Source organism: Eublepharis macularius, chromosome 4, assembly GCF_028583425.1.
Source record: "Eublepharis macularius isolate TG4126 chromosome 4, MPM_Emac_v1.0, whole genome shotgun sequence".
Classification (NCBI taxonomy): Eukaryota; Metazoa; Chordata; class Lepidosauria; order Squamata; family Eublepharidae; genus Eublepharis; species Eublepharis macularius.
The window spans coordinates 177,061,084-177,131,521 of NC_072793.1; the positions used below are offsets into that span (position 1 = coordinate 177,061,084).

Genomic DNA, 70,438 nt, shown 5'->3' on the forward strand with positions numbered 1-70,438 from the left:
TCCCTCCTCCTCTCCCTCCTCCTCTCCTTCCTTTGTGCTTTGCTATTCATCGGGCAGCCTGGGAAGGTGACCTGTCTCCTTCGACAAACGGCTTTTGGCATCATCTTCTCGGTTGCCGTCTCCTGCGTGTTGGCCAAAACAATCACTGTGGTTCTTGCCTTCATGTCTACCAAGCCAGGATCCAGAATGAGAAAATGGGTGAGGAAAAGGCTGGCCACTGCCATTATTATTTGCTGCTCCCTCATTCAAGCCACTCTTTGTACTTTGTGGCTGGCAACTTCTCCTCCATTTCCAGATTTTGACATGCATTCAGTGACTGAAGAAATTGTACTGGAATGTAATGAAGGATCGGTCACCATGTTTTACTGTGTCTTGGGATTCTTGGGGTTCCTGGCCGTTGTCAGCTTCACTGTGGCTTTCCTAGCCAGAAAGTTACCTGACAGTTTCAATGAAGCCAAGTTCATCACCTTTAGCATGTTGGTCTTCTGCAGCGTTTGGGTGTCCTTTGTTCCCACCTACCTGAGCACCAAAGGGAAATACATGGTGGCCGTGGAGATCTTCTCTATTTTAGCCTCCAGTGCTGGCTTACTCTGTTGCATCTTCTTCACCAAATGTTATATCATTGTACTGAGACCTGACTTGAACAAAAAGGAAAAACTAATAAAGAGAAATAAATAATAAATTTTTCTATATCTTCTGTTATAGCCTAATTGAAAGGTACCTAAATGTCCTGAGAATTCTTAGAATATCTGCCTCGGCTTGAACAGCAATGCTCTTAAGCGTTGTAACATGGCATCCCTGAGGCCCAAATTTTGATTATCCATTTAGTTGTATACATGAATAAGCATTTCATTAAAACACTTGAGCACATAAAGGACATGCGTAAGAGTTGTCATAAGCTTCATCATCTTGTCTTCAAGGGTTGGTTCATTTGGTTTTTCACAAGGGAATTGAGGGCAATGAAAAGGGAGGAACGGTATCTAGAGCAGGAAACTTGGAGCGAGGCTGATTGAACACAGCACAGAGCCTTTATCAGAGCCTCTTCTGTAGCAATGATGGCAACGGAAAGGGAACATTTCTCTGCCACCATTGCGCCTGCACATAATCATCAGCTGAACTGTTTCATGTATTTTGGGGGGCTTTTACATCATAGCCCTGGTGAATTGGACTCTGACCACATGACGGCCCCCCTGTGATCAATATGATGCTTTCTTTGAAGACAAAATTGCCCATATCCACTCCGAGTTAGATGCTGATATGGATGCATGTTCAGATGATGTACCTTTGTTACCAAAAATGGTCTCCTTGCAATAAATATGATTTATGAGGGAATTAGCAAGCAAGGAAGATGGCTATGTGAGAGGTGGTTCCTTTGTTACCAAAAATGGTCTCCTTGCAATAAATATGATTTATGAGGGAATTAGCAAGCAAGGAAGGCGGCTATGTGAGAGGTGGTTCCTTTGTTACCAAAAATGGTCTCCTTGCAATAAATATGATTTATGAGGGAATTAGCAAGCAAGGAAGGCGGCTATGTGAGAGGTGGTAACTGCATGGACTGTATCACCAACTTTAACTGAGTCCCCTCCCCAGTAGAACAAGTGAGTCTGGTGCTTAATATAAGACAATAACTTTTATTAAACACAAGAACTTCATGCGCATACACACCGATTAGTGGGGAAAAATAATCACACACATACACAGCGTCCTAGGAAATATAGCCTGAGAGTTGGGAAGAGAGCAAGAGGGAGTAATTATATCTACCTATCCTGGAGAAGGGGTCCAGTCCATGGAGGAAGAGAGTAGCTTTGAACACCAGCATCCTCAGCCAAGAAAGCAAGAAGCTTAGGGAAGTAACCCTAAGGGAGAAGCCAGGAAGCGAGCCCGATTTGAATGAGGCCAGGGTCTACCTTTATAGGTAAATTGTGTCCTGAGGTGGAGGAGAACCCACCTAGCAGTTAGGACAAAGACTCCAATGCAAAGCGTGTTCCCAGCACTTGCACAAAGGAATAGTTTTCTGATGAAGTACACTGGAGCGAGGTTAAGTGTTTTTTAGGGAGGGGATACATTGTGCCAGGAACGACTGTACGTGCTTATGAATGCCAATTGATCAGCTCCTCAATCATAGACAGGAGATCTTATCACGGAAGGAGGGAAAGGAATGTGCTAAGTGGGGGTGACTCTGTGAGACCTTTATCGCTCTGGACCTTCCAGAGCTTGGGAGGATAGCAAGACCAGTTGCATCACAATACCTCTGCATTCCAGTGCGGCATTCCTTACATACCTGGTACTCCAGGGTGGGATCTGACAACGGCAAGGGCTCTCTGGTGGCTGCGCTGCAGCCATTTTAAACTCCAGAGGCTTGTACCCTTTTAATATCATGAGCAGTCATATAAAAACTGCTATTAAAATGGCAGAGGCCGGGCTCACTGCTCACACCTTTGGCATCCGCTTGTTTGATTTATATGGCTACCTTTTGGCTTGTGGAATGCAAGGAAGTGGAAAAGATCCTTGGAGAGGTGAAGCCTACCACCAGTGCTCTTGACCCTTGCCCTTCCTGGCTGATAAGAGCGACCAGAGGGGGCCTGCCTGAGCAGGTAACAGGGGTGCTACCCATGGTTAAGGAGGCCATAATTAGACCTGTTTTGAAAAAGCCGTCCCTGAGTATTACTATGCTGGAGAACATCCGGCCAGTCTCAGTCTTCCATTATTGGGCGAATTGTCAGAACAGATGATTGCTTCCCTGCTCCGGGGGCTCTTGGAAGAGACACATTTCTGGACCAGGGTTTGGAACAGAAACTGCTTGGGTCACCTTACCTGATGACCTCCACTGAGAACTGGACATAATCGTCCGCTGAACTGTTTCATGTGCTTTGGGGGCTTTTACATCATAACCAGGGAATTGGCTCTCTCTGTGGACTTCAATACTGTTGGCCATATCATCCTGCTGAGCCGCTCCGGGACTAAGGGGAAAGGTGGTTCCTATAGGGGAGGTTGGTCTCAGAAAGCAGTGCTACCAGATTCCTGCTCCGGCTCTTGGCCGTTAGCCAGTGGGGTTCTGCAAAGTTCAGCCTCATCTCCCATGCTATTTAATACCTATATAAAGCCACTGGGAAAGGTCATCAGGAGGTTTCGGCTGTGGTGACACCACTATGTGAATGATACTCAGCTCCGCCTTTCTTTTCCACCTAATTCAAAGGATTCTGCTGGTGTTTTGAAATGATGCTTGGAGTCAGCTATGGGCTGGATGAGGGTGAACTCGCTGAAATGGAATCCTGACAATACCAAAAGTTCTGTGGGTTAGTAAAAAGGCAGCTGAGCTCATTAGTAAAAAGGAACCTGAGCTCTCTCCTCTTTTGGACAAGGTTATACTTCCCTTGAAAAGCAGGTTAGCAGCTTGGGAGAGCTGCTCAACACAGCAGTGAACTTTGAAAACCAGGTGGCTCTGGTGGTTTGGAGTGCTTTTGCACAGTTTCGGTCAGTGCATCAGCTGCGCCCATTCCTTTCTCCCTCAGATCTAGCCACAGTGATCCATGCCTTACTTACTAGTAGTCTGGAGAAGTGCGCAGCTGTGAATAGGATGCAATTCAATTGTATTACACAGTATTACATCTGGGCCACAAAAATGGGAAGCACAAATACTGGATGGGGGATACACTTCTGGGCAGTAGTATATGTGAAAGGGATCTTGGGGTAAGAGTGGACTGTAAACTAAATATGAACAGTCAGTGTGATGCGGTGGCAAAAAAGGCTAATTCAATCTTGGGTTGTGTCAAAGGGGCCATAGCATTGAAATCGCAGGAGGGCATAGCCCCTCTCTATACTGCCTTGGTCAGGCCGCACCTGGAGTATTGTGTGCAATTTGGGAGGCCTCACTTCAAAAAGGATGTGGACAAAATCGAGAGGGTGCAGAGGAGAGCAACAAGGATGATCAGGGGTCAGGAGACTGAGCCCTACGAGGAAAGGCTGAGGGCCTTGGGAATGTTTAGTTTGGAGAAGAGGAGGTTGAGGGGGGACATGATTGCTCTCTTTAAATATTTGAAAGGCTGTCATTTGAAGGAGGGCAGGGAGCTGTTCCAGTTGGCAGCAGAGGGTAGGACCTGAAGCAATGGGCTTAAATTACATGCACAAAGGTACCGGCTGGATATTAGGAAAAACTTTTTCACGGTCAGAGTAGTTCAAAAGTGGAATCAGCTGCCTAGGGAGGTGGTGCACTCCCCCTCACTGGCAGTTTTCAAGAAGAGGCTGGATGAACACTTGTCAGAGATGCTTTAGACTGATCCTGCACTGGGCAGGGGGTTGGACTAGAAGGTCTGTATGGCCCCTTCCAACTCTATGATTCTATGATTCTATGAATAAGCTCTGTTTGGGGCTACCCTTGATAAGTGTTTGGAGGTTGCAGAATGCTGTGGCTAAACTGCTGATTGGGGCCCGCTATCGAGAGCATGCGATCTCAATATTACAGTAATTTAACTGGCTACCAATCTGCTCTGGAGCCCAATTCAAGGTGTTGATTTTGGCCTTCAAAGCCCTTCATGGCTTGGGACTGGGTTATCTGAAGGACTATCTTCTCTCATATATTCCTGAATGGGCATTACGATCACAGGGAGAGACCTTCCTGACTATCCCATCACCTAAAGAAGTTCTCCCGGTGGGTGCGCAAGAAAGTGCCTTTTCAGTGGTAGTCCAACGATTGCGGAACAGCATACTCACAGAGGTGTGCCTTCGCTGCTGCCCCTCACTGCCAATCTTCAGGTGGCAGCTGAAGACTTTTTTAAAGTTCACTTTGTGTTTATTGGCAGTCCTCAACTGTGTTTTTAAACTTCGTTTTTATTCATTTTATGATTGTTTTATTTATATTGTAAGCCTCCTTGAATTCTTGCAAGGTAGAAAAGTGGCTAATAAATGCTTTAAATAAATAAATAATTTTTCCTTTACCTCCAACCACCCCATCAACATGCTTTGTTTTTGTTACATTAAATAATGGTTAATTAAAAAAACAATAATGTTGACATATTTCTGGCTCGGATCTAAAGTGGAAAGCACTTGGTCTCAGAGTGTCCCTTTCTGCAATGCCCAGCTCTATCAGGTGTTCATTTGGGGTATCCAGTCCTTACAGAGAAGGCTTGGGATGCAATTTAAAATATAATGAACAATTCAACTCACAAGCTGTATGAAAATTTACCTGTCTGCTGTTAAATAGGTTGCAGTTTAGAAATATCTAAAATATTTAAATAACTATGGCCTTCCTAGATGAGCATTGAACAGAGGCAGGAAGTTTGAAAGCAAGCAGCACTTTTCGAGCTGTTTGCAATGGAAACAGCTAGAAAAGTGCTGCAGGAGCAGCTGCTGCTGCTTTGCCTGAAGCTTCCCGAAGCAATTTGGATCGCTTCGGAAAGCTTTGATTCGGTATTTCTGAACTGGGCCAGCAATGCCCATAAGGAAAGGCATGATATAAATATTAACATAAATAATAAAAATTAATAAGGCCTGATTTTTGGTGATCGTTTCTTGCTGTAGGTCATTGTCAAACCATGTGTCACCTGCTGTCCCGCTAGGGGAAATTTTGAGAAAATTCCACTGCCATGTGAGAAACATATTTTCCTTTGCCATGTCACAGGAAATCTATAGCTCAGAGTAGTTAATTACAGCTCCTGTAATTATCAAATAACCATTGTTACTGTAACTCCTCTAGATCCCTAAGGAGCTCCACTAGCAAAATTAACAAACCAAGGTAGAAAATGCTCTTATACTGACCCCTATAACTTACCTGGATGTGACTAAAGGCAGGAAGGGCTCTGCGGGTCCTCTTGCTGCTGCTTTCTACAGCCCATCCTACAAATCAGACTAGAGTCTGAGTGAGGTTGAGCTACTCAAGACACTCGATTGACAAAGTAGGAAGAGATGCATCGGGGTCCAGAAAGAAGGTTTCCGAGCAAGATGCTAGTATTTGTGGGGTTGTCAGTGATGATGATGCCACAGGCTGTATGTAAATTTCCTCTTTTTAATTGCATGTCCAGTGACTCTCCTTTGATTCCTCACAAGTATTATCAGCTAGGAGACCTCATCATTGGTGGAATCATCTCTCAGATCTACATCTCTTCGGAGCTGATAACATTTACAAAATATCCTCATCAGGAAGAAGTTGAGGAACTCATGTAAGGCAACACAACAGTCGATCAGGCTGGTCTTACTAGTTAGCTTTGTTTGCATGATGAATGGCTGTCATTGAAGCTGTCTCTTTTTTTCCCATGAAGGCAGTTGCTATTATTCTTTACTGTATGTATACCTAATTTTTCTTGCTTAGGCTCAAGGTGGATCGCTTGAGACAAATAATGTAATCAGACTCCATAAGACATCCGATAAACAATGCAATAGGAATAAATTTACGCAAGTTAGTAAAAAACAACACAAAACAGAAAGGTATCAGCCATGGTATATCAAACAATGCATAACATTGGATTTCCAAAGTAGAAGACAATGCAGTGAGAACAGGATTAAAATGTACAATAAACATTGGAATAAACTACAGTCCTGTTCCTTCTATAAAAAGCATCCTCTTGATTCATTCCATTATACTACATCCCTTTACAATGAAAATCTGATTCAAATAGATCACGGCTTGCACAACAGAGGATTTCTGCTTCCCTTTTCTTGCTACATCCCCCTCTGAAAATAATCTTCAGGGATGTCTTCATGGAAGGGGCAGTACAGAGAACTGGGAATCAGCGGAAACTTCCAGACAGAAACAGCCTTCTGCTTGTGTACAAGTGAGTTGTAGATTACTAGAAGTAGTAGCAGTAAATGTACCTTGCTTTCTACAATTACAAATCCATATTCCAAGTGGATAATCCTTGATATAGGGGAGTAAAGACCCAAGAGAACTCCTGCAGTCCATATACTGAACTGAATTATAGTGAACGTTATATTCTGATACACACAGAATGTTGCAGTCTGTGGCTGATGCAGTGTGTAATTCTGTTGCAGGATAATAACTCAGAACTACCAGCACATCCTGGCCATGGCTTTCGCTGCTAAGGAGATCAATGGAAATCCACACATCTTATCCAACCTCACCTTGGGATTCCTCATCTATAATAATTATTTCAGTGCAAGATTCACCCACCTTGCTGCAATATTCCTTCTCTCTACACAGAGTAAATTAACCCCAAACTACAAGTGTGACACCCAGAATGCTCCAATAGCAGTCCTCGGAGGACCGACCTCTGACACTGATCTCCATATGGCCAGCATCCTGAGCAACTACAAAATGCCACAGGTAAGATCTGTGCATAGAACACTGACAGTGTTATCCTATGCAGGGTCACTCCAGTCTAAGCCCACCCAAATCAATGGCTTTAGGCTGTAGTAATACTTCATAGGATTGCACTGTGAATTTAAGCAGTGTGGCTGACATAAAGAGAGATAAGTTAGTTGCTGCTTAAAGACGAAATCCTGTACAAAGAAGAAAACACCTGATGATTCCTTATGCTTTGTTAATTAGAATGTGAAAAGTATTTAACTACCATATCCTACATGTCACCATTGCCATACCAAGTTTAAGATTATCTGCTATGATAGGCAACACTTCTCTAGTAACATAGGCAAAGAAGGGTCTTTCTGAACACCTGAGGTACTTCAGCTGGAATTACCAGGTATCTGAACACACACACAACATATGCTCTATTACTGAGTTACCATCAAGCCAAAAATAATCAGTATTATGTTATTAATGTGTGTTGCTACTTCTATGAGAATGCAAAGAACTTCTGCATTCCCTCTGGCCAAGGTCAAGATTTTCATGTAGGCACCCATTCACTCATACTATTTTTATTTTGCAAGTATATCTTCTCTTCCATCTTTACTTCCCTTAAGCTTACATACGGTTCTCCTTCAGTGGTGAATAACAAAAGCCCGTCTGTTTTCTTCCAATGGATGTTCCCAAATAGAGACCATCATTATATGGGCATTCTCCAGTTACTGCTGCATTTCAGGTGGACATGGATTGGTGTAATTTATCTGCATGTTCAGAGTGCTGAGGAGTTTGTTCACAACGTGCTCCCCATCTTTTCCCAGAAAGGTATCTGCTTTGACTTCATAGAACAGTTTCCCAAAATAGCCTCTTCCAATAATATTGTTGACGTGATGGGCAAGGGGATGGACTTATACAATATTGCCATGAGAAGCACTGCCAACGTGTTGGTGGTCCATGGTGAAATTCAAAGCATGATGATTTTGAGAATGTTGCTGCATTTGTCAAAATTTGAGGACAGACCAGTGAAGAAAAAAATCTGGGTTATGACGGCCCAGATGGAATTCACATCCCTTGCCTTTCAGAGAGATTGGGACTTAGATTTCATCCACGGTGCCATTTCCTTTGCAATTCACTCAGATAAGATGCGGGGATTCCAGGAATTTCTTCTGGGGAGAAACCCGCAACTGGAAAAAGAAGATGGGTTTATCAAGGACTTCTGGAAGGATACCTTTAAGTGCTGGTTCCATGACTCTGAGTTCGATATGAAGGCTGAGAAAATCTGCACTGGAGAGGAGACACTGGACAGACTTCCCAGCTCTGTGTTTGAAACGAGCATGACTGGGCATAGCTACAGTGTCTACAATGCTGTCTATGCTGTAGCACACGCTGTGGACTCCATGGGTTCCTCCAAGTTCAGACAAAGACGAGTGGTGGTGGACGGAGGGACCTGGAAGTTGAGTCAACCACTGTGGCAGGTAATGCAGAATAGCTCGGCATAACTGTGGGCAGAATCCTCGACAATGTGTCCAACCATGTCCTCTGAGGAAAACTCTATTGCCTTTGTATTCTTCCTCTGCTTGACGTTTCTGTCAAGATGGTTTTGAGTTCATATGCCAGTTTTGCATCTATGCCATCTGCTCTCAGCATACTTAGGAGGATCCTGCATTTTTCATGACTTCTAGTGCTGTTTGGAAGTGAGCCATTTTCAAGAATACTTTGGGCAATGGGAAATAGTATCCTTCCTTTAAACTATTTTTAGAGGTGATAAAAAAAGAGAAGAAAGGGTTCACCAAATGGGATTGAGGGCAGGGTGATGCAGGAATCATTGATATATTTTAGGCGACAATTTTCCCTCGGCAACATTATTACATGGCCAGGTTGGGTAATTCACATTCGTTTCCAAAGTTTTTTTACTGGTTCATCTCAGGCAACGTGTTGTACATCCAGTTTAGTAATAATCATACAGGGAGTAAACCCCTGCGAGAAGTTGGGGGTTTCTCCCGGCGGGAGAGTGGCAACGGGTGTGCCTGGCTAAGTATCCCGTTTCGCTATATACACGCTTCTTCAAAAGCCTCCATACATTTGCCAATGAAACCTATTTTGTTTGTATGAAGCAGGAGTCGTATAACATGTGAATTTCCTTATTTTAATCCTGGGCAAAACCTCTATCCTTTCTCGATCTCCTCTCCTTCACATGTTATACGACTCCTGCTTCATACAAACAAAATAGGTTTCATTGGCAAATGTATGGAGGCTTTTGAAGAAGCGTGTATATAGCGAAACGGGATACTTAGCCAGGCACACCCGTTGCCACTCTCCCGCTGGGAGAAACCCCCAACTTCTCGCGGGGGTTTACTCCCTGTATGCTTATTACTAAACTGGATGTACAACACGTTGCCTGAGATGAACCAGTAAAAAAACTTTGGAAACGAATTTGCGTCCTTTCACGGTCCTTTTTCACTTCAGCTTGGTTTTCAATTGTGACCGTTCCCACCTTTGGTTTGTTGGGTAATTCACATGACAAAAGAAACCAGATTCCTAACAATGAAAATAGTGTCAACTTGTTGCCAACAGCATGTTAGCTATAATTCTCCAATATAAAAGATGATTTTATGTAGATATAGATATAATTTATGGTTTTTTCTACTCCACTTTCCTCACTGAGATTTAAGGCAGACGATGCAGTGTCAGTCAATACGATCAACAACTGGGGCATTCAATAAACAATGCAAATGAAATCTGAAAACAAGCAGAAATCTGTTACAGAGCTGAAAGACAGCATAAGCAATTTAATATACGTATTAATCAATGCAGAAGCTGTTACCTGAAGTGGTCTCCTTGCGATAAATATGATTCATGGGGGAATTAGCTAGCAAGGAAGACGGCTATATGAGAGGCAGTAACTGGAATCTATCACCTTTGTATACCAGGTCCCTTCCGACAATAGAACAAGCGAGTCTGGTGCTTAATATTAAACAATAACTTTTATTGAATACAAGAACTTCATGCGCATACACACCAATTATGGGGGAAATAATCACACACACACACAGAGTCCTAGGAAGTATAGCCAGAGATTTGGGAATAGAATGAGAGGGAGTAATTATATCTTCCTATCCTGGAGAAGGGGTCCAGTCCATGGTGAGAAGAGAGAGAGAGAAGAGCTTCAAATGGCCAGCGTCCTCAGCAAGGCAAGAGGCCTAGAGCGAACCTCAAGGGATCAGCGCTTGTGGATCCAGAAACATGTTCAAAGGAGGAGAGGCTTAGGGAAGTGACCCTAAGGGAGAAGCCAGGAAGCTTGCACAATTTGAATGGGGCCAGAGCTCTACCTTTATAGGTGAAATGTGCCCTGAGGTGGAGGAGAGTCCTCCTAGCAGTTAGGACAAAGACTCCAATGGCTAGTTCCTGGGCTAGACAAAAGGCTTGAGTACTTTGATTGATAGCTGCCGGGGTGTGTGGATACAGATGCAAAACTAGTTATAGCGCTGCACAAAAGGGACAGTTTTCCTGATGAAGTACACCGGAGCTAGGTTAAGTGTATTTAGGGAGGGGATACATTGTGCCAGGAATGACGGTACATGCTTATGAATGTCATTTGATTAGCCCCTCAATCACAGATAGGAGATCTCATCACAGAAGGAGGGAGAGGAATGTGCTAAGTGGGACTGACGCTGCAAGTCCTTTGTTGTGCTGGTCACCGGCGAGGCCAGGGAGATAGCAAGTCCAATCGCCGCTTAATCACCCCACATTCCTTTGTGGCATTCCGTTCATGCCAAGTCTCCCGGGTGGGATGTAGCAATGGCAGAGGCTCTCTGGCTGGCTAAACTGCAGCCATTTTAAACTCCAGAGCCTTGTACACTTTTAATATTACACACAGCTGTTTACAAACTGCTGTACAACTGGCGGAGGCCAGGCTGACTGCTTACAAAGCTACTTCATAGGCACATACTTACATCAACATACAGTATATTTTGTTACAGTACAGCCTTCCTGCCTATGTAAAATAGTCCTCCTGGAAACCAGGAGATATTTATATCCTTATAAATGTATTTTGTCTTTCTGTTTAGCTCCACCATTTTCTGAGAAGCATCTCATTTAACAACAGTGCTGGAGAAGAGGTTTCCTTTGACCAAAATGGGGAATTGGTAGCTAGATTTGATATTCTCAGCTGGGTCACTTTCTCAAACCAGTCCTTTCTTAGAGTCAAAGTTGGAAGGATAGACCCAAAGGCTCCCCCAGATAAAGTATTCATCATTTCTGAAGATGCTATTGTGTGGCCGAGCAGATTTGATCAGGTAGGAGCTATACACATTTGAGGATAATGATAGTCATTTTCCCAACATTCAAAAAGTGGTTCAATACTCCATCCATATTTTCTGAGGAGGGGCTCAGCTGAAGCACAATTTCTAACCCTTAGGTTAATTTGGTGACTATTTTAAGTTATATTGCTATATTTTGTACATATTTATCAAAGTATTGATACCCCATTCACACAAGAACATACAGAAGAGATGTGTAAGATAAAAGCAGCATTAAACAGAGATCTAAAAAAATAGGATCATAACAACAGTAACCACAAAATAATAACCAAGACAGGAAGAAAATTGATTCATTTGAAATATGATGTTGGAGGAGAGTTCTGCGGATACCACGGACAGTGAAAAAGATAAATAAGTGGGTACTAGATCAAATCAAGCCTGAATTCTCCCTAGAAGCTAAAATTACAAGACTGAAGCTATCATATTCTGGTCACATCATGAGAAGACAAGATTCTCTGGAAAAGTCAATAATGCTAGGAAAAGTTGAAGGGAGTAGGAAAAGAGGAAGATCTAAAACGAGATGGCTTGACTCAATAAAAGAAGCCACGTCCTCCAGTTTGCAGGATCTGAACAAGCCTGTTAATGATAGGACATTTTGGAGGTCTTTCATTCATAAGGTCACCGTAGCTCGGAGGTGAATTGACGGCACATAACACACACCAGCAGAGAAGAAACAGGAAATCAAAGCAATAAATTCTGGATTTAAAAAAATGCAAGTAGGGTTAGACAGAGGCTGATATAAGACTGTGAATCTGGTGTCAGGCCCTGTCTCTGGCGCTCACTCACTTTGCATCTGATGAATGGTACACAAGTGAAATCCTCTGGAGGAGATCTTAACCACTGTTGGATTGCCATGAGAGAAGATGATTTCACACAGGGTTCTGGTACCGTATTGTGTGTCAATTACAAACATTTAACTCCTACCAAATTCAAAGGCCACAGGCAAAATAAAATAAATACAGCGGACAACATACAAAGTGATGGAAAACAAGAAATTGTATCAAAAGCTAGAAATTAATGGTAAACATTTCTACCAGGGCTTTTTTCCCTGCCAGAATGCTCCAGAACGGCATTCCAGCACCTCTCCATGTGTGGTGGCTCCACCCCCTGATCTCCAGATGGAGATCAGTTCCTCTGGAGCAAATGGCCATTAAGGTAAGCCTGCTTCTGGGGTGGGGGGGAAGCACACTTAGTGGGAGGGTGAGGGAACGTCCTGGAATGGGCTGCTGCTGAGCAGGGGAGTGCTCTCCCATGTGGCAGCAGCCTTTTCCAGACCACTTTGGGCCTGATACGGGCCATTTTGGCCCCATTTTGGCCCAATGTTGGCCCTAAATGGCCAGAATCATGCCCAAAACGGTCAGGATCAGGCTGCTGCTGGGTGGGGGAGTGCTCCCCCATGCCACAGCAGCCTGTTCTGAGCTATTCAGGCCCAATCTGGGCCAAATTTGGCCTGATATGAGCCAAATTGTGCCCCCTGTGGAGGACGGGAGCACTCCCAGGGTGGCCATGGCCTGCATGCTGATGTCACTTCCTGGAAGTGACATCATCATGCAGTCATGGGAGCGCATGCAGCTGTGTGTGTGCACAAGTGATGACAGGGGCACCATCTCCTCCCGAGAGTTGCCCCGGATGAGAGTTCCCCCACCTCTTTCCCCAGAAAAAAAAGCCCCAGTGAAGACACTGCATGAAGCCTCAGTACAGCAGATATATGGGCCCCAAAGCTATATCCTGTGAGCCAAAGATTCCAGGAGGGGCAGCATAAGGAACATCTAGAGGTGATGCCAATGCGCCATTCTAGCAGGAACCCTTGTATCTGCGAGAAACAAACTCCCACACTGTATTATGCAAATATTACGACATTCTCCTCTTTCTGTTATGGGCAGGCAAGGCCTCTTTCTATGTGTAATGGCATTTGCCGTTCAGGTTACAGACGGATGAAGAAGGAAGGGGAGCCATTTTGCTGCTATGATTGCCTTCCATGTCCGGAAGGGAAGATTTCTGACCATGAGGGTAAGAGATGACCTGTGCAGAGTTTCTTGGCTGTGTTAACTGGGATGTAGCATGCGCACACCAGGGTACACAGATGCTCATTTTCTAACTAGAGTGATACTTTTTCTTGATTTGATGGTTGCCAACCTCCAGGTGGAGCCTGAGGTCAGTTTAACTGACCTCCAGACAACAGAGGTCAGTTCCCCTGGAGAAAATGGCCACCTTGGAGGGTGGCCTCGATGGCATGATAACTCCCAGAGGTCTCTCCCCTCCCCAATCGTTGCCCTCCCCAGGCTCCACCCCCCAAATTTCCAGGAATTTCCCATCTTAGAGCTGGCAACTCTACTTGGACCCTATGAATGTGTCATGACCTGCCCCAGCTCCACTAGGACGAAGAAGGTTCCTTGTGAGCTGAGAGAGGCTCATAGCTCAGGCTCCTCTGAACGCTTCACTGGTGGGTCTTATTATACTTCCCTAGCAACCTGACCCAGTCCCCATCTGCAGGGATTCAACCAACCAGGAACTCCCTGAGGAGACCTGGGCCCCAACAGCATCTCTGACTGACCTGGGCCCACAATTGGTGCCCAGCCAGGACTCTGTGCTCCCAGAGTTTCCCCCATAATGGAGTCAGAGCTTGGCCAAAGGGTAAGCATGGGCCAAGCAAAGGAATGCATGACAGGCAGCCTGGAGCCCACCTTATCCCAGTCTTTCCCAGGATGAGAAAAGGCTGTTGCAAGTCATGGCAGGAGCCAGGAACTTAACCAGCGTACCTGGAAGAGCCTCTTATAACAAAGCTGATTGCGAGGTGTCTTGCTGGTCCAACCAGCTTCATCCTTGCCAAGCATGGACAGGCTCCACATGTGAAGCTTTCAGGGCTGGCGCCACCATTGAGGTGGTGAAGCGGGTGCCGCGGGTGCTGAGGTGCCAAAGGGGACACTGGAGGGGGTGCTGGGGGTGGAGGCGTGTGCCACAGAGCTGGCATGCCTGGCCCACAGTTGCTGCAGTGGGCCAGCCCTGCACCGCTGCCACCACACGCCCCCAGCCATGCACAACAGCCAGGGCGGCATGTGGGGCACCGTCCCAGCCACCTGCCGGCCAATGGGGCCAGATTTTCTGTGTGATGACATCATCATGTGGTGATGTCATCACGCAGTCCAGGGGTGCATGTGTGCCCTATGTGTGCATGCATGTAGGGGCAGCCATGGGCGCCAGAAACCCTGGCACTGCCCCTGGAAGCTTTTATTCTCTCTCTACTTCCCTGTGGTGAGACTGTTGCACAAATTGCAAGTTTGTTTGACAGGGTGTGGTTTGCCCAAAAATTACACCAAACTGTAGGCCGTTGAAGAGGAAAGATTTATTCCAGGGATAAATGGGGTACAGAGTAAAGGTACAACAAAAGTTCTGACCCTGCCCAAATTAGGCAGAAAGGATCTTTTTATACCTTGCCTTTCTGAGGCAAAGCCCACCCTCTGTTCTTTGACTGCTTCTAGGTTTTAAGTAGAATTTCCCTACTTCCTTATCTACTAGTTTTAACTGGCTTTGCTTTCTGCTTCTATGGTTTTGTTGTTTCAGCTGTTCTTATACATCTGCACAGTCAAGGTCAAGCAAACTAAGCTCTTGTCTACATTGCATGCGAACCGTATGGCAGTGATCTTGTTCATAATTTTGCTCACAAGACCACTATTAGGGACCCAGAGACAGTTGGCCTACGCTGCTATCCAGGGCAGGGAAAAAAAGAGTTCCATGTACACCAGATGGTCCCTGAAGTAGTATAGATAATACAACAAACCCAAATAAAATAAGGTGAGAGAAGATTACCTTTGTGATTGGATTGAGTTCCCATTGACAAGTCCAAATGCATAGGTTTCTCCTGAACCACCCCGACGTATACACTGAAAGACAACACATTTTCCCCATGGCTTTCAAACTGAGATTGGCTTTCAGGGCTAAATAGAGAGGGCAGGATTCTGGCATTCATTATATGTTGGGTTGCTGGGTATATAAACCATATTATCTTTTTTCAGATATGGATGAATGTTTCCCATGTCCAGAAGATCAGTATCCAAACAATGAGCAGAATTTATGCATTCTCAAAGTTAAAAGTTTCTTATCTTATGAAGAACCATTGGGAGTCAGCCTGGCTATTTCTGCCCTTTCCTTATCATTCATCACGGTTCTAGTCTTTGGGACCTTTGTTAAATACCATGACACCCCCATAGTCAAAGCCAACAACCGGCACCTCACCTACACTCTTCTCATCTCCCTCCTGCTATCTTTCCTTTGTGCTTTACTATTCATTGGCCGACCTGAGAAGGGCACATGCCTCCTTCGACAAATGGCTTTTGGTATAATATTCTCTCTAGCAGTTTCTTGTGTCTTAGCCAAAACCACCACTGTGGTGCTAGCATTCATGGCCACCAAACCAGGATCAAGTATCAGGAACTGGGTGGGGAGACGGCTGACCGTTTGCATCGTTCTTTTCAGCTGTCTTATACAAGCCACCATATGCACTGGCTGGCTGGCAACCTCTCCTCCATTCCCAGATTTTGACATGCACTCAATGACTGAAGAAATTGTACTGGAATGTAATGAAGGATCGGTCACCAAGTTTTACTGTGTCTTGGGATTCTTGGGGTTCCTGGCCGTTGTCAGCTTCACTGTGGCTTTCCTAGCTAGGAGGTTACCTGACAGTTTCAATGAATCCAAGTTCATCACCTTTAGCATGTTGGTCTTTTGCAGTGTTTGGCTGACCTTTATTCCAACCTACTTGAGCGCCAAAGGGAAATACATGGTGGCCGTGGAGATATTCTCTATCTTGTCTTCCAGTGCTGGGTTACTGGGTTGCATCTTTCCCCCAAAATTATACATCATGATGCTGAAGCCTGAGTTGAATAATAGGGAACAGTTATTAAGGAGAAAATAAGTGAAGACCTTAAAATCCTGTGGCCCTGTTCAAGCTGAAGTTATCCTTTGCTGAGACACAATGTAAATAATGGAGTGTTATTTAGTTTTCTGGATCACATCAGTGACCCATTTAGACAAATGTACTGTTCCACATAGTGCCAACCCCTGGAGGACCTAGAAACAAGGTATAGAGGCTAAGGCCTTCCCATGATGTTATTTAGGGTGGTCAACCTCCAAGTGAACCCCAGAGGCCTCTCAGAAGTACAACCGATCTCCAGACAGCAGAGATCATTTCCCGTGGAGAGAATGGCCACTTTGGAAGATTTGGCACCATACCTTTCTGAGGTCTCTTGCTGTTACCCAATTGGAGGTATCCTTGAAAGTTGGGAGGAATTAGGATGCTAAGAGAGGCAGCAAGAGGGGGTGATGAGCGAGATCTCCATCTGTGTATATGGGAATTCTTCCTCTAGTGAATTCTTTCAATAAACAAGTGGATGTTCAATCAAGATTTTTATTTATAAAATAATAAAGCCCAATTGCACACAAAACACACAGCACACATACAGAGCTAACTAGAAAACATGGATGAAAGTTGTTGTAGGGTTGGGTGATAATTAACAATCCAGAAGAGAAGAAGGCATCCCTGTGATAGTAGCATTGACAGAACAGTGCTTTGTGGCAGGAAAAACGAGAGGCTCAGATGGGGTCTGAGGGTGGAGGCTAGATTAGAAGGCATGCAAACAATTGTGGTGGAAGGGTAGTACAATTATACTGTGGAACCTGGGGCAGGATTGCACCTTCTGCCCAAAACAGTAACTGAAGGGCTATCTCTGGGGTGAGACAATAAATCTGGAAAGGTTTGATTACACCTTCCTGGGTGTTACTAAAGTTAAGCCCCGCGATGGTGGGATGGGAGTGGCTATCACAGCCCTGAATAGCCTGGAATGGGAGAGTGGATATGCAGAAGATTGGCATGGTGTGGGATTGATTAATTCAGGGACTCCTGGAAGACCCTATTGCCTTAGAATCTTTGTACATCTCTGGTTGTGTGGGGCTGAAAACTAGACTCACCTGGTGACTCACATGTCAGTAATTTTTGAGCTTCTGGCCAGGAGCTAGCAGCGATTTCCTGCCTTGCTAGGCAGAGTTTCTGTGTTTAAAACACATGAGGAGAGGGGCTTATGATATTGCCATATTCATTAGCCTTCTGTTAATGCGAGGGCAGGTCTGACTGTTAACATCCCTTCCTTATACTTCATCCTCTTCAGGCTTCATATCAAGATCTCTAGAATTCCCCAACCTGGAGTTGGTAACCCTATATTACCTCCTGTCTCTTTTATTGTATCATGTGCCCTTTTTAGTCGACATAGCTGGCAGCCCTTGATAGCCGTATCCCCCATTAATCTGTCTCATTCGCTTTAAAACCATATGTAAGAATTTTGGTTTCAGTTGGAATTCATCTTAAGTAAAGAGCATCTCTTTTATGTTGTTGTATGCACCCCCTCATTGTTCTATAAATGTCATGGAAACAGCAGAAGAAATCTAGACATAATGCTAAGGATCAGGCTAAGCAAGACACCAGGCATGTGTTTATCTCAGTGGCCAGTGATGCAATTTTAGCTGGAGACAGGAGGAATCCCCTCACAGCCTTCTGCCTGGTCAATGCTCCCTTGACCAGCTGCTCACCTGCCTCTCTCTCTATCCTGTGTACTCTGGGTGGCTGCATGCCTGCACTCCTGGAAAGACCACAGGCAGGAAGAAGGCAGCAGTGCATGATAGCCTGCAGTGCAGTTGGGAGAATTAGTGAGCAAGGAGAGGCTGTGAGAGGCGGGTAACTTCAGGATCTCCACCTGTGTATATGAGGATTGTCCCAGCTACAGAACTCTTTCAATGATCAGACAGATGTTTCAATCAAAAAGGGGGGAGGGGCTATTGAAAACAATAAAGATCAACAACACACAAAACACATACAACACTCACAGCTAACTAGAAGGCAGTGGTGACAATTGGATAGTGGTTAAAGGATTGGGTGATAGTTACCATCCAGAAGAGGACGTCCGGGAGAGAGAGCATTGAGCGATCAGTGCATCAGTGTGGACGAGCTCAAACAGAGGTCCAAGGGTGGATGCTGGATCCAAGAGTATGCACATAGCTATGGTGGAGGGGTAGTCCAATTATACCATGGAAAGTACCCGGGGGGGAAATTGCGTTTTCTGCCCTAAAACAATGACTAAATGATTTTTCTTGGGGTGGGACAATGGATTGGGAAGTTTTCTCCCGGGCAAGAAAATGAACTGGGATGGTTTGATAAGGTCTTCATGGGCAAACTAAAGTTATCAACAATCATTGATGACCTGTGATGTATGGGGGGAAGTCTATCAGAGCCCTGAATCACCTGAGAATCACCTGAGTGGGTCAGGGAAGATCGGTAGAGTGTGTTAACTGTGATTAATTCACGAACTCCGGGAGGATCCTTGTCTTAGGATCTATGCACAATGCTGGGGCATGGGGGCTGAGAGTCTGGCCTCACCTGGCTCTTCACATGCTAGCACATTCCGTCTCCTAGCCAGGATCTGGCTTCCATATTTCTGATTGTTTGGGCAGCATTTTGTGTTTGAAATACATGTAGAGAGGGGCTTACGGCATAGCCATATTCATAAACCTTCTTAATATTGTGAGTGCAGGTCTGACTGCTAATAGCACTGCCGCTCAGAGCGGGGTGGAAGGAGAGAGGTAGGCAAGCAGCTGAGGTGCAGGGTGGGAGAGTCAGCCAAGCAGCTGGCAGAAGTGGCAGAGGCCTGTGAAAGAAGCCCTCCCTTTCCTGTCCCCCAATGAACCTGTGGCTCTGTCTTTGAAAACTATAGTCCCCAGGTAAAATTGCACCACTGGTCAGCGGGATGAACCCATGCCTGGAGTCTCGTTTACCTTGTCCCTTAATTATTGTCTAATGTTTCTGTCCAATTCTCTCCATACTTTCTATCAAAAACACATTTTATGTGACAAATCCATACAATCTGAGTTTGGCTAGCAGAAGTATGCTTGTATCCTTGACTGGAGCCAGCCCTGGTGGCCCCACAATTACCCCCTACCAGCCAAAGCCCCCAAGATGCCCTGTGGCTGGGCAATGGGGGTCTGCCCCAAGTTAGAGGCCCCAGCCTGGAGGACCCACAGAACACCACTGCAACCGAAGGGTCCCACTGCAAAGTCGGGGCTCCCACGGAGGGCCTGGAGAGAGTGGCAGAGATGGGCCTTGCTCCAAGATTGACAGCTTCACATGGTGGTTGGGAAAGAGTGAGTCTAATGGCATCTCTGCTTCCTGATGGGAAGCATTGGGAGGCCTCTTTAAAGGGGAGGCAGGTTTGCCCTCACAAAGACAGTCTTCCTTTGCAATAAGTCAGGGGAGTGGAAATCTAGACAAGAACAATTCCAAGGCTGCCTCCATAAAAGAGGGCTCAGCCGCCAAGGAGGAGATGGGTGGTTGACTATCCAATCCGTGATGCTGGATACTAATCAGATGGCTGACTGTTCAGTGTGCGATACTGGATTGTTGTTTGGATGCAATCCCAGAAAAAGAAGTAATAAAATCATAACAGGCATTGTTTACTATTACTTTAAAAGGCCTGCTGCCAAGAAGACTGAACACAGTTTTGAAAGAGAGTTCACTATGAGGGAAACCTTTCTCTGCCAGAAGAAATCTTTCTCTGCCGTGGCTGTTTTTGAAACTGGGATCTAGTCAGAGCCAGCATGGTACAATGGTCAGAATGGCAGACTAGAATCTAGGAGGCCCAGGTTTGAATCCCGACACCACCATAGAAGTTCACTGGGTGATCTTGGGCCAGTCACAGCCTCTCAGCCTAACTTACCACGTAGGGTTGTCGTGAGGATAAATTAAAATGGATTTCATTGGTGGGGAGAAAGGTGGGGTAAAAACAAACAAACACATTTAATAAAATAAGTTCCGTGCCACGATCAACACGTATGCTAAGATTCCCATCTGTCCACCACACCGCACCACCCACCATCATCTATTTCACTTAAAAGCTCTAAACAATCCCCATGGGGTGAAGTGCCATTTATATATCATTTTAAATTGGGCTTTCCCCTTCACAAAAGGTGGTACAGTACAGAAACTGGTCCTCTGAGGAGATAAAAGTCTACCCAGTAATTATCTCAGATTACGCTCATTCAGCCTCCGTTTTCGCAAAACCTCGATGGGATTTTTGGTTGGATTTATTTGTAAAATACTTATTCATGTGCAAGCCATTCTGATGATAGCACAGAGAGTACAGGGTGGTGTGAGTTTATTTTTTTGAAAGTTTTCCTTTTCCATTTAGAGTCCTGCTGTCAAAACAATTACACAAGAAGGTCAAGAGCCAGTGAAGAGCCCATGTTGTGATCAGGTTGAGTCTGGATAGAAATAATCAAGATAGAACAGGTAATTCTGCAGCAAGGGAAGGCGATTTTCTATTCTCAGTGATGGGATTCAGCCTCTCACGACAACTTTTGGTGCTGCTGCTGCTGCCGCAAACTGACTGTAAGATGAATCCTGTCGTGTGCAACGTGGATGATCCCCTCCAGATGCGATACCAGTATTACCAACCGGGAGATCTTATCATTGGTGGGATCACTTCTCAATTCCTCTCCATTTCTGATCTCATATCCTTCACAGAACACCCCAAAACAAAGCTAGCAGATGAGCCTGTGTAAGAAAATTGTTTCCATAATGTCTATTAGACAAAAGTATGAGTCTTACAAATAGGTAAAAGCATCTACCGAAATGGGGAAATATCTTGGAACTGGGGGAATAGAGTTCCAGAGCTCATGTATCGCTATTTGAAGAGGGCACAAAGAGTTGGGCCAAAAATCAAAGATCACAGATCGCTTGCATGGGAGTAGCTGGTGTTTCTTCCATTGCTTTTTACTTATGGCGACCCCAGAAAGGAGCTTTCAAGGCCACTAAGAAGCAGAGGTGGCTTGATAGTGTTTCCCTCTGCAGCATCTTCCTTGGTGGTCTCCCATCGAAGTATGGACCCTGCTTAGCTTCCAAGGTCTGATGAGATTGGGCTATACTATGCTGCCTTCCCTCCCCTGAGGAGTATGCATGTTTTGCCAAGATTGAGAAGATCTGGATAAGAATTGCATTGCTAAAAGGACAGCAGGATTTGAGTCCAGCGGCACCTTAGAGACCAACAAGATTTTCAAGATACAAGCTTTCGAGAGTCAGAGCTCTCTTCAGGTACCGGCTTTGACTCTCAAAAGCTTATACTCTGAAATTCTTGTCGGTCTCTAAGGTACCACTGAACTGAAATCCTGCTGTTCTACTGCAGATCAACATGGCTACCTACTTGAAACATTGCTTAGAGAGATGCCCAAGATCTGATGACAGTAACTAGCTTTTTTTGAAACATTCTCAGAAGTTGCGTCTATAAACGCTTATTAACCATGATAATAAATAGGGTTTCTACATGTGTGAGTTATGTGCTGTCTAGTTGCCTCCGATCTGTGGCCATCTTATGAATGAGAGACCCCCCCCCAAATGTCCTATCATTAACAGACTTGCTCGGATCCTGCAAACTGGTGAACGTGGCTTCTTTTATTAAGTCAAGCCATCTCATTTTGGGTCTTCCTCTTTTCCAGCTGCCCTCCACTTTTCCTAGCATTATTGATTTTCCAGAGAATCTTGTCTTCTCATGATGTGACCAAAATAACATAGCTTCAGTTTTGTCACAAGGCATTATTTCTTTATAGTTTAAAAAAAGCTATGTTCACTGTCTCATCCTTGTTATGGATTACACTTGATATGATGAAACGTTCAAGAGAGGGTGTAGCACGTATTTCTGCTGTAGCAGTAACGTATGAAAAAGAACTCAGAACATTAGTGATTGCATACATCATGCTTTCTTACTGCAGAGTAGTGCCAAAGAATTACCAGCATGTCCAATCTTTGGCATTTGCCATCAAAGAGATCAACGGAAATTCCAAGATCCTACCCAACCTTACTTTGGGGTTCCACATCTATGATAGCTATTTTGATGCAAGGATGACTTATCGGAATACCTTGAATCTCCTCTTTAGTCAGAATAGAACTGTTCTCAACTACAACTGTAAGATCGGGAAGAATCTAATTGCAGTCATTGGGGGCTTGGACTCCGAAACCTCCTTCCACATGGCCATGACTTTAAATATTTACAAGATTCCACAGGTAAGATGACAGACATGCCAACTATTCCAGCTTACCAAGATAGTCCCTGTTTCATGTACCTGTTCTTAATTTCATCCCTATTTTGTACCTCTCTTGAGTTTGTTGATAAGAACATTATAAAAGTTGATTTGTGCATGCACATGTGCCCCAGAGATTGCACACCTGAACAAACATCTTTGTGGTTTAACTTGGATCTAATGTTGCGAACAATGGTATGGGCCCATACAAATACAGAACTCTCTGCCTTTGTCTCTCTGCCTCTGTGTAATGTAAGTGGCAGGATTAGCATTACAGCAACAGTGGAATGGAATCTCCTTCTCGGTAATCAAGTCTTCTTTCCCCTTTAGATCACCAATTGCTTGTTTGCTCCAGCAGTGAGTGATACAATGCAGCTCTCCTCATTGTACCGGGTGGTCCCCAATGAAGCCCATCAGTACACTGGGATTGTTCGACTTCTTCAGTATTTCCAGTGGCAGTGGGTTGGGATCGTTATCATGAATAATGATAAAGGAGAGAAGTTTGTGCAGACTCTGGCACACTTGTTTTCTCAGAGTGGGATCTGTATTGCCTTCACCGAAAGGATCCCCAGCCAAGGTCATATTTTAGACTTGGTTGATCTGATAGACACTTTTCTCAATATGACAATTGTCCTACGCAAGGCAAACGTCAATGTCAGCCTAGTGAGTGCAGACTCTCATAGTATGCTATGTCTCCAGTTTGTGCTGACTCTAATTGAACCAGGTGCTACGAAACCTATCCAGAAGGTGTGGGTTATGACAGCCCACTGGGATTTCTCATCAGAAACGTTTCACAGGGACCTGGATATACAAGTCTTCCATGGGGCCATATCCTTTGCTATGCATGCCAATGAAGTGCAAGGGTTCAAAGCCTTCCTTCAGACTTTAAATCCCAGCTCCGTGGAAGATGGTTTTATCAGGGTCTTCTGGGAGCAGGCATTCAACTGCTTGTTTACAGATTCTGATGGTAGTGAGAAGAGCTGCACTGGGCAAGAGATGCTGGAGACCCTCCCTGGTCCATTCTTTGAAATGAGCATGACGGGTCAAAGCTGCAGCATCTATAATGCCGTCTATGCCGTGGCACATGCTCTACATGCCAAGTATTCTTCCAGAACCAAGCGGCAAACAAAGACAGATGGAAGCATTCTGGACCACATGAAGATGCAGCAATTTCAGGTAATGGAAGCCAGTTCTGTTCTCTCATATGGGAGGCAGTTCTGTTTGTCATATGAACAGACCCTGTGGTTAAGATCTCACAATCCAGACCATGCACCAGATACACCAGACCCAAGAGACCATGTCTCTTTCTTTGAATGCTTGCCACCATCATAAGCAACCATGCAAAGCAGACAACGCAGTAACTAGAATTAAAGGATGGATGTAAAACGGAAGCTTAAAATCAGATTTCTAGATTTGTCGTTATTTTTAGCAATTGTTCCGATTCTGATAACGACAATGCCATTTTACTGGGTAACTACCAGGTGCATCTCTGCGTAGTGTAGCCACTTTGGAAATAAAATATTTTGGGCAGGAATGCCACAACCTAAGAAAGCAACCTCACTTTAGTGCCTGAAAACTGATTTCTAACTTCTTTCAGTAAAGCCATTAGACTGTGCTTGGAGTATCTTCAGATGGAAAAGAAAGTCTGTGAGAAGCTATTTCTTTTCGATGTATTGTCGAAGGCTTTCACGGCCGGAGAACGATGGTTGTTGTGGGTTTTCCGGGCTATATTGCCGTGGTCTTGGCATTGTAGTTCCTGACGTTTCGCCAGCAGCTGTGGCTGGCATCTTCAGAGGTGTAGCACCAAAAGACAGAGATCTCTCAGTGTCACAGTGTGGAAAAGATGTAGGTCATTTGTATCTACTCAGCAGGGGTGGGGTTGAGCTGAATCATCCTGTAAGAGTTTCCCAGGGTGTGGAATGCTAATGGCGGGAGGCTTCACTGTATCCTGAGGAGGTTCTTTTGCATATGGATTGGTGCTTGATGTGCTAATCTTCTCTGCAGGGCTATTGTCGGGTGTGGAGTGTTTTGTTAGCCTAACTTGAACATAGCCTAACTCAAACAGGGCACAGTATCGTATTCCAGGACACCAAAATACTGGACAACACTTCCAACTACTTGGTCAGACTGCACAGGGAAGCCATTGAAATTCACAAGCATAAGCAAAACTTCAACAGGAAAGAAGAAACCTTAAGAATGAACAGAGCATGGTTGCCAGTTCTGAAAAACACCAGGCTAACAAAACACTCCACACCCGACAATAGCCCTGCAGAGAAGATTAGCACATCAAGCACCAATCCATATGCAAAAGAACCTCCTCAGGATACAGTGAAGCCTCCCGCCATTAGCATTCCACACCCTGGGAAACTCTCACAGGATGATTCAGCTCAACCCCACCCCTGCTGAGTAGATACAAATGACCTACATCTTTTCCACACTGTGACACTGAGAGATCTCTGTCTTTTGGTGCTACACCTCTGAAGATGCCAGCCACAGCTGCTGGCGAAACGTCAGGAACTACAATGCCAAGACCACGGCAATACAGCCCGGAAAACCCACAACAACCAACTATTTCTTTTCTTTTTAAAAAAACTAGATATTTGAGGGAATCTGTGAACGAGGGTCTTCACTTGACGTTCAGTTTCCAGGAAGGAGATACAAATCTGCCCTTTTTTATTTTGTCTGTTTATTTATAGTCTGAGGTGGATTATACAGTGCAAGGCAATACATACGTCAATGTGAGCATTTTCATTCCATACAATTTTCACTGTCGAGGTCGCTGATCCATTTATTTCTTGTGTGCCATTGAAATGCCACTTAACACGATTTGTATGCAGCTGAGGCACAAAATAAATAATATAGAAACAAGCATAGTTTTAACTGAAAACATGATACGAAGAAATAAAATGATGCAGAAACAACGAGAATGAATGATGGGTTCATTTTGTGCAAGGGACAAATAAAATGCAAATCGAACGAACAATTCTGCAAAATTTGGTAGCATCTCTAAATTCCTGCGATGTGTAGAAAAATCTGGTGGTGGGTATGCAAAGGGCCAGGCAAGCTTTAAGCACCACCCATCGCCCACCATTTTCCCACTCATCTTTTGCCTTCCCTTGGACCGTACGCAAAAAGATTTGATTTCATTTTCAGCCCCATGTTGTACATCTCTGAAATAGCATTCTTTCTCTTGACGTAAGCTGACAAAAAGCAAGAAATCGCATGAGTTAATCCTGGCTTGAACAGTAAAAAAATACATGCTGTTTTCTTTTTTGTACCATTTGCTTGACTTTGGAAGAGAAGCTCCTTTAGACAAGGAGCACAGTCCCCAAGGATCTAATCCCAGTCAAGTGGGAAAGAAGTTATCTGTTTTTCACTGAAGCCAATGGAATCAATGGTCAGATCAATTTCCGAATGCAAGTAGAACGAAGAGAACTGTGATTCTCGAAAGCTTACGCTACAATAAAGTTGGTTAGTTAGTGGATCATTTCTTCGAAGATGTCACCAAGGTGCTACGGGACTCTTTACTATTTAGCATTGAGGGTGCTGATTCAAGTTGGAAAACAAAACAGAGTGTGGCTCCAAACCTTTCTTGCATACTCGTATTAATCTTTGCCTCATTCTATCACTTCTGCTTAATTTGCTTTGGTATCTGTCGTTCTAGCTTCACTCTTTCTTGAGAAGCATCTCGTTCAACAACACTTCTGGGGACCAGGTGTCTTTTGATGAGAACGGTGAATTGATCGGTGGATTTGATGTTATCAATTGGGTCACATTCCCAAACCAGTCCTTCTTAAGAGTGAAGGTAGGGCAAATGGACCCCCAAGCACCATGTGGCAGACAGTTCATCATTAATGAGACGATCATTACCTGGCATAGGAGATTTAACCAGGTAGGATCTAACTGGAGTTTGTGGGATATGGATCTGGCTTTGGTACTTTGATAACTGCTCACACAATTTGTTGCATAATTTCTACCCAACTGTGCTGAATGTAATGTGAAAGGATTGCCCGAGCTAGTATAACCCACCTTGATTTGCAACGGATCATTTCTTCCAAGATGTCACCAAGAAGTCTCTGAAAGCTTAGAAATTTATCAAAAGTCACCTTTTAGGAACTATCACCCTACTTCTTTGCTATGGCCTCTCCCCCCTTCCCCAAATTGCAAGGGAGCAGAATGGAGAAACGAAACAAGAAAAACCTGTCTGCAGTGGAGGCCTCATCTTTCAGTGAATGTTGCCGCTTTTAATTCCTGCTCGATGCGTAGTTTAAGCCATTTTTATCGGATTATTTCAATTCCACTTGGGAGTACAGAGTTCACTGCTTATTTTAGGATTTCTGTTTAAGCCAGCAACTCAAAGTAAACTCAGTTGCTGAATTTCAGTTAATTCACTGTTCCAAATGTTCCAGGATGAAAAACAAACTAGATGCATTGTTTAAATAAAAAAGGGGGCTTGAAGAAAGAGGTATGTAAGCTGACAAAGCAAACAAATGTACAGAAATATACTCTGGGTATTATTTTATCCACAGTAGGCATTGGGTTGGATCTAGCCAGCTTTTCTGCCAATGATAAAGGAGGAGTCTTTTTGAATGGGGAAAAAAAGGTTACACTAGGGAGATTACGGGGCCTGCCTGTATAAAAGTCACATGGGTTGTGGGCTGTAGTGAGGAGAGAAACTAGGCAAGCTCTAGTGAAAAAGCAGGATGCCTGCCTGGTCCCAGTCATTGAGCAAATGAAGCCTTGTCAGTGTAAGAGAAATGTTTTCTGAACACTTGTCTCTTTTTGCCATAAATTGCCTCCCCGCCTTGCAACCCCCACCCCCCCCCCACCAAAATGGTGTCTTTTGACACTTCTGGAAACATAGTGAAAATTGCTTCCCTCACTTCCCATCGACCGAGCACCAGTATGCAGCTATCAGAATATTTCAGACCAATTTGCTGACTACATTATAAAAGTTCGAAAGAAGTCAATGGAAATTATGCTCATCTCTATTTTCCTCCCCAGGTGGTGCCTCTTTCTCTCTGTAATGCCCATTGCGATCCAGGTTACAGCAAGAAAAGAAAAGAGGGGGAGCCGTTTTGTTGCTATGATTGTGCTACATGTCCAGAAGGGATGGTTTCAGACGAGCAGGGTAGGAGAAATTTTATTAAGCGTGCCAGAGAGAGAAAGAGAGAGGCAGGCAGGCAGAGGCAGGTAGCAATGTAGCCAATGCCAAATACTGCAAGATTGACTTCTAAAAAGTGAAATGTGTCTGCAAAGCAGAACACTGAAATAAATTTAACACAGCTTACCTCTCTCTTCATAGTCTGCTATGCTGAAGAGAAGATTCACTCTTGCATTGCCGGTGTTGTACCTGATCTAAGCTATAATACCACCACCAGTGAAATCCATATCAAATACTTGGATGTTATTTAACATCCTTCTCAAGCAAGGGGGAAACTTCCACGATTCTCAGAACCTTTGTCCTAACCAATTTGTTTATTTAGTTGCCACTCCGTACATAAATTAAGCTTCACTCTTCCATGGGGAAACATCTGCGTGTCCTCATATGAATCAAATTGGCTTATATAGCTAAACAATGTACTGTTTGACTCTACAGAGCTTCATTATTTTCCAAGCACCTGGATAATGTCCAGAAAAGAAAGGCTTTCCAGCACACTCTGGAATACATACCCAAGACAAATATTTGCCTTGTACAGTTAAATTGTGCATAGGTTTAAACTAGATTTTAGTAACCATTGACCTTCACAATGTATTAACAACTAGTTAACCTTAACTCCACCCCATCCAGCGCAGGTGGGTTCTAATGGCATCCCATTAAGGCTTCTTGCTTATTGGTAGCCCTACCCTGCTCCAAACTTTGCTGTGTCTAATGCTGCCGTGCCTTGGTGCAGAGCCTCCTTTCATGCCACAGGGCAGCTATAATTCAGCAGATGCTGCCCAACAGCGAGGCGCCCCTTCCGCACACTCCTCTGACCACAGATACCCATAAGCAGTTAGGTGCACTGAATTCCCTGCAGCATTAGGTGTCTCAGTGAGTCTGCCAAATTTCTTTTCCTTTTAAGTTAGGGCCTCTCCAGTCATACAACAAGGCCTATTTAACTAAAAGAGTTTTCCACAAACTGTGGCAGTACGGAGCAGGCAAAAAGAGAAGCCCCTTCTGGCTTTTCAGATGGAATTTTTTTTAAAAATCCCAATGTGCCCCAGAGAGTGGCTACTAATCTGATACTGCCATAACCAGGGAGGGGGACAGGGGAGAGGGAAAGAGCAAGTGAAAAGCTACTGTGCATGGAGCATCTTTGGATCTTGGCTCCAGAACTCCCCATTGGCTAGAGCACATGAGGTGCTCAATAACCAGATTATATTGTCCTTCTCCCTTTTCAAACTGAGTGCGGTCAAGACATTGTCAACTCATAATTAGGATGGAGATTCTCAGCAGACTACACCATAATGAGACCAGGGCCTGGCAGCATTTATTGTTCTTTTGCTGGGCTTGTAAAATAGAGATGTTCTGCCAGGCGTATAGTTGGGGTTGAGCTGGGCACCAGCCACATAGAGATCTGGATCCTTCCCTATTAGAGGCTTCCACTGTCTAGTGTCTTTTTCAATGGTGATTTTAGATGGTAGACTGCCCCTAACTGGTTGACTGCTGCTATTTTTATATTCTTTTAAATATTTATATTGTATTGCTGTTTTAAACTGTTTTAAAGTGTGCAATTTAATGTAACATTTTTATTGAATGTAATCCACCCTGAGCCTGCCTGTGTGGGGAGGGCGGAATAAAAAATAAAAATAAATAAATAATAATTGAATAAAATAAATAAGACTAGCACCTTGCTCTTTTTTTAAAGATGTGGATGACTGTTTCAAATGCCCAGAAGACTCATATCCTAACAACGATCAAACTGGCTGCCTTCCAAAGCAGATAAATGTACTGTCTTATGATGAACTGTTGGGTATAAGTTTGGCTGTTTTGGCTCTGTGTCTTTCGCTCACCACCGCTGCGGTACTTGGAATCTTCATCAGGCACCGAAACACTCCCATCGTCAAAGCCAATAATCGAGAACTCACCTACTGTCTGCTCATTTCCCTCCTGTTCTGCTTTCTCTGCTCTCTCCTGTTCATTGGCCAGCCTCAAGCACTGACCTGCCTTCTACAACAAACTGTTTTTGGTGTTATCTTTGCAGTTGCTGTTTCTTGTGTGTTGGCCAAAACTATTATTGTAATTCTGGCTTTCATGGCCACTAAGCCGGGATCTAAGATGAGGAAATGGGTGGGGAAAAGAATAGCAGTCTCAATTGTTCTTTCTTTTTCATCCATCCAGGCAATTATTTGCATGATATGGCTATGTACTGATCCTCCATTCCCCAATTTTGACACGCACTCTCTAGCAAAAGAAATCATAATGGAATGCAGAGAAGGATCTACCAATATGTTCTATTACATTCTGGGCTACATGGGCTTTCTTGCTCTTGTCAGCTTCCTTGTGGCTTTCTTGGCTAGAACACTGCCTGACTCATTTAATGAAGCCAAGTTCATCACTTTCAGTATGTTGATGTTTTGCAGTGTGTGGGTGTCATTTGTCCCAACTTATCTCAGCACCAAAGGGAAATATATGGTGGCCGTGGAGATCTTCTCCATCTTGGCCTCTGGTGCTGGGTTACTAGGCTGCATCTTTTCCCCCAAATGTTATATAATTATTTTGAGACCGAAATTAAATAGTAAGGAGCAACTAATAAGGAGAAAGATTTAACAATTTACGTATTGACTATACTTTGCTTGCTGAGATAAAAAGTGAATCACAGAGTTATGAACACAAAGAACTAAAGAAAACTCTATGAGGTATAGAATAGAATCATAAAATCATAGGGTTGGACCTCTAGGTCCATCTCGTCCAATCCCCTGCACAATGCAGGAAATTCACAATTGCTTCCCCAACTGCCCCAGTGACTCCTGCTCCATACCCAAAAGATGCCGAGACATCTCCCAGTTCCCTATCCAAACTGGCCTGCGGAAAATTGCTACCTGACCCCAAGGTAGTGATTGGCATTACTCCGGGCATGTAAGAAGGGCCAGAAGCAAGACAGCAGCTGGATTCCAAACATTCAACTCAAGAGAGTACATACACTAAGTGCAATAAACTATAATCAATTTCCCTTTATGATAGCAATCTTTCGTAACATCTTCTTGGAAATATTTTTGTTAACATATGTCTTATTTTGTTGGTCTATGACCATAATGAAGTTTTAGTACTGGTATTAAGCAACTTCCTGACCAATTCCATTTATTATAACCCCATTCCCTTTATAAAATTGCCCTCCCAAACAGTTCTGTTTTGCTGTGGAATGAGATAATTGTGGAAGCTTTCCAAATCTATTCAGGCAAGACATTCCATAATGTGGGTGTATAAGCAGTCAGCCTGGCCTCCACCATCTTTAATAGCCATTTTAACATGGCTGCCTGTGATATTAAATGGCACAAGGCCTCTGGATTTAAAATGGCAGCCACAGGACTGCCAGCTAATGGTTGCTGAATCCTGCCCGGGAAACCCAAGCACAAATGGAATGCCGCATTGGAATGCGGAGTGATCAGTGGTGATTGGATTTGCAAGCTCCCCAGCCCCTAAGGAATCCAGTGCAACAAAGGTCTCACAGAATAATCACCATATAACACATTCCTTTCCCTCCTTCCATGATGAGATCTGTCCTTGATTGAGGAGCTAATCAAATGACATTCATAGGTATTTACAGTTCATCCCTGGGCAGGTACATTCCCCCAACTAAATTCATTAACTTAGCTCCCTGTGGACTTTAATAACAAACTAGCAACAAAGTCCATTGTGGGGGGAAATACAACAGGCTTTAGAAAGGGGAGGGTGGATAGGCAGGCATTCCTTCCTCCTCCATCACAGCTCCTAGCCGGTGAAGGAGGGAGTGGGCATTGCCACCTGCTCCATGCATGATCTTGGCCATGTGAAGTGGGGGGTGGGCTTTGCCACCTGCTCCACTCCTAATACCAGCTGTCTTAAGGTGGTGGTGGGCATGGCCACCTGCTTAGTGACTTAGGCCAGTAGATTTAAGGGTGTGGGCATTGCCACCTTCTCTGATCCATGTCCTGACTGGGAGAAGGGAAGAAGGGCATTGCCTCTTGCTCTGTGCCTGATCCCAGCCAGGTGAAAACATGGGGTGGGCATTGCCACCTGCTTCACTCCTGTTCCCAACTGGATGATGGCCGGGGCAGGCTGTCAGACTGCGGAATCCCAGTTATCTAGAGTTCATCTCCCCCCTTCTGCAAGAACCACAAGGTCTCTTGATTTCAAAAGGTTTGTTGGAAGATTATGCTCAGGATACAGGGGTCCACGATCCAAGGACTTGAGGCCCTTGGCTGAACCAAAGCTTTGTTGAGAATGACACATAAAACAAAAGTAACAACACTTCAAACACCCATTCCCAGCCTCCCCCCTTAGTCCTCTCTGGAGAGCCTGGGAAGGTGAGGACGTCAAGGTTGGCCAGAACTGGGTGATAAGAGAATTCTTCGCTCCCATGGAAATAGGCGACCTGGACAGCACCTGGGCCTCGAGGGAGAGAACTAAACAGCTACAGATTATAACATGAGAACATGGCGAAACTATGCCTCGAGAACTGAACAGCAAACTGACACTCTGACACAGGCACTGCCACCTGCTCTACTCCTTATCCCAGAAAGGTGAAGGGGGATGGGCATGTCTACTTGCTCCACTACTAATACCAACTGGGTTATGGTGGGGTGTGGGCATTGCCACCTGTGCTGCTGCTACCAGCTGTGTTAAGGCGAGGGGTGGGCATTGCCATCTACTCCACTCCTAATACCAGATGGGTGAAGGGGGTGTGGGTATTGCCACTTGCTCTGCTCCTGATTCTGGCAGGTTGAAGGGGGACAGGCATTGCTGCCTGCTTGGTGCCTGTTTCCGGCAGGGTGAAGATGGGGAGGGCATTGCCACCTGCTCAGTGCCTTCTTCCTGTAGATTGAAGAAGGCGGGCATTGTCTCCTGCCCGGGTCCTTATCCTGGATGGGTGAAGGGAAGAAGGGCATTGCCTCCTGCTCTGCACCTGATACCAGCCAAGTGAAGGCATGAGGTGGGCATTGCCACCTTCTCCACTCCTGATCCCAACTGGGTGTTGTTGGGGGTGACCATTGCCACTTGCTCCCCTCCTGATCCCAGCCGGGTGAAGTTGGGTGAGCCACCTGTTCTACTCATGATCCCAACTGGGTGTTGTTGGGGGAGGCCATTGCCACCTTCTCCACTCCTAATACCAGCTGCGTTAAGGTGTGTGTGTGTGGGGGGTGAGCATTCCCATCTGCTCCTCTCTTAATATCAGCTGAGTTAAGGCAGGGGTGGGAATTGCCATGGGTGGGCATTGCCACCTGCTCTGCTCCTGATCCCAACTGGCTGAAGGGGGTGAGCATTGCCACCTGCTCCACTCCTAATACCAGCTGGGTGAAGGGGGGTGGGTATTGCTACCTGTCCCACTCCTAATACCAGCTGGGTTAAGGTTTGGGTGGGCATTACCGCCTGCTCTGCTCCTAATACCACCTGGGTGAAGGCAGGAGATGGACATTGCCACCTGCCCTGCTCCTAATACCAGCAGGGATAAGGTGGGGGGTGGCCGTTACCACCTGCTCCACTCAAAATACCAGCTGGGTTAAGGTGGGGTGTGGGAATTGCCGGGGGTGGGCAGTGCCACTTTTCCTGCTCCTAATACCACCTGGGTTCAGGAGAGGAGGTAGGCATTACCACTTGCTGCGCTCCTAATATTAGCTGGGTTAAGGTGGGGGTAAGTATTGCCACCTGTTCCGCTCCTAATACCAGCTGAGTTAAGACATTGGGCGGGCATTGCCACCTACTCCACTCCTAATACCAGCTGGGTTAAGGTGGAGGTGGGCATTGCCACCTGCTCCACTCCTAATATTAGCTGGGTTACAGTGGGGAGTAGGTGTTGCCCCTTGTTCCCCTCCCAATCCTGGCCTGGCCTTCCTGCAATAGCACATTTTCTGTAGTGACATGGTGCTTTGCCTGGGCTTCCCTCCATAGCAGCGCCCCCTGGTGGCGTACCAGGATATAAAGTGAGTTATCTGAAATACACTTACTCAATTATATAGTAGGATTATATCCTTGTTTTATAAAAAAAAGTTTATATTTTTTAATCCACTAACTGCCACAAGTGGTATGAGGGTGACATAGTATAGCCCAATCTTGTTGGATCTCAGAAGCTAAGCAGGGCTGGCTCCAGTCGGAACTTAGATGGGAGACCATTAAGGAAGATAGTTGCTCTTCAGAGAAAGGCAACTGCAAACTACCTCTGCTCCTCACTTTTCATGAAAACCCCATGACGGGATTGTCATCAGTTGGTTGCGACTTGACAGCACTCACATATAAAGACTGCACCATGGAGAGGCAGATATTTTAAATAAATGCCAAGAAGTATGGGAAAAAATGGATGGAAGAGTGGAGAGTAGAGGTTTTCCATGAACATTTTTGTGCCTTGGTGTAAATGACCCACTTCCACAGGCACAACTTGTTCTCATCAAAATTCAGCGCAGTGCTCAAAACAAGAGGACAGGAAACTTCTGATGGGTCACTCTTGTACTTACTATCCACTGTTATCCTCTTGCCATAAACCTTTGGGAAATCCATGACTGGCTACCATGCAATTTTCACAGATGACTGTGATCATGTATCTTCTTGCCAAATCACACAATAATATTTGTTTAAATGGGTATATCAAATACCAACAGCACAGTTCAGGGCAAGACAATGTCAGGGCAAACCTGGAGCCATTTCTTTCGGATCCTTTTCCTTTTGGTTGCAAGTTGTCTGACTTACCGAACAGCAGTTCCCCAAGCCAAATTTTAAATGTCAGATGGTACAACCAGACTACCGGTAGAAGGTAGGGGACAAGACAGAAAGATGGGATTCTATGTCAAGCGGCAGAAGGTTCAGACTTCTTGATGACAGGTCTCAGCATTTCATTGCGGCTCCTGGTTTTCCTGCTGCTGCCTCCAGCTAAAGGCAAGAGAAATAACCCTTCTCTCTGTGTTGTGAATGACCTCCTCTGGACACCACATCAGTTTTATCAGCCAGGGGACCTCCTCATTGGCGGGCTCACTTCTCAGTTCATCTCTGTTTCTGACAGTGTCTCCTTTGAGGAACATCCCAAAAGAAATCTTCTTCACGAACCTTTGTAAGAAAATTGATACCGTTTTGTTTCCATAGTATGTACCTTTCTGTCTTATAATCATTACTAACAGACAATGGCTTGGATCCAACCATGGCCGTTTCGACACACGTTGAATATTCCACTTTCAGTAAGCTTTAGTGAACATTTGTAACTGATTTTCCATGTGTGGAACAAAAAATCCACTTCTAAAGGATAACTAAAGTGCATTGAAAGTGCATTATTCAATGTGTGTGGAAACGGCCAAAGTTTTATGCTAGTGAAAAGGGAAGGTGAAGTCCCATTTGACCTCCCAAAAAGCTAATGCTGGGGACCATGGAACATGCATATACAAAAACTGAGTGGGATGAGGGCTGTAGTAGGATGGCAGAGTCCATGAGATTTACAGTGCAATCTTAAACAGAGTTACTCCAGTCTAACCCCTTTGATTTCAATGAGCTTAGACTGGAGTAACCCTGCTTAGAACTGCACTGTAAGTGGGGGAAAAAAACCTGGCTGGAGCCAACCCAATACAATCCTCGGCATATATACAACCATGAAGTTATTATTATTACTGTTGTTTATTTATAGTCTGCCTTTCTCACTGACATCCGAAGTGGGTTACATAATGCAAGTAAATGCAATTAAATCAGTAACTAGGATATTCAATAACTAGGGCACTAACAGCTTCAAAGAACTGGGTGGTGATTTCCCATGATTCCCTAATCACTGCAAATCTCAGCTTCACTTGCTATGGTGTTTCTGATAGTCCATTGACCCTCCCCTTCCTCAAAAATTATCAGAGGTTCAGTGGGAGAAGAAAAGGCATGTTTTATAAGGTCCAGCAATGGTTGGATACTTGCCACCAGCATATTTTGCAAATCAAATATTTATTCATGTAAGGAGTCACATTCATGCAGTTGTTAATGTTTTCATTTGCTCTCCTCTTATTTTTACATTTAACCCATTTCTGTCAAGCAACCAGTTCTCTCAACAGTTATTTCATTGTTGTATACTAATAGTAAAAATAAGAAAGAAACTGCGACGAATACAAGATAATAGTGAAGGGAATATAAATATCTGCTGAAATGTCTGTAGGTTTTCCAAACTTTGTACACTTCAACGTTGTAATCTTGTCTATCTGTGATGTTACAGATGATATCATAAAGGCTTTGAAGCAGATTGTGGCCAGAGAAGCAGTAAAGGACAAGAAAGTAGTCAGCAGGGCTTTTTTTCAGCGCGAACGCGGTGGAATGGAGTTCTGGCACCTCTTAAAAATGGTCACATGGTTGGTGGCCCTGCCCTCTGATCTCCAGACAGAGGGGAGTTTAGATTGCCTCCGTGCCGCTGAGCAGTGCAGAGGGCAATCTAAACTCCCCTCTGTCTGGAGATCAGGGGGTGGGGCCACCGGCCATGTGATCATTTTCGCCAAGGGCAATTTAAACTTTTAAAAAACTCCTCCCTTGTTCCAGCTGACCCAAAGTGACGTCTTTGTGCAGTCTTGAGTTCCACCATTGAGTTCCACCACCTCTTTTCCCAGAAAAAATGCCCTGGTAGTCAGAAAGATGGAGCCTCCATCTTACACCCCATGTGTCTCTTTCTTTAGTGCTGTGCCAAAGACCTACCAGCATCTCCTGTCTTTGTCATTTGCCATGAAAGAGATCAACGAGGATCCCAAGATCTTGCCCAACATTACATTAGGGTGCCACATCTATGACAGCTACTTTGATGCCAGGATGACGTACCACAACACTTTGAACCTCCTCTTTAATCAGAAAAAGACTGTCCCTAACTACAACTGTGACATCTGGAAGAATCTAATAGCTGTCATTGGGGGCTTGGACTCTGAAATTTCATCCCACATGGCCACTATCTTAGCCATTTACAAGATTCCACAGGTAAGGTGACATTTGCTTCAAATGCTGACGGGGCAATTCCCCCTTTGTACTGTTCCTATGTAGCACTTCTATTGCTTTGGAGAGGTGTGTTGATGTTACCTTTATACAACTACATTTACACCTGCACTAAGATTTCTTCCAGTATCATCTCCCTCACCCGTATCTCTCCAGAAGTGAAATATCTCTGTATTTGTGGGTGGTTATAAGGAGGTGTGGCTAATGTATGCAAATAAACCCACAGGGGTACAAAATTCTGGTTCACTGCTTGCCTTTCATCCACTCATAACTCCCCAACAAGGTTCTGAACGTTGCTCAATGGGTCTGAGTTGTCATTTTTCTGTAAGAAGAATACCAAGCTCCAGCATATGGATTCTGAGAGAATGGTTAAAGTGTTGGACTAGAGATAGTATAGCATAGTAGTTAAGTGACTGGGATGCGAATCGGTACTCTTTTGGATTGACTCCCACTACAGTCCTGAGCTCAGCAGGTGGCCTTGGGTAAGCCACTCCTCTCAGGCCCAGCTACCCAGCTGTATTGCAGGGATAATAACAACACTGACTTTGTTCACCGTTCTGTGCGGCACTAATCTGTCCAGAAGGGCGGTATATCTGGGAGAACCAGGTTCAAATTCCTGCTCTGCCGTGAAAGCTTGCTTGGTGACCTTGGGCCAGTCGCGCGCACTCAGAGCGGGACCACAAGTGACGCCTGACACAGGTTGGACACTTGCCAGCTTCCCTCAAGTTTTGATGGGAAACGTAGGCAGCTTGGCGGAATGTTGGACAAGTGACAGTTGAAAAGTCCATTGGACAGCAGTCAGAGAGTCAAGCTGCAAGACCAGGATGCCTACATTTCCCATCAAAACTTGAGGGAAGCTGACAAGTGTCCAACCTGTGTCAGGCGTCACTTGTGGTCCCGCTCTCAGCCTAACTTACCTCACGCAGTTGTTGTGTGGATAAAATGGAGGAGAGGAGAATTATGTGAGCTACCTTGGGTCCCCATTGAGGAGAAAGGTGAGGTATAAATGAAACAAAAGAAAAAAGAGAAAAGAAATAAATTGTGATAGTCATTCTAAAAGCATAACCTATGCCCTCCTTATTTACAGTCACCGTGTGCCAATATGACACACGGCGACTATGAATAAGGAGGACATATATTAGCGATCCACAATACTGAAGTACCAGTAATAAAAATTAATATTTTCATCTGAGTTATGTTGAAGAGTGCAGGTCCGATCCAAATAACTTTTCTGCTGGTGAAAACAAAGAGGAGACTTCTTATTGACTACTAAAAAGGCTTTGCTGAGGATTGTGGGATATGCATGGACAAAGGCCGTATGGGACAGTGGCTGTAATATGGAGGGGAGCAGGGGAATGCTTAGTGAAAAAAGTTTGCAGGATCCAACACAATTAACAGGGACTGGAGGTTTCAGAATAGCATCTTCCTCCTTTCTCATGACATATGAGGTGTGGGAATGGGGAAGAAACCGAAACATGAATAACTGACACAAAGATACGACTTGCTTATTCTACAAAGAAACTATCCAAGCTGAGACTCAAGGGGTTTAGCATTAAATGATAAAAATTAAGAAAACGGGGAGCAACCTTTCCCGGTCATCACACTAAAACCACAACAACAGAATTACAAAGCAATATTTCAGAACTTTGCACAATAAATATTTTACAGTAAGGAAAATGACCATTCAGTAGAATGATAACATTAAGAGTGAGGAAATGACTAGCAAAGTATCCAGTGTATGACATAAATTGAAGAATGAGACATTTGATGCGATGATTAATGTTCCTTCATTGCAACATATCCTATTTGTGATTCAGGTTCTTTGTACATCAATCAATCAATCAATCAATCAATCAATCAATCAATCAATCAATCAATCAATCAATCAATCAATCAATCAATCAATCAATCAATCAATCAATCAATCAATCAATCAATCAATCAATCAATCAATCAATCAATCAATCAATCAATCAATCAATGTGCTTATATCTAGATATCATTTTTGTACAGATCATAGAACACAGAGAGTGGAGAACAGTGGAGAGTGTTGGTCTTAGAGTTGGATGACCATAAAGGATGTTCACTGGGTAGCCTGCAATCTCCCTCCATTTCTCTGTCGCAACTTACATTGTTCTCATGAAGCTGGAAAGTACCACCATGAACATAATCTGGAGTTCCTTGAAGGATGATGGGAATACATGAAGATCTATTTGTTTTGGTTTTGCTTAGGTCACATATTGCTTATTTGCTCCTGTAATGAGCGACACAATCCAGCGGTCCCCTTTATATCGAGTTGTCCCCCATGAAGAGCATCAATATGCTGGGATTGTCCGGCTTCTTCTGCATTTCCGGTGGAACTGGGTTGGCATCATTGCAATGAACGACGACAAAGGAGAAATGTTTGTGCAGACCTTAGACCACAAGTTTCCCCAGAATGGTATCTGTACCGCATTCACTGCAAGAATACCAACTCACAGCAACACTTTTGACATCTATAACATGTTAGGAGAACATTTTCTGAATATGATTATTGTCCTCGCCAAAACAAATGCCAACGTATGTATAGTAAATGCTGATACTTTTGGGATGAGTGGTTTGCAGTTGGCATTGAACCAGTTTGAGGCACATCTTTTGGCACCTATGCACAAGGTGTGGGTGATGACGGCCCATTTTGATTTCTCTTCAGAGATATATCACAGAGGTCTAGACATACAAGTCTTCAATAATGCCTTGTCGTTTGCAATCCCTCTCACTGAAGTTCAAGGCTTCCAGGGCTTCCTCCAGAGCCTGAATCCCCAGGTGGAGGAAGATGGGTTTATTCGGATCTTCTGGCAGCAGGCGTTTGACTGTGTCTTTCCAGATACTGATCTGGGTGAAGCGACTGTAGATAGCTGCACTGGGGAAGAGAAACTGGAGGGTCTTCCTGGGCCTTTTTTCGAAATGACCATGACAGGCCAAAGCTACAGTATCTATAATGCTGTCTACGCCCTGGCACATGCTTTGCATGCCATGTGTTCACCCAGAACCAAGCATGGAATCTTGGCAGAGGAAGGAAATATTAATACCCCAAAGCCACAGCAATATCAGGTAAGGTTTCATCTAGAAAGAAGATCAATGTGACAATGGTGTTTAGAAAGTCCAGAATAAACAATAGCCCTCTGTTCTGCTCCCCTCTTGGCCAGGATATGTCTTCAGTTCTAGGATACAAGCTCCTGTTCAATATCTTTTCCTGTCCAAAGAGAAGCATGGCCAATTAATAGTTCCCCTCCAATTTGCTACTTTGCCCTTTTGATGGCCCTTTTGATACAATGGCCCTTTTGATACAAGCCAACTAAGTAACTGATTGACTGACTGACTGACTGACTGAATAGAAGCTGGGAAGCACTCTAATTTTGATATTAGGTACACTGACTTAATTTTTTCCTTCCAACTCAGAATCCAGTTTAGATCCAGTTTGATCCAGTTTGGTGTAGTGGTTAAGAGTGACAGCACTGTAATCTGGAGAACCAAGTTTGATTCCTCACTCCTCCACTTGAAGCCAGCTGGCTGACCTTGGGCCAGTCACAGCTCTCTGCAGCTCTCTCAGCCCCACCCACCTCACAGAGTGTTTTGTTGTGGGGATAATAATGTCATACTTTGTAAACCACTCTGAGTGGGTGTTAAGTCATCTTGAAGGGCGGTATATAAATCGAATATTATTATATCTTTTTTGTCTACCTCTATAAACTATTTTCTTCATCTTGATTTTGATGTAATCTGCCTTAATTTATTTCATTCTAGCTTCATCAGTTTCTGAGGAGTCTCACATTTAACAACAGTGCTGGAGATGAGGTGTCTCTTGATGAGAAGGGTGAAGCAGTGGGTGGATTTGATATTATTAATTGGATCATTTTTCCAAATAAATCCTTTTCAAGGGTGAAAATAGGGAAGATAGATCCCCAGGCACCTCTGGGCAGAGAGTTCTTCATAAATGACAGGATCATCACATGGCATAGGAGTTTTAATCAGGTAAGACCTGACTGGGGTTTCTGAGGAACAAAGAAAAATGGGCCTTTGCAGTTGACCTGTTAAATTCTCTTTGGCACTCTTTAAGAGGTGGGGAGGGGGATCCATCTATATTTGGAATATCTGAGACTTTCAAAGTTATTAGAAATAGAGAGGGGCATGAACTAGAAAGAAACCGAATCGTGGTTCGTGGTTCATCAAATTTCACAAACCACGAACTTTCACAAACCTGCCCCTGGTTTGTGAACCAGTTCATTTGGTTCATGAAAATGTCACACCCAGGTCAAAAAAATCACTTCCAGGTTAGCAGAAGGTCACTTCCGGGCCAGCAGAAGGTCACTTCCAGGTCAGCAGAAGGTCTGCAGGAAGTCCATCCCTCGTTGCCTAGGAAACTGATTGATCAGCACCAGGCTGTCTGTAGTGACAAACCAAAAAACAAAGCAAATGAACCAGCCTAAAGTTCATGGTGGTTCCTCAGAAATGGGATCTGATGAACTGCTGGTTTGCGAACCACGAACCGACCCGGTTCGTCATGAATTTTGGTTCGTATTTTGGTTTGTGCCCATCTCTAATTAGAAATAATTGTCTCAGATCTTGGGAAGGTCAACCACATTCAGAAGCTCCCGGATAATTATTTTATGTGCAACCTCCTTTGACACCATTTCCCCTCAACACCCCTCCCCCCTTTCATATATCACTGGATGGGATATGTTTGATGATTACAATAGTCTATTTTTAAGTATGCTCAGAAATTCCCCATCATTGAAGTTTTTATCTGCAGAAATGATGTACTTGATGTTTCTATTAGAGAATATAGTATTCCCTGAGCTTCCTCCAAATTTCTTGCTAGTTAGCGAGAGCTTGGTGTTTTTGTGTGTGTATGGCCTCCTGGAATTGGCCTTAAATTAGGGCCATTTCCACACGGCCAAAGCCTCTGGAAGATCGTGTGAAACTCATGGAATGAAGTGTCTTCCTAGCATGATTTCCCGGCACAATCTCATTCAATAGCGCAATTTCTGATGTCATTGTACCATTAAAGGGGATCGTGCTGGGAAATTGTGCTAGGTTCCTTTGAGCTTCATTCTGTGAGTTTTGCACGATCTTACGGGTGCCTGAGAAAATGACCTAATAGTACAAACATACCATTCTCAAATCAGACTGAGGCGATCCTTCCCTTATCCTCCCACTTCATTTTATTTATTTATCATTCATACCTCACCTTTCCTTTGGATTCATGTTTGAAATATTCCTCCAATCTAAGGAATCTTCCTCTATCTTAAGTGATGCTTCTGATGAAGGAAGAGCCACTCAAGTTGGAGGCAGCTCCTTAGCCTAAAGGAAGGCTACTTGGACAATGGCTGGATCCACCCCACTATCGTTTTGTAAAAAATAAAGTCAGGAAAAGGAAAACATCTTGACCCTGTTTTTTGTGGACAGGTCACACCCTTGTCTGTGTGTAATGACAACTGCCAACCAGGTTACGGCAGACAAAGGAAGGAAGGGAAACCCTTTTGCTGTTATGACTGTGCTCCTTGCCCAGAAGGAAAGATTTCAAACCAGAAAGGTAGCAATCATTTTACTGAGCTTGTGAAACCAAATGTGTTTATGATGAAAAGCAAATAAAAATCATATATGATCCCTTCTTACAGATACAATATACAACAAACACATTGAGTACTCAGGAGTTAGTCTGTTTTGCTGCTGTAGCAGAGTGGTTAATCGGTTGGGCTGCGAATCAGCATGCTGCTAATTCAACTCCTACTACTGCCAAGAGATCGGCAGCTGGCCTTGGGTAGGCCACTCCTCTCAGATCCATCTCCCCCGCTGTATTATGGTGATATTAATAGCACTGACTTCGTTCTCTGCTCTGTGTGGGCACTAATCTGTCCAGAAAGGCGTATATAAGCACACTCTTGTTGTTATTATTTTAAGTGATTGGGCTACAAATCAGCACTCTGCTGGTTTGAATCTTACTACTGCCATGAGTTCAGTAGGTTGCCTTGGATAAGCCACTCCTCTTAGCTCCAGCTTCCCAGCTGTATTGTGGAGATAAAAATAACACTGACTCAGGCACTAATCTGTCCAGAAGGGTGGTATACAAGCACACTGTTGTTGTTGTTGTTGTTGTTGTTATTGTTGTTGTTAACTTATATGTACACCCATTTTCCCTTTTGTTGCTGATTCATTAATTCCAGAGTCTACCTATAAAGGAAATAGATACCATTTGGTAATCAGGAAATTTCTTTGTTTTTCATATATGGTGCAAGCAATTTATACATTTAGTACAGAATTGTAGAGTACTATGATTTTACTGAGGGGAAACTTTTTTTAAAAAGATATGGATTACTGTTTCAAATGCCCAGAAGATCGCTATCCCAACAATGCTCAAAATGGATGCCTTCCAAAGGAACTCCACGTCCTGTCTTATGACGAACCTTTGGGTTTCGGTTTGGTTGTTTTGGCTCTGGGTCTTTTTCTGACCACAGCTGCGGTTCTGAAACTCTTCATCAAGTACCAGAATACAGCCATCGTCAAAGCCAATAATCCGAATCTCACCTACGCTCTTCTTTTTTCGCTCTCGCTCTGCTTCCTCTGCTCATTGCTATTCATTGGACAGCCCCAGCTACTTACTTGCCATTTACGACAAACGGCGTTTGGCATCATCTTCTCAGTGGCTGTTTCGTGTGTCTTGGCGAAAACCATCACTGTGGTTTGGGCTTTCTTGGCCACTAAACCAGGATCGTGGCTGAGGAAATGTGTGGGGAAAAGGTTAGCAAACTCTGTTGTCCTTTGCTGCTCATCTCTTCAAGTAATTATTTGCATGGTCTGGCTGTGCACTGATCCTCCCTTCCCAACTGTTGATATGCATTCCCTGCCTGAAGAAATCATTGTGGAATGCCACGAAGGATCACCCACCATGTTTTCTTGTGTCTTGGCATACATGGGATTTCTGGCCATCCTCAGTTTTGTTGTGGCTTTCTTTGCTCGGAAGCTGCCCGACACTTTCAACGAAGCCAAGTTTATCACTTTCAGCATGTTGGTCTTTTGCAGCGTGTGGCTTTCATTTGTCCCAACTTATCTCAGCACCAAAGGGAAATACATGGCGGCCGTGGAGATCTTCTCCATCTTGGCCTCTGGGGCTGGATTACTGGTCTGCATCTTTCCCCCAAAATGTTATATAATTATCCTGAGGCCTGAACTAAACAACAAAGAGCAGTTAGCAAGGAGAAGTACATTACAATGTGTTTATTCAAAAAGATGCTGAGTGGGAGTTCTGATGTAGAGAAACTTCCTTGGCCTGTATCCCAGGGCTGAAGATGAAGAAATGGATGAGGAAAAGCTTTGCAAACTCCACTATTGCTTGTCGTTCCTTCATTCAAATGTGTCTTTGCATGGTTTACCTATGCGTTGATCCTGCATTCCCAAATGCTGACATGCCATCTCTGATTGAAAAAATAGTGGAATGCACTGAAGGATCTGCCAACATGATTTACTATATTCTGGGCTACATGGGATTTTTGGCTTTCACCAGCTTCATAGTAGCTTTCTTTGCTTGTAAACTACCTGCCTCTTTTAATGAAGCCAAGTTTATCACTTTCAACATGTTAGTGTTTTGCACTATGTGGGTGTCCTTTGTTCCAACATATTTAAATACCAAAGGGAAATATATGGTGGCTGTAGAGATCTTCTCCATCTTGGCCTCCAGGGCTGGGTTACTGGGATGTGTTTTTTCTCCCAAATATTATATAATTGTTCTGAAGCCCAAATTAAACAGTATAGAGCACCTAAGAAGTAGAAACATGTAAGCATTTAGTAACCCTGACTATGTTTTTCAGATTTTACGCCAAGGCAGTGTAATGAAATTGGCTGCTAAGTAACTTTCGGCTCCCAGTAATAAAGTCTAACCCATTTCCATGTCTCATGTCTTCATTGAGGGTACAGAAGCAATGTGATTCATCCTTTAGCTGAAGGCCTGCAGCTGCAGTTGGCAGATTGGACTGTATTTTGTGCTTCTTTGACATCAGTGGACTTTGAAGGGTGTAATCCTGCACTTCTAAGAGGATACAGTCAAGACAGTTGGACTTGTTAAGACTACTTTGGTATAGGGCTCTTTTCTATTGCTCTACGCCACTTAGAACATGACAAGTTTAGCCTGAAGGAGTGTGGTGGATTTAAGGCTTCAGGGCAGTGGGTGGATTTAGAATTTAGAATCTTGGTCTCTCAGATCTTCACGGAACGCTCTAAACACCATACCACACTGTCTCTGAGGTATATTTTTTGAATAAAACAACAACTACTACACTTATATACCAACCTTTTGGACTGATTGCCCCACTCAGAGCAGTGAACAAAGTCAGCATTGTTTTCATCCCCATAATACCGCTGGGGAGCTGGGCTGAGAGGAGTAAGTGCTATAAATAGTTAATAATTCATACATATTCCAAGTTAGTTCAGATATTCATATTCCATATACATAACAGATTTTACAGGGAAAGCCAACCAGGTTACGGCAGCCGTTTGATGCCCAGCCGTTGATGCCCAGCCGTTTGACATACAATTCTGAACTAACTCGATGAAAACCAGGAACTAAATTCCAAACCACGCCCAAACTGGTTAGTTCCTGGTTTTCATCGTTGCCGCTTCTTCCGACCCGGGAGGATTTGGGAATATCATTATTTTGCATAAGACTCTGTAAAAGACTTTATTTATTTGATGCCCGGCCGTTTGACATACAATTCTGAAGGTTTTCCTTGTAAAATCTGTTATGTATATGGAATATGAATATCTGAACTAACTTGGAATATGCATGAATTATTAACTATTTATAGCACTTGCACTTTCAATACACTTTTGTAAATTCTTTAATTATTGTAGTGTGCTTTCCATGGACTAGCTCCTTTGTTTTCCACTTGCATTTGTACGGGGGCAGCCATCCGTTAATTTCCTGGGCTGAGAGGAGTGGCTTACCCAAGTCTACCTGCTGAGCTCATCGTAGGCGTGGGAGTTGAGCAGGCAGAGTGCTGATATACTTGGGATGCGGTAGAGATGCTTTTCTTGGTGAACACTTCAAAATTCAGATGAAACAATGGGGGGAAGGAAGTATTAAAATTAGGGCAAGGCTGAAATTAATATGTCCCCAAAGTGTTTCACGTTGGCAGAATTATGTTGCTCCTTTTGCGGTTCTGCTGCTCTTCATGCCACAATACTGTTGGGAGCATACCCAAAGATTATCTCACATTACAGAGATTTTTCATCATCTTCATTGCAAAAACTACGCAGCTATTAAATGTTTTAAAATGCTCATCATATTGGCCAAAGAGGATGTAGTGGACTGTAAGGAAGCAGGGCTGTGTTGAACTCTGTTACATTTAGAGGACAGGTCTCATGTCACCTCAGCAGCAGGCCTCAGAGCTAAGGAAGGTGGGGTGTTACAATGATCATGATAGAAACAGAAGAGGCTAGGTAGCCACCTGAACCCTGACCTGGGTAGTTCAAGTGAGCCTGATCTCATCACATCTCAGAAATTAAGCAAGGTTGCCCTTGGTTAGTAATTGGTTGGGAGACCTCCCATGAAGACCAAGGTTGCAGAAGCAGGCAATGGCAAACTACCTCTGTTAGTCTCTCTTGCCATGAAAATCCCAACCAGGATCACTACAAGTCAGCTATGACTTGAGGGCACTCTTCACCACCAAGTGGCCCTTTGACAGCTATGATATTTCTATGGCTCAATGTGAATGTTTGCAGATGGGGAGAGGGAGGACATGAAGGGATGAGCCAATGCTAAGCTCTCGTGGCCCTTTCTTACATGCCCAGGGTGATGCCAGTTGCCACTTTGGTTTCGAGAAGCAACTTTTCTCCAGGCCTTCCGCTTGGCACACAGCAGGGTCACTGGAGGAGGTGGGGGATGTAGCTATGAATTCCCCACATTCCGCAGGGAGTGGGACTGGGTAACCCTTGGGATGCGTTCCTGTTCTATGTTTCTGTTTCTCAGTCAGCTGAGGCATGACAGCCCTTTACACTCATGCACAGAGTAGACAGCGAGAACTTTTTATTCTCTGCCTTCTGAAACCATGACCTGGATGGGAGCAAACATATATTTCAACCGCAAAGACCTATGAAATAGAAAAGAGCAGGAAAGGGTTGAACTCCCCTAACACCCCAGACCACCACCCACCACTCTTTTTGCCATCTTCTGGACATGGTGTAAAGGCATGGAGTAAGGGCCGCTGGGCGTGTGTCTGGATGGCCTGCTTGCATAAGAGCAATTGCAGCCACGGCTATGGCAGTAGAGGAGGCGAGGAAATTGACCTTAGAACGAGGTATGCATGTTTTTTGCCCACATTCTGTCGCAGCACTGTATTATGCCCAGAAGAAAGTGGGTGAGAGGTTAGCCTATGTCCTTCTGAATTGAGGACAAGATAAGGGGTTTGCAGGATTTGGAATTCTCCCCAGAAGAAGAGCCAACCCAGAATTGCATCTTCAAATCAGAACTAACCCTAGATACCTTATGAGCCAATAAGATAGCAAATATTAGAATATTGTGATATTGTTATGATTATCTGAAAGTATTAATTACTCTACACTTCTATTGTAAGGGGTTGAGCTTTTTACACACAAGGAGACCGTCTACTTCTGTGTGAGGGAAGAGGCTCATTCCCCCGGGTTAATAAAGAACCATCTGTTTCGCTTCAATTCAAGAAGGACTCCTGGATTTTATTTTAATTTTTATTGTGGTTGTGAGAACGAACCACAAAGGCACAAGTCTGTGTCCAACAAGTGGAAGGATGCTTTTTTCCAACAGCAGCTGAAAGTTGGATTTCTCACAGGAAAACAGAGTGACTGACTGAACAAAATTAAAGTCATGAGAGCCATCCTTCACCCCTGAATGCTCATCTGGTTTTCCCCCAGTTGGTCTGTTTCCTCCTGCCCTAAATATGTCATGGGGCTTATATTAAGAGTGCAAAGATATCACCTATATAAATGAATATAAAAAGGAAAAGGGGAACTTTTCACAATTCCCAAATAGCATTCCAATCCAGACAAAAAGCACATAGGAATTATGGGGAAGTAGAGCAAATATGTTCCTTTTTTAAAAGTTATTCAGCGGCACCTGCTGCCACAGGGATCGCAATCCTTTGAGGAGGTGACTGGAAAAAAACAGTAATTATCTCAAAATGGCATGGTTCCTTCTTCATCTCCACAATTCCCAGAAGACCTTTCCTAGGCCAGAAACATAGCCCATGTCTAAGTCTGATTGCTTCTATAAAATATCACAGGGCGATGGCCATGCAGATCCTGCCACACTGATGTTTGGAAATTTTCTCATTAGACTGTACTACAGATGAGGCAACGCAAGGCAAGGAGTTGTAATTTTTGGCCAGGACTGGATAATCGAATGGGAGAGAAGCAGAGCTGTGCATGTTCACGGCAGCAGATGTGTCCATCAAGATGGAAGAGTTATCTTCCTTGCTGCAGCCTCTGGTGCTGCTTCTCTTGCTTCTGATGCTCCCTCGAGTTGAATCCAAAGCACAGCCTGCTGCATGTGGCATGCATGAGACCCTCCACGCCCAACACCAGTATTATCAGCAAGGGGACCTCATAATTGGTGCAATGGCCTCTATGCTCTTTGCCCCTTCCTACACTCCAATTGTCTTCCAAGGGAACCCCCTGACAGAGATGGATGATGCCTACACGTGAGGAAATCTGTTTTAATTTCCCTTTACAAAAAGCCCGGGTTACTGCAATGACCGCAAGACATGGCACGTGAAATCTAGCAACATTTTGCTGGTTTGGCTTTATCACCAATGGAAAGGGATGTTTTCCAGTTTGTTGTACGCATCAGTGAAGGACAGAAATGGTTCCCAGATGTTCTCAGTGCTGTTGAAGTCCTACTGCTGGTTCCTATCAAATTTGGACTGCCCAATGTTCATAAGAAACTGTTCAGTTGTAAGACAGTTGAATGTCAAACACTGATACTGAATATCAAAGTTTCCCCAAATATTGACACTGAATATTGGAGTTTCCCCAAATACCAGTAATGAATATCAAAGTTTCCCCAATAGTGACAGTGAATATTGGAGTTTCTGCAAATATTGATACTGAATATCAAAGTTTCTGCAAATATTGATACTGAACATTAAAGTTCCTGCAGATATTGTTATTAAATATTAATTGTTCAGCAAATATTGATACTGAATATCTAAGTTTCCCAAAATATTAACACTGAATATTAGAGTCTCTGCAAATATTGATACCGAACATCAATGTTTCTGCAAATATTGTTATTGAATATTACAATTTCCACAAGTATCTGTTTATTAATGGAATACTCTCAGAATCTTAGATGTTGGTTATGGGTAAATTTTCTCAAGCAATTCATTTTATTTGCAAAATAAATAATTTGAAATAGCGGCCAGGCTTTAGTGCTTCAGTCTACAGGATGTCATGTCTTTCTCTCTAAAAATTAAAGTACAAAAGTACTAGAAAGCACCCCCCATGGAAAAAAAATATATTCTGGAAACTTTAACTTATAAAATAAATGTGGGTTTAAACATCTTGCAGATATGATAATACAAACTGAACAATAATTTTGTAAAGCGTTCATGGAATAAAATGCACTGTAGTGACAAAACAATTCCCAGGCATTGACCCAATGTGGAATATTCAAAATATATAGTTCTCAGTAAGTACGGTTCACCACGATTTGAAGGACTTTTGGTTGAAAGGCAGTATATAACCAAAATAAACTAAACGACTCAATGTTTAAAAATCAGGAATGGTGGGCATAAATACTAGGAAATCATTTATGAAAATTAGAAAATCATTTTATCCATTGTGTGTCTCTTGTTTTAGCACAGTGCTGAAAAACTACCAGCATATCCTTTCCTTGGTTTTTGCGGTCAAAGAGATCAACGAGAACCCAAAACTCTTGCCCAACCTCACCTTAGGGTTCCACATTTATGAAAATTACTTCAATGCACGGAAAACTTATCAGAACACATTGAACCTTCTCTTCAGTCAAAAGATAGCTGTCATCAACTACAAATGTGACAGCCAGAAGGACCTAATAGCGGCCATTGGTGGAGTTGACTCCGATACCTCCCTCCACATGGCCACCATCTTAGGCGTCTATAAGATTCCACAGGTAAGAATGAAGGTTTCACCACTGTAGCTTTTCATAACTCATTAGCATTTATTCTCAGGACTTGGGTGGAGATGAGAAGTGAGAAGAAAACAGGGAAGAAACGGGGAGGAGGGTTTTTTAACCAGATATAAGGAGTTAGCCCACACTTGGCAGATATATATACATGTTCTTTGCATAGAAATGTTGCACCCTGCTTTTCTCGATTTATTGTATTCATCTTGTGTGTGTATGTCTACATATATCGATATGTCTACATATATCGATATATCTGCTGCAGTAGGCTCCAGTCCATGAAAGCTTCAGATATAAATGTCAGGACCTGTCATATTCCGTATTCTTCCACTGACCAATGGGGTGTCGTTCTTATACAGTGACTGAATCATGCCTAGAGTTTGTTATGTTAAACTGTATAGCTGTCTGGTCTACTTCCCTCCCAAAGTCTAGATATGCTGTGCAGGATCTACCATGTTGTGCGTACTGAACAATAGTTACACCATGTTAGTTTGTTAGTTGTTAGCCTTCCCTTCCCTTTCAGCTTGAGGGCATAGCCGGATGGCTCCTTCCGTGGGAGAGAATGCACGTCTTATCTTCTGCAAGCAGCTTTGGCCTTGAGACACCCGCTTTCTCACAGACGAACGCTCAGCTCTGGGAACTCGGTGGGGGGGGGGGGAGGATGGGAACCAAGGGGCTGAAGAGTAACTGCTTTCATCAGGTAGCTGATTCCTAGCAATATGTCAGGCTATAGCATTCCAGTCGGCCGGCTACTGCCCCCTTATCTTCTTGCAGAAGATAAGACGTGCATTCTCTCCCACAGAAGGAGCCGTCCGGGTATGCCCTCAAGCTGAAAGGGAAGGGAAGGCTAACAACTAACAAACTAACATGGCGTAACTATTGTTCAGTACGGACAACATGGTAGATCCTGCACAGCATATCTAGACATTGGGAGGGAAGTAGACCAGACAGCTATACAGTTTAACATAACAAACTCTAGGCATGATTCAGTCACTGTATAAGAACGACACCCCATTGGTCAGTGGAAGAATACGGAATATGACAGGTCCTGACATTAATACATCTTCTAGAGTGTGGCAGCAAAACGAAACAAAAAACTCCTGCGGCACCTTACATTCTCCTCTGAAAAATATTGCGCCTAGCAAGGTAGTTTCTGAGGGCCAAGCTACACATGACGAATGACACTTGAACGGCAAGTGGATTGAGTGGAGGGCAAGTGAACAGGGAGAAATACACTTGCTGTTCAAGTGTCATTCGTCATGTGTAGCTTGGCCCTGAGTAGCTGTTTTATCTCCTTTTGGTTATGGAAAGAAAATGTATGTTTTTTCCTTAGTATTTATATCAGACTTTTATGTCTTATTTGACTATACACAGTCTTCATCCTGGAATAAACATTCATATATTCTTGCTTAGACCACCTACTCCTCATTCTCTCCGGAAGCAAGTTATAAAACTCAGCTCTCTTCTTTATACCAAATGATCCCCAACGAAGCCCATCACAATGCTGGGATTGTCCGTCTTCTGCAGCACTTCCAATGGAACTGGGTTGGGCTCATCGCCATGGACGACGAGAAAGGTGAAAAGTTTGTGCAGACTTTGACACATCACTTTTCACAGAGTGGCATTTGTCCTGCCTTTATTAAAATTCTGCCGGCCATCACTAATTTCTTTGATACGTTTTTAATGGCACGGCATGGACTGAATGTTTTCTTATCCTTGACTGTAACAGACGCCAATATATTTGTTGTACATGCAGACATGTGGACTATGTTAGGCTTGCAGTGGTTCTTATTGATTGCTGAAATGGCGACTCGGTCTTCTCTACACAAGGTGTGGGTTATGACAGCCCACTGGGATTTCTCCTTGGGGACACTTCTCAGGAGTCTGGACATACAAACCTTTCACGGCTCCTTATCCCTTGCCATTCACTCGGAGGAGGTGCATGGTTTCCAGAGTTTCCTTCAAATGCTGGATACGGATGCTGATACAGACGACTTTACGAGGATCTTCTGGGAGCAGGCATTTGAGTGTTCATTCACTGATGCTGAGGCGAGTAACAGGGAAAACTGCACTGGGGAAGAGATGCTGGAAAGTCTTCCTGGGCCTTTTTTCGAAATGAGCATGACCGGCCAAAGCTATAGCATTTACAATGCTGTCTATGCTGTGGCACACGCTCTCCATGCAGTATATTCATCCAGAACCAAATTGAGAGCAATGGCAGGTCTAGAGTATTTGGAACATCCTAAGCTACAACCATTTCAGGTACTGTCTCATGTGGAAACCAAATATTTGTTAATATTTGGAGCCAGTTAAGAGCCAGTTAAGAGCCAGTTTGGTGTAGTGGTTAAGAGCACGGGACTCTAATCTGGAGAGCCGGGTTTGATTCCCCACTCCTCCACAAAGCCAGCTGGGTGACCTTGGGCGAGTCACAGTTCTCTTGAGCTCTCTTAGCCCCACCCACCTCACAGGGTGATTGTTGTGGGGTAATAATAACACTTTGTAAACCGCTCTGAGTGGGCATTGTCCTGAAGGGTGGTATATAAATCAAATGTTATTATTATTATTAATATGTTAATGTATATGGGTATTTATTTTATTTATTTATGTCATTTATAGTTCACCTTTCTCACTGAGACTCAAGTTACATAGTTGAGATTAGTACAATCAGTAGCAAGGACAAGGGCAGGCATTTCCGTACAGTGTCAAGGACATTACCATAAACAATGGCATAAGGTAGATGAATACAAGTTTACAAAGACATGGCATTAGCAAGGATCTGATATGGGGTTGGAGAATTGCTGAAACAGAATATAATCAATTCAAGGACTGACATTAAACAACATGAAGCACAGGTAGTATATAGGAGTACATATTTAAAGCAACAGATAATATGTAAGGCAACATAATGGTGAAGTCTATGGTTCCTAACTCATTAGCAAAACATCTGAGACCCCCTCCCATCACAGTATACATCTAAACACCAGCTGTCAAATATTAATTCAGGAATTACTTCAGAACTGGGGTCCTAGTCATTTACACTTCAAACAGCTCCCACTGATGCTATAACATAGTCCTGTCTAGACTGTTCATCTGTAGCATCCGCTCCACTGAGACTATTACCCCTTCCCCCTTTACTCTGCTCATGAGATGGGCACAAACCAAAATATGGACCAAAATTAAGCATGAACCAGGCCAGTTCATGGTTTGCAAACCACGGTTCGTCAGCTCCCATTTCTGATGAACTGCCATGAACTTTAGGCTGGTTCATTTGGTTCATTTTTTGGTTCATGACTGCAGACAGCCTGGTGCCAATCAATCAGTTTCCTAGGCAACAGGGGATGGACTTCCTGCAGACCTTCTGCTGGCCCGGAACTAACCTTTTGTTGACCCGGAAGTGATGATTTTCTGACCCAGATGTGACATTTTCATGAACCAAATGAACCAGTTTGTGAACCAGGGGCAGGTTCATGAAAGTTCGTGGTTCGTGAAATTTGACGAACCACAAACTGCATAGTTTGGTTTTTTTCCGGTTTGTGCCCATCTTTACTCACAAGGAGAACATCTCTTCACATTATATAAATGACATGGATGGATTTGTTGTTTATATTGATTTTATCTTGTTGGTGCCCACCTTGGGTCCTGAGATGCTCTGAAGAAAGGTGGGCATATAAATATTTTAAACAAATAAATTGGTCAATATGGAATGTTGCCACTCTACACTCATAATCTATAGACATGATTCAACAACAGCATTTGATTTATATGCCACCCTTCAGGGCAACTTGACACCCACTCATTATTATCCCCACAACAATCACCCTGCGAGGTGGGTGCGGCTTAGATGGCTCTGGAAGAGCTGTGACTGACCCAAGGTCACCCAGCTGGCTTCAAGTGGAGGAGTGGGGAATCAAACCTGATTCTCCAGATTAGAGACCCACTGCTCTTAACCACTACACCAAACAAATCTTGTATATAATTCCCAAAGCCTATCTTCACCAAAAATCCATGAAAATAGAGAACATGTCCTAGAATTTAATGACATTTCCCTCTGTCTCTGTTCAGGGAATAATCCATTGGATTTAGGATGATTGTGTCTCATGAATAACAGAAATGGGGGGAAACACCTAATACTTTCAAGGAATGCATATGAGTCAGTTGTTGTGCAAAATATCATCAGCCCCAGTCTTCTGTGTCCTCCTTTCACGTTTGTGCAATTTACCTTAATTTCTTTCATTCTAGCTTCACCCTTTCCTGAGGAGTACCTCATTTAACAACAGTGCTGGGGATAAGGTATCTTTTGATGAAAAGAGAGAATTTATAGGAGGATTTGATATTGTAAACTGGGTCACATTTCCAAATCAGTCTTTCTTAAGGGTTGAAGTAGGGAAAATGGATCCGCAAGCTCCCCAGGGCAGAGAATTTTCCATTAATGAGATGGACATTACATGGCACAGCCACTTTAAACAGGTAAGATCTGAATGAAGGTTGTTTTCTTTATAGCCTAATGAGGAAGTGCTGTTTTGATCATTATTCTCAACTCCCTAGCTCAATTTCTCTCAATAGCATTAAGCCATATGACTTCAAATTGTCTGTTCTACTCTAAAGACCCTATTCCCTAAGGAAAGTACTGCTGTGATTGGCTACTTCAATTGTCAAGGTTCCATTACATTAATGTCAAGATTCCATTATATTAATGTCAAAATTCCATTACATTAAGCATGAACCTCAACAGAATCTCTGTTTGCGGATGTTGGCTTTTATCCTACCACTCGGCTTAGCCAAGGTTGAAGACTTCTTTTGACCTGTAGAAACTTCTTCTGACAGAAAAGGACTTTCAAACTCAACTCAGTTGTGATAGGATACAAGCCACCCAGGTCATCCTAAGTATCAGCTTGTAATAGCAATAATGATTGGTTTGATCCTAAATTCTTTACCCTACCCTTGGGCTTCCAGGTCTTCTACAATCCTGAGATTCATGAGGCAGGGACTGGTGATGTCAGGTGGTAGGTTGCCAGATGCATCTGGCAACCCATAGGAAGAAATTGGATAAGTGTGCTGGCATTGCAAAATCACATGACATAATTTCTGGCATAAAACTGAAAGCAACATCATTCCATCGGGCCAACACTATAGGATTTAACCCAAACTATAGTTTTGGATGAATCCTAGAAATGGGTAGCCTGGGACAATACATTCCAGACATAGACACAGCACCAGACAGAGCATCTGGAAAGTCAATTTTCTTTCCGTCTCAGAGCCAAGCTACAAGTGACGCCTGACACAGGTTGGACACTTGTCAGCTTCCCTCAAGTTTTGATGGGAAATGTAGGCATCCTGGTCTTGCAGCTATAATGGAGAGCCAAGCTGTAAAACCAGGATGCCTACATTTCCCATCAAAACTTTTTCTTATTGTCACTCAGCATAAAACCACAAAACTACTCCCAGTGCAAGATCTCAGAATACATGTTTTATCTTCATTTTCACGGTTAGGTTGTACCTCTTGCTCTGTGCAATCCCAAGTGTCACACAGGTCACAGCAAGAAACGGAAGGAGGGGGAGCCATTTTGTTGCTACGACTGTGATCGTTGTCCAAAAGGGAAGATTTCCAATGAGGAAGGTAGGGGACATTATACTATATTTCATTTTATTGTAAATAATACATTTGATGGCATTTCTTGTTCTCAAGAGAAGGAATGCATCTCTTTATATGTCCATAATTCAAAAAGAGAGAGTGAGATGTATTGTAAGACAAGTCCATTCCAAAGGATAATTAATTTAAAAGATTTATTTTGGTAGAGAAAAATGTTTTTAAAGATGTAAGACATTAATGGCCCATTCTGATGATAAAAGAGATACTTTTCACTTCCTCCGACACAAAATTGTTCAGAAAACTCTCCTGCTTTCTAATCTAAGGAATCTAAGGAAGATAGCTTGGTTTTGTTCATCTTATTCTGTCTCCCCCAATATTGAAGCCCAGACTTGTTTCCATGTTTGGCATCTAAACTAGTAGAAAGGTTTCAAGCCTTCACAGAGTCTCTGCCTAGATTTGACTGTTTCATTAAGCTTGGTGTAGAACATAATACAGATGCGTCTTAGGATAATATAAGAGTCCCGTGGCGCAGAGTGGTAAGCTGCAGTACTGCAGTCCAAGTTCTGCTCACAACCTGAGTTCAATCCGGGTGGAAGCCAGGTTCAAACAACCGATTCAAGGTTGGCTCAGCCTTCCATCCTTCCAAGGTTGGTAAAATGAGTACCCAGTTTCCTGGAGGTAAAGTGTAGATGACTGGGGAAGGCAATGCCAAACCACCCCGTGAAAAGAAGTCTGCCAAGAAAACGTCATGATGTGACTTCCTCCCATGGGTTAGTAATGACTAGAGGTGGGCATGAACTGGAAAAAAAAGAACCATGTGGTCCATCAAATTTCACGAACCACAAATCACGAACTTTCACAAACCTGCCCCCGGTTCATGAACCGGGTCATTTGGTTCATGAAAACATCACATGAAGGTCAGAAAATCACTTCTGGGTCAGCAGAAGGTCATTTCCAGGCCAGCAGAAGTTCACTTCCAAGTCAGCAGAAGGTCTTCAGGAAGTCCATCCCCTGTTGCCTAGGAAACTGATTGATAGGCACCAGGCAGTCTGCACTGATGAACCAAAAAACGAACAAAACGAACCAGCCTAAACTTCATGGCAGTTCGTCAGAAATGGGATCTGACAAACCATGGTTCGTGAACCACAAACTGGCCTGGTTCATGCTTAATTTTGGTTCGTATTTTGGTTCATGCCCATCTCTAGTAATGACTCGGTGCTTGCACACCTTTCCCTTTTTTCCTTAGGATAAAAGAGATGAAGAGGGAGGAAGGTTTTCTGCCTTACACTTTATACTCAGACCATCATCAATGTCCAGATTGTCTGTTCAGATTTTTCTTCAGAGTGGTAGGCAGAGGACTTCTGCTGTAGTGTGGAAGTCAGCCATAGTCACAGTGACATGTGTCTAGGATACATGTGTTTTCTGGCTGCACACAGTAGTAAATCCCACCTGCCCCTTGTCTTTTTCTCTTGGTGCATTCTTCTTCCAGTCAATGTGTAAGTGAATAAGGATCATTCTAAGCAGGGGAAGTTCTTTAGGGAAAATGTGGCTTACATTCACTTAATTCACTATACATGATGGTTTGTGCCCATCTCTAGTCAGTACTAACCCATGGGAGGACGTCGCATCACGACGTTTTCTTGGCAGATTTCTTTTTACGGGGTGGTTTCAAGCCACATAATGTCCAGTAATGAAAAGACTAAGCAGACCTCTGAAAATAACACCTTTTTTTAAAGATATGGATGACTGTTTCAGATGTCCAGAAGATCAGTATCCAAATGTTGGTCAAAATCACTGCCTTTCCAAGATCCTGAACTTCTTGTCTTTTGAAGAACCTTTGGGCATCAGTTTGGCTGTTTTGGCTCTCTCCCTTTCTGGGATCACAGCTGCGGTGTTAGGAATCTTCCTCAAGCACAGGAACACTCCCATTGTCAAAGCCAACAACCGGAAACTCACCTTCACGCTGCTCCTATCCCTTTTGCTCTGCTTCCTCAGCTCCTTGTTCTTCATTGGTTTGCCACAGATTCTGAACTGCCTTCTACGCCAGACTGCTTTTGGCATCATCTTCTCTGTGGCTGTTTCTTCTGTGCTGGCCAAAACCATCACTGTGGTTCTGGCTTTCATAGCTACTATACCAGGGTCCAGGATGAGGAAATGGCTGGGGAAGCCGTTTTCAAACTCTGTTGTTCTTTGCTGCTCATTTATTCAGTCTAGTATCTGCATGGCGTGGCTGTGTACTTCTCCTCCATTCCCAGACGTTGACACGCACTCTCTGAATGAAGAAATCATAGTGGAATGCAATGAAGGATCTACCAGGATGTTTTATTGTGTTCTGGGCTACATGGGATTTCTTGCTCTTGTTAGCTTCCTCGTGGCTTTCTTGTCTAGAAAACTACCCGACACCTTCAATGAAGCCAAGTTTATCACGTTCAGCATGTTGTTGTTTTGCAGCGTGTGGGTGTCCTTTGTTCCAACTTACTTAAGCACGAAAGGGAAATATATGGTAGCAGTGGAGATCTTCTCCATCCTGGCCTCTGGGGCTGGATTACTGGGTTGCATCTTTTCCCCTAAAATATACATTATTGTGCTGAAGCCTGAACTGAATGTCAAGGAACAGCTTTCAGTGAGTAACAAGCGGAAAAGAAATAATGCAATGAAATCAACTGGCAAGTAGTCGAGTCATGGCAAATTAGTTTCACTTTTATATCAAGTGCTATGCATATCTATGCACAGATAGGAAAAAATGCACCACTACTTGGTTCAAACCATGTTTTTTAAAAGGCTGCAATGGTCACATTTAAAATGCTGACAAAGTATAAAATAATTCTATTGAGGGCAGGCAATCTTGTTGAGTCTGTGGGCACTTTTCGAATTCTGAGAGCAGGGAATGGGTGTGACCACAAAATGGCTGCCATAGTGGGCCAGTGTCCAACAGGAAATGGCTGTCATGGCACACTGAGGTCAGTTATAAAATGGTGGGAAGTTACAAGCCAAACTTTCTTCGACTATGAAGTCAATTGTCTCTGGTTTCTCCTGCTCAGATGAGGTGGAAGAAATCCAGGGCAGGCTCTTTGCTTCAGTATCAATAGTTTATTAATACAGTCAAGAAACAGTTCTTTGTTTTGGAAAGAGATGTTTTGGGAAAGGAGTACTGGGAAGACCATTGCTGGCTGCCATGGTGCATACAGGCACCGCATTGGAGATGACTGTTCTATACACTTTGTATTTTAACTCAATAAAATAAGCGCATTATTGGGCCACGTCTCAGACACTATATATCCTAACTCCCAATAAGATAGGAATGTGCCCTGTGCTGCTCTGGAGCTTTGTAGGAAAAGGGGAGCTTTACAAACCCTGAACAATTGCTGTGTAACATCCTCTTACCGTTAAAATGACCAGGGAATATGGGCCAAAGAAAGGGAAAACAACACAGTCACATGTTGTTTTTAAATAAAGCATTGACTTTTGGTGTTGCAAAGCTTCCATTTGTGTTTCATGGAGTGTATAATTTTTGTTTTGCTGATACCACAGAGCATTCCTGGGCTTTGCTTAGTTTGGTTTTCATTGCTGTCACAGGGAGAAGTAGGAAAAGCTCTATTAATGTGAAGTGAATAGGAAATTAATTTCCCAGGCACAAATTACCTACTGAGGGTTTTGTTTTGTTTTTGCTTTAGCAGCCATGATTGTCTCTGACAGGTGTAATTTATCCAGTGAGAAAGTAGCCATTTGAAAATTGGCCATCAACTTCAGGTGATTGTGCGAGTTCCAGTGCCGAAAAAGAAGGAAATCTGGACATCCTGGCCCCTAATTTCATTGCTCTCCCCTCCATTTTACTCTCACAACAACTGTGTGAGAGAAGTAAGGCTGAAAAAGGGTCGCTGCCCCAAGGTCAGCCCCCAAGCTTCCATGGCAGACTAGGTATAATAATAATAATAATAATAACCTTTGATTTATATACTACCCTTCTGAATAACTTAACGCCCACTCAGAACGGTTTACAAAATATGTTCTTGTTATCCCCACAACAATCACCCTGTGAAGTGGGTGGGGCTGAGAGAGCTCCGAGAAGCTGTGACTGACCCAAGGTCACCCAGCTGCCTTCAAGCGGAGGAGTAGGGAAACAAACCTGGTTCTCCAGATTAAAGTCCTCCTGCCACTCTTAACCACTACACCAAACTGAGACATATCCCACCTCCCTGATTCCAGTCCAACACTGAATGTATTAGCAAAATTGGGGGTTCTTTGAAAGGCTGAAGTGGTTGCCCACTTTTAGTTTGGTTAAGACATAAAAAGGTTCAAGGAATGGCGTTATGTGCTTCTTGTTTCCTGGCTAGGGGGAACAATTCTGTTGGACCCTTGGGGATAGAGAGCTGGGGCATTTTTTCAGGATCCTCTTCTTGGTCCCTGTTGTTGGAGATCTCTAGTGACCTTGCAAAGCAATGCAGAAAAATTCTTGGTGTGAAAACTTTTCCTGAAAGGGTAATTCTCCTCCCTTTCTATTTGGATGGAGCCGGGGATACCTCTGACCTGGTCCCTAAGTCAGTGGGGCCAACAATATTACTACCAGACACTCTTCTCAGAGAGAGGCGTGGAAGGGTGTCAATCTTCCCCTCCTGAGATTGTCTTTATTGCTTTGGCTCCCTGGGAGGCTCCAGGGTTCTGCTCCAACCGCAATAGGTTACAAGGTGGCTGTGCTTAGATGTCCTACAGCAGAAGTAACTCATTCCCTCTGAACAGTTTTAGGAGAGGCAGAATCTCTGTACTTAGCCTTTCTCCTGCACTGTCCTGTCATGTCCTTGTCAAGCTCTTCTCAACACCTTTAATTAGACTTTGGAGAGAGCGGAGACATTCACAGGGTTGTCCTAAGCCAAGTCACATTCCTCTAACTTGACTGAGCCAGAGGCTGCCTTGACACTAAAGAACGTGTTAAGCAGTCTTTCAGCATGTTCTGAGGAAGTTGGCGACTTAACACTTGAAATCCCAGCCTAGTGCAGCAGGCTAACCTAGAGAATGTGGTTGGTGGTCTAGGAAGTTACTGTCCATCTGTAAGCGGTCAGCCCGGCCTCTGCCATTTTAATAGCAGCTTTATTTCTGGCTGCTGGTAAGATTAAAAATGTTCAGGCCTCTGGATGAAAATGGCTGCTGTTTGGCCACCAGAGGACCTCTAACAGTTGCTACGTCCTGCCCAGGAGAATGCGGGCATGCATGGAATGGCGCACAGGAATGTGGAGTGATTGAGATGCGATTGGATTTACTATTTTCCCGGCCCCGCCGATGCCCAGTGCAACAGAGGTCTCGAAGCATCAGTCCCACTTAGCACATTCCTTTCCCTTCTCCCATGATGAGATCTCCTGTCCATGATTGAGGAGCTAATCACATGACATTCATAAGTATATGCAGTTGTTCCTGGGAAAGAGCAGTTCCTCCCTAAAAGTAAACCTTAGCTCTGGTGGACTTTATCAGCAAACCATTCCTTTGTGCAAGCACTGGAACACGCTTTGCATTTGCTTTCACACACCCTGGCAGCCATCGACCAGAGCCATCAAACCTGTTGTCCAACCCAGGAACTAACCATTGGAGTCTTTGTCCTAAGAGATAGGTGGGCTATTCCACCTGAAGGCCAGGGCCTACCTATAGAGGTAGGCCCTGGCCTCATTCAAATTGTGAAAGCTTTCTGGTTTCTCCCTTTGGGTCACTTCCCTAAGCCTCTTGCTCTCTTGACCGAGGATGCTGGTGTTCAAAGCTATTCTCTTCCTCCATGGATTGGACCCCTTCTCCAGGATAGGTAGATATATTTACTTCCTCTGTCTATTCCCAATTTCTGGCTCCATTTCCTAGGACTCTGTGTGTGTTTGTAATTATTTCCCCAGTAATTTGTGTGTATCTGCATAAAGGTCTTGTGCTCAATAAAAGTTATTGTTTGATATTAAGCACCAGACTCGCTGTTCTATTGTCAGAAGGGACCTGGTATACAGAGGTGACTGAACCCAGTTATCGCCTCTCATATAGCCATCTTCCTTGTGTGCTAATTCCCCCATAAGTCATATTTATTGCAAGGAGACCACTTCCGGTAACATTTTGGGTGCCATTTGGTTGAAAAAGAGCCTGTCCCTGCAAGACAGCTCATATAGGAAATAATGGCAGAGCTACAGTTCTCTTTCTCTCCCTCCTTCCTTAATTTGTGAAATTATAATGATTTTTTTTCTCACAGTACACCTCTAATAGATAACTGATGGCCAGTACAGGGCTTTATACTTTACTAGCAATAAAGCCTGCTGTGAGAAGGCAGGTGGGCATTACCACCTGCTCCACACTTGATCCTGGCCAGGTGAGGGGGGAATGGGGATTGCCGCCTGCTCCATGCCTGATCCTGGCCAGGTGAAGGGAGTAGCATTGCTGCCTGCTCCATGCCTGATGCTGGACAGCTGAAGGGAGGTGGGCATTGCTACCTGCTCCAGGCCTGATCCAGGCTGGGTGAAGGGGAGCGTGCATTGCTGCCTGCTCCGCACTTGATCACAGTCAGGTGAAGGGCAGATGGGCATTGCCACCTGCTCCGCACCTGATCATGGCCAGGTGAAGGGGGTGGGCATTGCTGCCTGCTCCACATCTGATTCCTGTTGGGTGAAGGGAGTGAGCATTTCTACCTGCTTCCTGCCTGCTTCCTATCAAATAAAGGGGGAGTGGGCATTGCCACCTACTCCCTGCCTGATTCCTGCTGGGTGAAGGGGGTGGGCATTTCCACCTGCTCTGTGCTCCAATAGCTGCCAGGTGAAGGTAGGGAGGGGGGCAGTTGGGCATTGCTGCCTCCTTCCCACTCCGATTGCCACCAGGTGAAGGCAAGGGGCCGGAGGGAGGGACCGGCTGCCTCGTCTGCGCTTTCTGCCTTGGCTCTCTGGAGTCATGGACTTCCTCACCTGGGCTTCCCACCACAGCAGCACCCTCGGGATTCCACCAGGTTAGGAAGTGAGTCATCTGGAATACGACTTGCCTTTTATATAATAGGATTCTCTATGTATGTATGTATGTATGTATGTATGTATGTACGTACGTACGTACGTACGTACGTACGTACGTACGTACGTACGTACGTATGTATGTATGTATGTATGTATGTGTGGCAACCACAGCAAGGGACTTTCAAGGCAAGTGAGAACTATAGCTTATGGGTCTTTGCCTTCTCCTGCCTTCATCTTGATGATCCAAGTACTGATCCTGCTTAGTTTCAGAGATCTGACAAGATTGAGCAGTACCACATATTGCTCCAATTCATCCCTTTATAGTCTACACATAATTTTACCATTCTAAAATCCAAGAAATAAAGACTTGAATTTAAAACTCCTTTATTGAAATAGACTTTTTTCAGGGGGCTAGAATATTCACGGGGTACTTCATAGCTTTTTATAAAGCTTTAAGATTTGTTATGCATACAAAATGTATTTGAAATATTGAGCTCAGAAAAGTGAGGAGCTTAGATTACATCTTTGTATACGGTTGTCCAAGAACAGACATTGCACGTGCCCACTAAGTCATTCAACTGAATTTCAGAAGAAATGCAAGAAACAGACTGCACACTTAATGCTTTCTCATCAGTTGTTCCCTGTGGTTTAAGTCAGGCCGCAGAGTAATTATATAACACTTAGGGAAAAATATGCAGCCCAGTAACCCGGCACTGGAGGCCAAGATGGAGAAGATCTCCACAGCCACCATGTTTTTCCCTTTGGTGCTCAGGTAGGTTGGAACAAACGACACCCAAACGCTGCAAAAGATCAACATGCTGAAGGTGATGAATTTGGCTTCATTGAAATTGTCAGGTAATTTCCTTGCTAGGAATGCCACAATGAAGCTGATAGCAGCCAATAATCCCATGTAGCCCAAGACACAGTAAAACATGGTGACTGAACCTTCATGACATTGCACAATAATTTCTTTATTCAGTGAGTGCATATCCAAATCTGGGAAAGGAGGAGAAGTGCCTAGCCAAACTGCACAAATGAACACTTGGACAAGGGAACAGGAAAAGACAATAGACTGTGCCAGTCTTTTCCCCACCCATGTTTGGAAGATGTTTCCTGGTTTGGAGGCCATGAAAGCCACCACTACCATAACAGTTTTTGCCAGAACAGAAGACACGGCAGCTGAGAAGATGATGCCAAAAGCTGTTTGTCGGAGGAGGCAGGTCACCTTGTTAGGCTGTCCAAAGAACAGTAAAGAGCACAGAAAGCAAAGAAGGAGAAAGACAAGGAGAAGGTAGGTGAGGCTCCGGTTGTTGGCTTTGACGATGGGTGTGTCCTGGTGTTTAATGAAAAGTCCCAGCACCAGAGCTGTGATCAGAGAGAAGAAAAGAGCCCCCAAAGCTAAAACTAAGCCCAACATTTCATCAAAAGACAGGAAGCTTGTCATCTTGGACACACATTGATCTTGCCCCTTGTTTGGATAGTGATCTTCAGAGCAACTGATGCAATCATCCATGTCTGAAAGAGGAACTACTTTGAAGTTACAAGAATCATCCTCCAGAATAACCGCAATACAAGATGTTCCCAGGACTGGTAATTTCAAATACAACTAGCAGCAGATGTGGAAACCCATGCAAATTTGTGAATATTTAGCAAGCATTGCCTGCTCTTTCATTTGGTGCTTCATCTATGAAAATAAGGGGTTTGGATAAAGAGCTTTCTTCTGCTAAGTGAGCACTCATTTATTTATTATTATGGTTCATAACCAGCGCATATCGATTAAACAAATTATACCGAAGGAAAACAATCGTAAAATTTACAAAAATGAGTATAAATACAAGAGCATGACTCAATAATTCATACAAAGCCATCATAGAGTGATTCCGCACACGTTGGATAATGCACTTCCAATCCTCTTTAGAGATCATTTGGGATGAATTTTTTTGTGTGCGGAACAAATAACCCACCTCAAGCGGTTGATAAAGTGCATTGAAAGTGCATTATCCAACGTGTGCGGAATCAGCCATAGCCTGAATGAGGAATCATTTATTTATTTGTTTATTTGATTTATAGCTTGCCCTCCCCGCAAACGGGCTCAGGGCAGGTTACTATAAAATGCTCAATAAGCATTAAAATACATAAATACAGTTAAAAACCCAAAAGATCATAAATACAAGGATTTCAGATGGCAGCCCCCTCCAAATTCCTGATCATTATATAAAACAAAAGAACAGAAGAAGTGGGGTGGGGCCACAGTTTATAATAATCCGGTGACTGCACTTATGGGGGGCAGATGATAACATTGCCCCCCTGGTGGGAGACCAGTAGGGAAGCTCCTAAATGATAAAAGACTGGCCTCAACTGTATGCCCAGTGGAACAACTCTTACAGGCCTGCCAAAAGAATACGAGATCTTGGCGGGCCCAGGTGTCCTCCAACAGAGAGTTCCACCAGGTTGGGGCCAGGATTGAAAATGAGGATTTTTTTCCTGGTCCTTTGTCAGTACCCCACCACTACAATTTTTATTTTGAGCAATATTTAGCTGTTTTTCCTCCTTGCTATTCTGTATAGATTTCTGGGCATTCTGTCTTTTCTGAGCAGGACAAAGTCTGTCTCTCGTCTAAGCAACTACACAGCCACAGTCTTTGCTTCATTCTTCAGAACCTGTTTTCACTCCTTTTGTTCTATAATCTGTCTCTAAATATTGCTATTATTTAGTCAATTCGATCAACAGGTTTTGAGAGTAGATCTCCTACCCTTTTCACTGCTGATCATCCCTTCCGGACAAGGGGCACAATCATAGCAACAAAAAGTCTCTCCCTCTTTTCTTTTCTTGCTGTAGCCAGGGGGGCAGTTGCTGTTGCACAAGGAGAAAGGGGGCACCTATTCTTGGACAAATGAAAAGATAGCGGCAGAGAAGAACGCTTTCCAAAATAAAACTGTATTTATCAGTGAAAAAAAGGCTAACAGAGTAGAATTCAAAGATCTTGTGACATACCCATCAGCACAATCAGTGGGAAGGTGATTTACTCTCCTAAGCATAAAAAACAACTCAAGAAGACTGAAAGCTTCAATAGGCCAATTTCCAACCATGCTTCCAAGCAGCCTACAGAGAATTTGATAAGCAAGGTGGGCACCATTATCTCTGCACTTAACCTTGAGCCCTTGATCATTTGATATCATGCACAGGGTTTACATTTTGGGCTCTCACAGCTTCTTCCCAATGAAACATCCATCTTCCAAATAAAACATTAGCCCTTTAAAATAAATATCAATGCTAACTGACAGTACACTGTGCCCATCCAATGCCTTACATCTATTAAGCCTGCAATGCATGAAGTAGGACATCTGTTTTATACTCCATGAATTTATTGCCCACCCCCTTCTGTGGAGGTTATCCGACTGTATTCCTTAGTGGGAATACCTGAGTGAGTTCTGTGTGCCACTCGATTTTGTCCTCTTCAATGCTCAACTCTTTGCCTGGTGGAGCACGAGGATCGAGCCTCCCAACCTTGACTCTAACATAGGAGTTATTTGGGAAAGTGATCAAGTTCGTAACATCAAACCCAGCTGCCAGCTCTCCATGTTCAGTAAACATGACTTGATCGCCAGCGCTGTTGTTGAATGAAGTCCTCGGAAGAAATGAGTGAAGCTTGGAAGAAACAAAGGAGAAAATCAGTAGAATATAGATCAGCATTTTCACTGAGATTTTTCAAGATGCTAGATTTTGTAGGAGATAAGCAATATTGCAAATATCATATAATTGATATTTGACAGGATCTCTATTTTAGCAATATGCATGGAAGCTTGAATAGATTGTCCAGGCTGGCCTGATCTCATCTAAGCAGGTTTGGCTGTGGTTAGTACTTGGATGGGAGACTACCAAGGGTTACTATACAGAGGCAGGAAATGGCAAACCACCTCAGTTAGTCTCTTGCCTTGAAAACTGTATGAGGTTGCCTTAAGTCAGCTACAACTTCATGACACTGTATATATGGCCAAGTGAAAAAAATATGACCAGTAATAGATGGTTCTGCTGCAATACATTTATAGGTATTTTTTTCAAATACCTATAGATGTAAATGGTTGACCCCAGCCTTCACCATGTTTAATAGCTGTCTAATAGCTGCCCGTGATATAAAATCACATGGCCCATGGATTAATTCAGCCTGGATCTGCATCAGAGGGGAATTTCAACCAGCTGGGCAGAGTGATGCTGAGTCCTGCCCAGGAGGTTAAGGCATGCATGGAATGTTGAATGCAAATGCCGAGGACTGGTGGTAATTGATTTTACTGCCCCTCCTGCTGTGGATGTGAGGTTGTGATAAAACAGGATCTCATTGTGTCATCCCCATTAGCACTTTCCAATACCCTCCTTCTGTGATTACATTTCCACCCCAAGATTAAGAGCAACCAATCAGCACTGATAAGTTTAATTTCTCTCTGGGAACCTATGTTTTCATATCTGAATTCATCAGCTCAGCTCCAGTATGAGTCATTAGCAAACTGCTTCTTTGTGCAGCTCCAGGAGAAACTTTGCATTCTCTTTGTCACACCCCAGCAGCATCAATTTTAAGGTAATCAAACCTTTGTCATTTCCAGAGACTGAATTTTATGGTCTTAGTCCCCATGGCTGAGAGGGATCCTCAGCCTCGGGACTCGTTTTGCCCTGTAAGAATCAGGGCTCTTGCCCCATTCAAAGTGTGCATGCTTCCTGGATCCAAGCGCTGCTCCCTTGCGGTCACCTTCCCTAAGACTCTCCTGGCTGAGAACACGGGACATTTGAAGCTGCTCTCTTTCTCCATGGACTATGCTGTTCCTCTGACTGGTAAATCCCCTCCCCTCACCCTATTTCAACTTCTAGCTAGCTTCCGAGGACTCTCTGTGAATGTTGCTCTTGTGTGTGTGTGTTTTCCTCTTTTAATAAAACATTATTCTTTCAACTTAAAGCACCAGTCTTATCTCCTACCTTGGGGAAAGGACCCTGTAAAAATTGGTGAAGTTATCCCGTAGTTACCCCTCTCGCATAGACTTATTCCTTGCTGTGAACCCCCTTCACTCTCCTACTCGCAAGGAGTCCCATTCCAGTAATATAGAGGATGATGGATTCTATTGTAAATGTTGACGCCATTCCACTACTGGTACAAATATTCTTTGATGAAAGAAGCCTTCTGCTGGAGCAAGGACCTTTGTTTTCATCAAAGAGCTGCGCTTTCCCTATTGGAGTCTTCTTACTTCAGAGGAGTGCTGCACCATCAGTGAGACTGAAGTTTTGCACCCACTTTATTGTGTTTGTACGATGCCAATGACTTGTGAGTATTAAGTGATTTGTGGACCTGCATGAGACAGGGACTGATATCCTTATTAATGGTCAATAACCAACTGATGATCGTATGACAAACCACATGATACCCAGGTCAAAACAAGAAGCATCATTACCTGCCAAGTTTTTATATTCAGAAGATGTGCCAGCCCGCCATTCTCCTCCATTGCTCTGTAGCTGGATTGAGATGTGTACAAGGAATGCAAAATATGTGCCAAATAATAGACAGCATTATAGATGCTGTAGCTATGCCCGGTCATACTCATTTCAAAAAAGATCTCAGGAATGCTCTCAATATCCTCCTCCCCTGTACATGTTTCATTGTCAATGGTTAGTGCAGCAGAATTTGGAAAGGAACAACCAAAGGTTTGCTCCCAGAACCCCTGAATAAAACCATCTCTTTTTGTTTCAAAAGGATTTAAACTCTGGAGATACTCTCGAAAACCAAGAATTTCGTATGACCGGATTGTGAAGGAAAGAGACCCGTGGAACCTTTGTATATCCCAGCCCTTTTGCACAATAGTGAATATGAAATCAATCTGGGCTGTTGTGATCCACACTTTCCCCACAGATGTCTTCTTATATTCTGGAAATATTGCAGGAAGAACCGTTGCGGTAATCCATATAATAATTTCTAACCATATAATGGTTGTGCTTTCCCCATAAATAATAAATCCCTTGGCTTTGCTCTCCATAAAAACTGGAACATTGTTTTGCAAGTAAATGAGGATTTCATCCATGCTGCAGGATACAATGTTTTGTGTAGCTCTCTGCATGAAGGCTGAACAGATGCCATTCTGGGAAAGCAGTGGATCTAAAGTTTGCAGGAAATGGTCTCCACTATCCCCTTCCATAGCAATGAGCCCTACCCATTTCCAATTGAAATGCAGAAGTAACTGGACTATTCCGGTGTACTGAAGGGCTTCATTGGGAACCATGCGGTAAAAGGAAGGGAAATGGGTCATATCATCCTTTTCAGGTTCAAATGAGCCATACGAAAACTAAAAAAGAAAATGGGAAGGTATTTCGGAGATGATACAGAAGGAATGTCTGAGGACTTATTTCCATATTGTATTCCTGTGGGTTTTATTTACTTATTTTATTTATTTACATCATTTATAGTCACCCTTTCTCACTAATACTGAAGACAAATTACACAGTGTGAGTCAGTACAGACAATATCAAGACATTTCAATATACGTGTAATGGGTATGTACATGCAAATGTGCAAAGATTTAAAAAACAGTAGAAATCCGATACAGAATGAAGAAATATTGAAACAGAGCATAAGCAATTCCATGACTGATATATTAAACAACATAGGAACTCCCTAGTAGGATCATACTTACAGCAATAGTAGTGGAGACTCTAAACATTACTTCCTTCATAGAGCCATCCTGGGCTTGCACACACACAACAGCTCTGGAGAATGGTTTGTATAAAAAAGGAACATATGGTTATTCATGGTTTTATTGTAAATTTTATTGTAATATTGTAATACTGATGTCATCAACTGAGCCTGTTCACAAGAAGAGTGGATTATAAAGCTAATCAATCAAATCAATCAATCAATCAAATGGGCTCGGAAAGCTGCCATGTGTGGAGTTTCTGCCGTCTCACAAGCACAAAAGGCCTCCATGTAAAGCAGACAAAATGGGAAACTCTCCAACCTCCACTCTTTTTGCATGGGAAGGGAAAAACTTAGGAAAAAGGCAGAAGCTGTCCCTTCCCTGGTGGCAGCTTTCCGAGCCCATTTGGGCTCTCCTTTTTTATGCATGCCATTCCCCAGAGCTGCTGTGTGTTTGCACGAGCATGGTGAGCGTCCATTGAGAACTCATGAAGGAAGTAATGTTTAGAGTGACCCTCTGGTCCCTCAATATTTACATCAATAGTATTCATGTTTGGGGCTCTTCTTTATCCCTTTACTGATGAGTTTGATGTATATCTACCCACATTTTTTATCTTCAATGATCTGCATGATAAAAAGGGGAGATTTCCCCCCTCCATTAAAATATATGAAATTAAAACTGCCAGTATATTTCCATATTGTGTTGATAATGCATGAGTGTAATGAGAAGGAGGGAGAACGAACATATGAGACTTTCTGTCACATATAATAAACTTTCCCAAACATTCAATATGAGCATTCTAATCAAAATTCTGTTTCCAGGATGGGATCCAGCACAAAATTTTCACTTGCGGTAAAAGTCTTGCAAAAACAGAAACGCAAGAAAAAGATTGTGGTAGCTGCTCAAACGAAAACAAACGTATTGTATCCCTTCTTGCATTTCCACTTGTGCAAAATCTCATGCAACGAGTTTCTGGGCACCCTGAATGGGCATTAGGTTGTCCTGAAGGGTGGTATATAAATTGAAAGTTGTTGTTGTTGTTACATAGAGGGGGAAGCACAACGTGTCTCTTTCGCCTTGCCTTGCATTCATTCTTCATCCCCCAAGAGGAAGAATGTATGAAGTGATTCATGTGGCAAAATAAGCCTCATGTTTTACCATCATAAGCATAGTCAGTTATACCCTTCTAAGCCCATTGACTTCTATGTACTTCGAAAGGTGTAGCTCTACTTAGGGTGGTACTATTAACCACCTGGCCCAGAGCTCAAG

At 43.7% G+C, this 70,438-nt stretch overlaps 6 protein-coding genes across 6 annotated transcripts in view; 5 read left to right on the plus strand and 1 right to left on the minus strand.

Moving 5' to 3' along the window:
* Positions 1 to 678, plus strand: part of LOC129327919 (vomeronasal type-2 receptor 26-like) — a 7,611-nt gene extending 6,933 nt beyond the window's left edge. Inside the window, exon 6 of the mRNA XM_054976664.1 lies at positions 1 to 678. This exon is cut by the window's left edge and continues 224 nt beyond it. Coding sequence (XP_054832639.1) covers positions 1 to 678 — 678 coding nt within the window.
* Positions 679 to 6,042: 5,364 nt separating this feature from the next.
* LOC129327204 (vomeronasal type-2 receptor 26-like) lies at positions 6,043 to 16,483 on the plus strand. Its single transcript, XM_054975689.1, has 6 exons — positions 6,043 to 6,155; positions 7,099 to 7,276; positions 7,873 to 8,727; positions 11,320 to 11,547; positions 13,455 to 13,581; positions 15,585 to 16,483. The coding sequence occupies exons 2-6, from the start codon at positions 7,241 to 7,243 to the stop codon at positions 16,481 to 16,483; spliced, it is 2,145 nt and encodes a 714-aa protein (XP_054831664.1). The 5' UTR covers positions 6,043 to 6,155; positions 7,099 to 7,240.
* Positions 16,484 to 20,940: 4,457 nt separating this feature from the next.
* On the plus strand, positions 20,941 to 30,436 carry LOC129327920 (vomeronasal type-2 receptor 26-like). Its single transcript, XM_054976666.1, has 6 exons — positions 20,941 to 21,167; positions 22,375 to 22,666; positions 23,014 to 23,859; positions 26,348 to 26,488; positions 27,688 to 27,814; positions 29,535 to 30,436. Exons 1-6 carry the CDS (start codon positions 20,941 to 20,943, stop codon positions 30,434 to 30,436), a joined length of 2,535 nt encoding a protein of 844 aa, XP_054832641.1.
* A 4,235-nt stretch (positions 30,437 to 34,671) lies between these two features.
* On the plus strand, positions 34,672 to 44,063 carry LOC129327921 (vomeronasal type-2 receptor 26-like). The gene is made up of 5 exons (XM_054976667.1): positions 34,672 to 34,904; positions 36,484 to 36,775; positions 39,023 to 39,880; positions 42,236 to 42,362; positions 43,135 to 44,063. Exons 1-5 carry the CDS (start codon positions 34,672 to 34,674, stop codon positions 44,061 to 44,063), a joined length of 2,439 nt encoding a protein of 812 aa, XP_054832642.1.
* A 4,184-nt stretch (positions 44,064 to 48,247) lies between these two features.
* On the plus strand, positions 48,248 to 58,219 carry LOC129327922 (vomeronasal type-2 receptor 26-like). The gene is made up of 5 exons (XM_054976668.1): positions 48,248 to 48,492; positions 49,652 to 49,943; positions 54,195 to 54,422; positions 55,446 to 55,572; positions 57,282 to 58,219. The coding sequence occupies exons 1-5, from the start codon at positions 48,248 to 48,250 to the stop codon at positions 58,217 to 58,219; spliced, it is 1,830 nt and encodes a 609-aa protein (XP_054832643.1).
* A 4,898-nt stretch (positions 58,220 to 63,117) lies between these two features.
* On the minus strand, positions 63,118 to 66,095 carry LOC129327923 (vomeronasal type-2 receptor 26-like). Its single transcript, XM_054976669.1, has 3 exons — positions 65,922 to 66,095; positions 65,254 to 65,380; positions 63,118 to 63,866 (listed from the first exon to the last, which is right to left on the minus strand). The coding sequence occupies exons 1-3, from the start codon at positions 66,093 to 66,095 to the stop codon at positions 63,118 to 63,120; spliced, it is 1,050 nt and encodes a 349-aa protein (XP_054832644.1).
* Between the last annotated feature and the right edge of the window lie 4,343 nt (positions 66,096 to 70,438).

Bases quoted from the DNA above. Each gene is read 5' to 3' on its own strand.
- LOC129327204 (XM_054975689.1), top strand. From the start codon at position 7,241: ATGGCCAGCATCCTGAGCAACTACAAAATGCCACAG. The intron at 7,277-7,872 runs GTAAGATCTGTG...ACTTCCCTTAAG, and splicing joins GCAACTACAAAATGCCACAG to CTTACATACGGTTCTCCTTC. The intron at 11,548-13,454 runs GTAGGAGCTATA...TGTTATGGGCAG, and splicing joins GGCCGAGCAGATTTGATCAG to GCAAGGCCTCTTTCTATGTG.
- LOC129327920 (XM_054976666.1), top strand. From the start codon at position 20,941: ATGGGATTCAGCCTCTCACGACAACTTTTGGTGCTGCTGCTGCTGCCG. The intron at 21,168-22,374 runs GTAAGAAAATTG...TTCTTACTGCAG, and splicing joins AAGCTAGCAGATGAGCCTGT to AGTAGTGCCAAAGAATTACC. The intron at 23,860-26,347 runs GTAATGGAAGCC...CTGTCGTTCTAG, and splicing joins TGAAGATGCAGCAATTTCAG to CTTCACTCTTTCTTGAGAAG.
- LOC129327921 (XM_054976667.1), top strand. From the start codon at position 34,672: ATGACAGGTCTCAGCATTTCATTGCGGCTCCTGGTTTTCCTGCTGCTG. The intron at 34,905-36,483 runs GTAAGAAAATTG...CTCTTTCTTTAG, and splicing joins AATCTTCTTCACGAACCTTT to TGCTGTGCCAAAGACCTACC. The intron at 39,881-42,235 runs GTAAGGTTTCAT...TTTTGTGGACAG, and splicing joins CAAAGCCACAGCAATATCAG to GTCACACCCTTGTCTGTGTG.
- LOC129327922 (XM_054976668.1), top strand. From the start codon at position 48,248: ATGGAAGAGTTATCTTCCTTGCTGCAGCCTCTGGTGCTGCTTCTCTTG. The intron at 54,423-55,445 runs GTAAGATCTGAA...TTTCACGGTTAG, and splicing joins GGCACAGCCACTTTAAACAG to GTTGTACCTCTTGCTCTGTG. The intron at 55,573-57,281 runs GTAGGGGACATT...CTTTTTTTAAAG, and splicing joins GAAGATTTCCAATGAGGAAG to ATATGGATGACTGTTTCAGA.
- LOC129327923 (XM_054976669.1), bottom strand. From the start codon at position 66,095: ATGTTTACTGAACATGGAGAGCTGGCAGCTGGGTTTGATGTTACGAAC. The intron at 65,381-65,921 runs GTATTCCCACTA...GTCCAAGAATAG, and splicing joins GGCACACAGAACTCACTCAG to GTGCCCCCTTTCTCCTTGTG. The intron at 63,867-65,253 runs GTAGGAGATCTA...CTCTGATCACAG, and splicing joins GATGATCAGCAGTGAAAAGG to CTCTGGTGCTGGGACTTTTC.